Consider the following 72,089-nt stretch of genomic DNA (forward strand, 5'->3'; position numbering starts at 1 on the left):
TGTAGCCTGGGCACGCCCAAATAACCGCTAACAGCTAATAAACGGCAAATATTGAAACATTTACGCGCACGCAAAGCGTCAGACAGACGAAGGAGCAAGAGGATGAGAAGGAGGAGAGACAATTCACGAGCTCAGTGCTCTCAAGTGTGCCAACACTCAGTGCCAGCTCAAGTGTAATTTCCATTGTTTACACACACACATACAGATGCAGACGCAGACAGCCTTATCCGCAGACAGAGAGTAACACACTCACACACACACACACAGTAGTACTCTTGGGCAGCGTGTAAAAATAATCTATTACAACACGGCAGCAGCGAAAGCGACAGCAACACGCATAGCAAGAAGACACAACGATTGCGAGTCTACTACGAGGGAAGACGTCCTGCTGACAGGACAGAGGCGCGTGTTGTTGGCAATCAACGGCGCTGACGGCAATCGTCAATTACTCAAACTGCAAACAGTTAACTGCAGCGGAACACATTTTACTTTATTGTATATATTGTATGTACTTTGCATAAGCATGAACGAACGCATCCGTGTGTGTCTCGAGTAGGCGAAAGCAGTGCAACGTCGCGTCAAGCCAAAGGCTGGGCTACAACAAATTTTTAACGCTTCAGCGCCTGCACACACTCCACACATACACTCACACACCGCACCCACACGGACGCGCAATTGCATAGCATTGAGAGACACTCATACAGCCACTCGGTTGGCACTCACTCTACGCCCTGAAGTATGCAATTAAGTGCTTAATGTGTTTATTAAAAGTGAAATGCCAAACAACTTTTCATGCCACTACTCTATCAATTTGTGTGCCTGTGTGCGTGCGTGTGACGCTTGTTGTTGTTAGTGTTAGTGTTCATGTTGTTGTTGATGTTGCTGTTGATGTTGATGTTGCTGTTGCTGCCCGCAGCTGCTGCTCTGTGAAAGTCACTCAGCGTGCGGTCGGCATTGGGTGTAAATGTTGTCCACTTTAGCCATTGTTTAGTTGCTGTTTTTGTTCTTGTTGTTGTTATTGTTTCAACGGGTTAGCTTTAGAAACACATAGATTGGGTGGAGGGGAGAACGGGTCTGTCAACGGGACAATTGTATGGTTAGTCACATCAGCCCAAACACCGTAACTGAACACTTTAAAATGCCAAGAGAATGTGGTCCATTTTCATACATTGTCATTTCTTAATAAAAAAAATACGAATTTATTTGTTTTTATATGTTTACAATTGATAACACTTGGGTCAATAACTTGAGTACTTTGCAATTGCCTTAAAATTTTATTTTAATTATTTTTTACAATATTTTTTTAAAGGTTACTTCATGCTCATCTTGATTTTTGCACCTGTTAAACTATTTCACATACTGTCAAGAACTGCAGAGCAAACTCTTGCAAAACACTCTCAGCTAGCAGTTTGCTGCAAAAATTTGCTCTCAATTATAATGTTAAACAATGGCATTAAAATTTCATATGTGAAGTCAAAAGTTTTGAAGGCAACTTCAGAATCGTATCAAGTATACGTACTGTTGGCCAAAGTTCAAGTGGGGTTCAACAACAAAAATAACAATATGCTGACTCTAACTGCTCTTGCTGTTGCTGTTATTGTTGGTGTTTATCCGTTCATGTCCTGTAACAAAAGTTAAATATGTTATTGTGGCTTTCGTATGCAGGATTTTCCTTCAAGCACACGCAGCAATAGCCATTTCCTTTGAGACGTTTGTTATGTGTGTGTGTATATGCGTGATAATATTAAACGAAACTCTGCATTTGTCGATGTGTGTGTATGTGCCATAAGTTTTGTCGCTTCCGTCTTTCTCCATATTTGAGCATAAATGCAACAGTTTTGAAAACAATTTCCCACCCAAACTTTGGTTGTATTTAAATGCCCAGAAAATTATCATCAAAAATTTCAATTGCACTTTTACCACAGCATAGGATTTTTGCAATCTATGAGCTTAGCTAATGCTTGTATGGTAGAAATAATAGAATTACCCCAGTGTGTGCAATAGTTTTGTGCAAACGAGCAATGCAATAATTGCTAAAATAACGTAGCATTCTAAATTTTGCAGGTCACAGCCTTCATTGGAGCGATATAAAATATTTTGATTTTCGCCGGAGAAAGTTGTTAGTGCTTAAAATGTATGAAAATACTTGGATAATATTATAGCCTTAATAATTTAAATTTATATACTGATTAATGCCGAATAAAAGGTTTAAATATATAAATGAACTGCTTTCTTCTAAAGACAATAATTCTTATTTTTAATTAAAGAGAATCCAATATTTGGCGGCTTTATTCAACATGCTTAAAAATGTCTGAATTAATTTTTGCGTAATTCACTTTAAAATAAAGAAGAAAAAGTCTTTAATTCAACATTTTTCATACACACCTAAGTGTAGTATTTAATATAGATTTAAGCGAATAGCAAAACAAAAAACAAAACGAGGATTTCAAATTATTATTTCTATCAAATACGAAATCCCCAGCCAAACACCAAATGCCAAAAGCTGAATGTGAAACCGAAAACGTCTGTAAACTTTTGCACGGTCAAAGCAGCAGCAGCAGCCGCAGTCAAAATTATTAATAAACCACATAAGCAGTTAGATAGCAAATATCTCGCTGTCTCTCATGTACACACACATCTCCCACACTATGTGGAACCCAAATGCTAGACCGCAGATAAAAACTCAAATATGCAGCATCGACAATTTTGCACAGCAAGTTGAACGGCAAAACGAAACGAAAACTATGAAAACACCATAAATTTTCCACAGACACACGCAAAAAGTTTAGCGCTGACTCACCCACATACATACACATATACACACACATACTAATGATAAGGCTAGAGAGCCAAGGATAAAGGAGTGAAGTGAAAATTATCGAAATGATGCACTCGAATGTCAAAGCAGCAAATTGAAAGGTCCGTCCATTCATGACGTGGCATTGCCTTTAACAATTAATGTCCCATCGTTGGTAGCAGCAACATGAACTGCAACATCCGAAAGTGCAACTGCAACAACAGAAATAAGTCTATTTGCCGCATGCACATATCTAAGCACTCGATATCTGACGGCATTGCCGCTTTTCCATTTGAGCATTTTCCTAATTGTGAAATTGAAAAGCAGCGAACGGCGTCCACACAAAGGTCAAAATTACAGCACTCATTACGGTTACGAGCAATTTGCCTGATATCTCCCTCCCTTCCTCGCTCCCTCCTCCAATTGCTCACTTACATGCCATGCCACGAAACCATGACCTGTTAGGTTAGGCTACAAGTGCAGAGAACCCTCCTAATAGCGCACTAATTGACTGAACTTAAGATCTCAACGTTCTGGCATTGTCTGATAATGCTTGTGCGGTGCGATGAGGGGGATTTTGCTCATTGGAATAAATGGTTAGCACGACATGTTAAGACTAGCTCATTGAATTGATTTTTGAAAGTTACATGCATATACAAACTTCATTTGATTTGATTAACCATTTTAAATCAGATTAAAAATATGTAAATTTAATGCTGTGGCTTTAAATAAAATTTAAAAAATTGGAAATACAATACTGTTTAAATTACAAATACTTAAATATTTTTATGTCAACATTTATTAACTTTAATAACCCTATTGTTCCAAGTATATTTATTTTAAATTACTGCTTATTCATATTAATTGTTATATATTTACATTCATTTACTTAAAGTCAGTTCAATTATATTGACTAATTTTTAATAATATAATCTTTGTAACTTAAACTATATATTAAGACTAAATTTGCTATTAATGATTTTCAGTTATTGTAAATATTTCTAATGTTAAAGTATGTAATGCTAAAGTAAGTTATTTAAAACTGTTAAATATATATCAAATGAATATGACACCAATTTTTAAAGTTTAATAACTTATCTCACTGATTCTTTTTAATGGGAATTTATTTGGTTAGCTTAAAAGTGTAGTTGTATAATTAATTTTCATTAATATCCTTTATCTTTTAAAAGCAATTAAATATTTGTTAAATAAAAGGTTTGACTGCAGTCGATGGCACTAGTTTGCGTGCAATTTCGTTTCGTTGCGAATTGTAAAGTAATCAACTTAGCTTCTCATTGAAACAACAATTTGCATTACTTTATGCAATTTTCGTATTTGCACTCATTTTATTTGATTTAATCAAAGCTTGCGTCTCGTTTCTACCTCAACATTATTCGTTTTGTTGCGTCTCCTTCGCTTTCACTTCACGCTTTATTTATTTGTATTGACATTTGCTGTGTGTCTGTCTGTGCAGGACGCGCGAAGGAAACAACAAAAGCAAATACAATTACAGTGAGTGCTTCAGTTCCTGTTTGCTCACCGCCCCGCTCCGTCCCTCTTTACGCCCTCCACACTTTTATACTCCCACGACCAAAGCCTCCCATCCAGCCCGTTACCTCGTGCCACACTTTGGCCAGCAAATTGGCTAGCGCAACGAAATATTCCGCACAGATAAATGTAAATACATAAGCAAACAAATCATTTGGAAAATATTTCTTGCAATATCACATCAAGGTGCAAAATATTTACGAGTATTATTTTTGGCAAGGCAGCGAAAAAGTCAAGAAAATGCCAAATGGCAAAAATTGAAAGTCAAAGGCAAAGTGTGAAAAAGCTGAAAAGCACGAAATGTGTAAATATTGCCACTGACGAAATATTTACTCAGCGATTTTTACTTGCATTTTGTTGATGAAAATGTTAGCTTCAATGAGTTTTCCGCACATTTTCCATAGACTGCGACTGATTGACTGCTTGACTTATAGACTGAGTCGCAAAGAGAGAGAAAAAATAGAAATACTAAGAATTCTCTTTAAAGTAAAACATTTTTAATAAAATTAAAAACTTCGTTGGGTGGAATTATGAGATAAAAATACAAATATTTTGTAAGTCCAAAGTATATCGCAATATGATTTTAATTATTGCATCTAATTTGAATTATAATTCAATATCTGAATAGCAACCAATACACTCGCGTGAACTAAACTAACATAAGCCCTCGACAAGCGCAAATGTTGTTACAAATAATAAACAAAAAAATAATATTTATGCAGACTGCGGTTAACAAATTATTTATACACAGCACAGGCGCAGGAGGAAAATCGCTGTGGCGTAGGTTCTTTTTAATGCCAGCACAGATTATTATAATAAAACAAATAAATATGTACAAAGGACGAGCACTTGGCACCGAAGCAATGTACAACAGGGCGAATGAATATTTGTATTTATGGGAAAAAGTTGTAACGTGGGCCAAAATGCGCGAGGCTAACAAGTACAATTCTGCAAGTTTGCTCTAAAGTAGCAGCAGAGCTTTTTGCATCTACGTGACTGAGTGTTGTGTTGTGTGTGTATGTGCGAGCATATTAGTGTGTGTGTGTGTGTATTTACGACAAGTTCCATTGTGGCGTCCCGTGCTTCAAGCTACTAATAATGTTTATGTAAGAACTCTTTGGCGTACGAGCTTGCACAATAAATTCATTGTTCGTTCTGTGTTTGTTCGCCTGTTACCTATTTGTGTGTGTTTTTCGCCTTTTTCAATGATAATTAAGTGTATATTACAAGTATTCTGGCCACAAAAACCATATTCAGTCCCAGTCCCAGAGAAAACTATAAGCTAGTACCAATGTTTTTGTTAGGAAAACTGTAAATATATGAATTAATGGAACTTTAGTGAGCGCAAATAATGTATACGAAATTATTTATGCAAAGTTTGATTTAGAATGCCGATAAAGTAATTATTAGTATAGGAATATTTATGGAACATTTTAATAATACACAACAGCTGAATTGGAATTTGATTTGTTAGGCAATTAAGTAAGCAAGCCAATTCAATTTACTTACTAGTTTATTAAGTAAAAATAAAATATAAGAAAATTAGAGAATATGAGTTAATGGAACTTCAGGGAATGTGTGTAATGTTGAAATAATGTAGAAATAGTATATTACTCGGTTTGGAATACTGATAAACTAATATTAATATTTTAGATAATAACTATCAACGGATTTTGAATTTGATTACTTAGGCAATCAACAGCAATTAAGCAGGAACTACTTTATTTTCTTACATGTTTATTAATTACATACATAATATAATAATATAGAGAAAATGTACGTGCATTATGTTATATTCGACATCTCTGCGGAGCTCCATTCACGTTTTTAGTTGTCTGTACAACGTGTGAAGTTCTCGAGAGAACTTTTCAAAAGAATAGCGAAATTTTTATTGCATACAAACAGGCGAAAAGTCCTGCTCAGAGTGGCAAGTGAAAACGTGCGTGTCAGGGCAGAGCTATAATTTAAATATGTTGTAACACTTTAGTTTAATGGATTTACATGCGTTTGCCTTCGCAAATTGTTTGCCACCATTGCTGCGACCGATTAAAGAGAACCACAAGGAATGACTCATAAAATTTAACTCGAAGCGAAGCGACAATTGATGATCAAAACAGCTTTAAAGTTGCTCCCATAATAAGCATAAAAATATAATGTTCTTATATGCATACAATGTAAGCAAAAACTACCCGAGAGAGAGTCAAGAGTCAACTGCTAAAAATTGTTTACCCATCCGTTTGATGATGATGTCATCATCTGGGCGTCCCTGCAACGAGGGTGTTTCCAAATTATGCATCATGCTATACCAAAGATACTCAGCTCTTTCACCTCCCTCTACTGCAGAATCAATAGCAATAAACAGAGAACTCTGGAGTTCTCAGAGATGAGCTTCAGACGACGCCGTTGCCATTGCCAGACGACCCGCCAAACTGGCGCCAAAATATTTTGAGCTTCTTTTCTTTTTTTCTTCCGGGTTCTTTCTTGGGGTTGTTCCAACGTGTGTTGTTGTTCCGTCTGACTGAATGGCATTTCATTCATTGGCTTTTCCTGATAGTTTTCCCAGTTGGTTTAACTTTCTGCTTTTTTGAAAGCGTTAACTTTTAAGCAAAAATCATACACACTCTAGCTCTTTTATTCTGTGAATTTAATACATTTTGCATCTGGATCGGACCTCCATTCTATTAATTGGATAAATTACTTCAGGCTGTTGCCATTAATTGAATTCTCAAATTGAAAAAAATAAACACCAAATTGAAAGTGGCAAAGTTAAGAAAATTTTGGTTCATAATTGCAAATTAATAAAGAGTATATAATCGGGCACAACAATCCACAACTTATCCCCAGGCCAAATATAATTTTTGCTTTCATCTCTTAATAAATTGGGATAATTATTAAGTAATTATCAACCGACAGATGCAGTGAAAACAGAAGCGAAGTTCACTTAAAACAAAGTAAATTTGCTGAGGGGTTTCGAAGCTTTTGGCATCTAAATAGGAGTTTTAGCAAAAGACTTTGAGATTGGAAGGTATTTTGCCTACCAATAACTTTGACACTATAAAAGAACAGAATTTTTCATTAAACGTTTGAAAAATTAAAAGAAAATATGAATCATAAATCTAAAGTAAAATATGTCCAATTACGAATAGAAAACAAGTGCTCGAGACTTTGGATATCCACTACCCATTTTGAATAAAATTAAAGTGGTGCGGTGTTATTCTTACAATATATCAAATTAATATACTGCAAATTAGAGGTGAAGAACTATCGATGGCACTATCGGGACTATCGATGGTTGGCCACTATCGACACGCTCTCGATAGCGGCGCGCAATCTCGATAGTGGTCAATCGCTATCGTCGATAGTGGTCGATATTTTTTCAAATATCTTTGTATACCCGCAACCTCCGTAGAGTCGGAGAAGTTCTTCAACAAAACAGGACAAATCATTTCAAATAGGCATACAAAATTATTGTAGCAGTAAAGGTGCAAATACACTAAAATATATTGAAGAGTATATTTGGTATATTGAAACAGTACTACATACAAAATAACTCATAGAGCAGAAAATATACCAGATTGCTAGCCAATGCAACTAAGACCCGTAATAAGTAGGCGTTTTTTGCATACAAAACTATTTCTTAAATAACTTTTACATTTTGTATATGAAGGCAATCAAATTTTAAGGAATCATAGAAGACTATCTTTAATTCCGCTTGTTACTCGAATTTTTCGAAGTGGGCGGTTAATCTTTTCTTATAAATTATGATATTAGTGATTAATAGCAAGCACCGCCAAATGTCACACTAATTAAATAATGAATTAAGACAGAGCTCGGCTGTTGTTCTTGATGTGGATTTTGTTGTTTGGCGAGCACACATTTGTTATACGAGTAGCGTATATAATAGTATCATCGTTGTGGTCGCCATCATCGTCGTCGTCGTCATTGCATAAAGAGCTTCGCGCACAGTTGCACACAAATGGAATGCAGTGCCGCCAACAACAAGGACGACAAGGACAACAAGGAGCGTTACTTGGATTGCATTGCGTTGCGTGGCATTGCATTGGATAGCGGGTTCCGGTGCTGCTAATTACTCAAGCAGACGAGTGCACGATGAGGCTTCGAGGACCTTGTCGGCAGCAAACATAATGAACATATGCGACATAGTGGCATAAAAAGGTTTTTGCCACTTCAAAAGTCCTACGGTTGCCAGCTACCGCCGCGGCGGGGCAACGCAAGACGTAAGAGTGGGAGGGAGGGATGGGGCGAGGCCAGTGGCGATGACTGTATCTGTAACTATGACGAGAGAGAGAGAGAGAGGTAAATTACGCGCTCGTAATTCTAATTAGTGGCATATGTATAAAAAAAACACACACTCGCAACCATAAAGAGAGAAAACACGGAAAAATATGTTTGCAGAAAAATTATTATGTTATTACGGCTTTTGAGCACAAGCTGGTTATGCGTAGGCGGATCCACAACTACAAGTAGGCGTGTCCAAAGGGCGTGTTTTATATAATCCATGTGAGTGTGTGGGCGAGTGCAGCAAACAAATTCAGAAACTAGTTGGCAACAAGAACAGATTGAGAGAGCCATAATGTGGGTCAGATTAAGAGATTTTCATAGAATAATAACTATACAATTTAAAAAGAAACTTTAGCAGCCTGGAAAACAAGGGATATCAAGGACTCGCATTCTACACTCAGTTTTTAGAGTTTCTATCTATGTACAACAAAATGACAAGTACACACAGTTGCTCCCAAATTTTTCAATGGAAATTCAAGCATGCATTTAAAGGAATTATTCAATTCATAATATGTATATCTGTTATTAGTCGTGTCTTTTTGGTTTTCTTTGTTAATCAATTAAACTAGTACGTACTGACTAAATAATTATGATTTGATACCATGAAATTTCAATTGTTCCAAATCGAAATAACATGTACCGCATCCCATAAGTATTTTAGTGCCATGATTGTCATAATCAATATATAATTTATATAGCAGAATAATAAATGAAACAAGTAAGAAAGCTACATATATGGTTTAAATAAAAACAAAACAGCGGAGATATTCTTAAAATATACAAACTAATATACATACCTTAAAATACAAAAATATACTGGAGGTCATATTTGTATACCATAGAGGTCAAAATATTCCAAATTTTCAACCAAAGCTGTTAAAACACTAAAACCCGATTGCAGTAGGCGTAATTTGCTATTAATAAGTATATCTTAAATTCTACAATTTTTATTCTATCGCCATCAAATTCTCAGGAATCATAAATACAATAATTATTTTTGTTAGATGTTATTAAGTTATTATTATTATTAAGGAATAGCGGGTCTTAAGTGTGTTGGTATATTTTTTGGTGTACAATATAAAATATAGCCATCGCTATATTTTACTATTTTTTGCAGTGTATTAATATGGTATATAATATATTATAAAACTTTATCTCACAATTGAACACACTCGACTATGGCTTTTTTACTTGGTTTAAAATGTAAAGATCCTATTGTATACGATTAATGATGAAATAGAATTAAGGAGTGCACACTACAGAGTAATAATGAGACGATAAATAACATCAATAGAGAGTTGGCAGAATAGCCAAGAAAGTGTAAAGTGAATTTGTGTGTATTTAGTACGCTATCAGCATTAGCCGATATAAGTTTAACTAGGCTGAGCAAAATATATTAATTTTGTTCTTAATTTGACCAAATAAATATTCAAACATAAAAAACAAATTTTGTATTGTTGCAAAAATAAAATCATTAGATAATGTCCAAACCACAAAACTAACAAAGACGTATATAATATAATGTAAAACTACTAAAACCAAAGTAATTAAAATTATTTAATTTCAAAATATAAACTGCTCGAATGTAAGCAAGCTTGCTCAAATTAAAATTGAACTTGTCAAAGTGAAGCGCTGTCAAAATCAATTCTCATTTAGGTAGATTGACGCCTCAATGTGTCAGTATCAAAAAATTTAAGGTTTCTAAAAGCACAGAACGAAATTCGTGATTTTCATAAACCAATAAAAAAATAAAAAGATACACAAATGTCGAGTTTAGATGATTTTTTTGCAAAAAAGGACCGCAAGAGGTCCGCAATGAAAACAAACCTCTTGGCAACCGATGTTCTATACCGCACTCTGGAAGAGACTGCAAAAGTGCCGCAGGAAATGGACAACAACGAGAAGCTGCCGCTGGAGGCAATGAACTCTACACGCGCTTCCCTCGAGTTTGGCATTCGATTCCCCAACGACGCTGTTGACGAAGAGGACGAATGGTGCGACTTCACAGAGGACCATGATCAGCCATTTCCAAATCTAATGCGCAATTCTAAGCTGCTCTTAAGCCCCACAGCTCCGGTAACCACCGAGGATGTAAAGGTGAGCACCGAACACTCTCAGTATCAAGACACTGGTGGCGATGGCTTGGGCGTCGGGTCGAGTACGGAGGAGTCTGGAAAAACTGCATGTCCATGGCTAAGAGTTGAGCCCAATGAGATCTCCAACTGTGGCACGACAATTGTTGAATCCGTAGAAAGGAAACTACAGCCACTAATTGCAGCACAACCCGATATAATGGCCAAAAAATCAGTCTATGTGCCGCCAGCTTTGCGTGCGAGTCAAATCGATATGAAGGTGCGTCCCAAAAAGCCCACAACTCCAAGTGCAGCAGTCAAACTGTCCAAGGGCCAGGCTCCGGACATAAATAATGTCGAATATTTTCCCTCACTTTCTCCTTCTCACATTTCGAAACGTGCCAAGTAGCTTTTACATTTATTTGTCAATTATTCTAGTTTAAATTTGCCACGATTAAAGATTGAGTCACTGTTAAACGCTGTAAACGCAGTTGTTTATGGGGGGAAATCTCCACATCCTGCATCTCACTTGATTCCCCGAAGTATCATTAGCTGTAAACGAGCCAAATATTTACAATCAAATCGGTTTAGCCTTAAGTACACCCCGTGGACTTGTCCCGAAACTCACTAGGCATATTTTTCACATGGTTTTCACACAAATTGCTAATAAAACACGAGCACTGGAGTCATCAGATTTGCCATTTTGTTTTTGTTTTCCGCACAAAAAAAAAATTTTTAAAAATTTAATATTATTTTATTATCTAACGATTTCATTAAGTTTGACTTTTCAGGACTTTTTAGTTAATTCGATAGAATTAAATCGAACCTAATAAAACCTAATTTGAGTAAAAATTACAACCTAAATAATAAAATAGAATTAAATAGAATAATTTTAGTATTTCTTTGCCGTTTTATTTGTAAGATAGCAAATTCACATCAAAATTTAAATGGGACAACACGACTTTTGGCTATTACGAATTCCATTTAGATTGCGGAATTATATTCCAATTATCCTCAATTTCGTCCAGTTGTCAGTACCATATTCAGGGATCAGTTTTTGCTGTAACCTACGCACCTTCTAAGCAGGCTAGCAGTGTCCACCATAGGGTCCATAACAGGAACAGCAGCCATATGGTCCACATGGACCGCAGCAGTGATTTATGGCTTTGAACCACTGTCCATTATACGGTCCGCAGAAACCGCAAGGTCCTAGTCCACCAGTTGGTCCACAACAGGTGCCAGGCATTGATCGCAAGCACGGATTACACATTTTCTAAATGATTTACTAGAAATATAAAATCCAACAAAATTCTATCATTGGTTCAACGGCATCATAACATACTTACTTTAGCCTGTTTACGGAGCTAGGTTAGCAGAAAATTCAATTGTTTTTGGTTACTTCCAAAAGATGTTTATTGTGCGAGAGCCCAGACGAGAATGAGGCAATTGTAAGAAGTTTCAGACTCACTAAAATTTTGATTGAGGAGTTTTAAATCAGAGTCTACTTCATAAAATTTTAAAATCCAATGGAAATTGATGAAACTAAGTAAGCAAATAAAAATAAAGTGTAAGGCACATTTGATTACCAATAAGTTTCAACTTTTGCATCAGTTAGTGCATTTCTGCATTCCTCTGCCTATGACAGTTTATTGATAATTTAGTATCTTAAAAGAATATAGAAATTACTAGACAGAAAAAGTCAGTCGTCACATAAAGTTGTTAGAGTAAACTCGTCATATAATGTTATATAGAGAAAAGTCTTCATAGAGTCGTAAAAGTTAAGACGTCAATAAGATTGATTGTGAAATCCATACCGTTTACCAAAAAGATTGAGTTTAATTAATATTCAAATACAAAGCCCTTGTTTTGATTTCAAACTTGTGAAATTAAAGCCAAATTAAATAAATGTTAATTTGACACTCCTATATAAGATAAACTAAATAAATAAAATACTAAATTAATGAATTAAATTATTAAAAAATTATCCAATTTGTATGTTTTATGTAAAGAAAAGAATTTAAAATCGTTTATATTAAAATTTGGACTATTTATATTTTTCACGCCTGAAACACTTTAGAAACGAATAGTCAAAATAACTTTAAACTTTTGCACGGTCAACAATATTTGTGTATGACTAAACAAAAAGGTGAGCGTTCAGAATGCATAAGTAAATTACACTTTTGAATAATGCTTTAAACGTCATATTTATCTACAATGTTTGTTCTTCCTGCAATTGGCTAAGCGATTTCCTCGCTTACTCCAAAGGACGCTCTGCATACTGGGCGTACTCCCTAGGGCTAACCATTAGCATTTGTGCTCTGTTACACTTTTGAGAAATCAGCGTTCACATTGCAGAAGCTGAAGTCTGTGTAGTCATGCGTCTGCTGCCTGGCAGCGAATCAAATAGAAATACACTTGACTGCACTTCTGAAATATTTCCAGTGTCGTTTGCCAGTTTCCCTTAAGGCGGTCGGTATCTATGTCCGTTGACATGGACATAGTCTGAGCCTCTGAAGCGGTCACAACTTTGATGGTGCAACAAGTGGAACCACTTTCTCGACTAAACTCTGTTCCTTCCATATTTCCCCACTCACATTTACATTTCTCAATCTTTCGTTTTTTTTTCTTTTTTTTTTTTTGATTGTTTTAGTCCGCAAGTGAAGACAAAACACAAGAGCCTGAACCACTTTACTTGGCTGTGCATTTCATAATAGAAATATGCTACTATTTCTCGAGCTGCTTCTGAGTTTGAGTCTGGGTTTATTTTCTCAGTCTCCCAGTTACCCAGTTTGCCATCACCCACTTGACTTGCGCCGTTGTTTACTTCAAACCGGATTCACAGTCAAAGGGAAGTAAAGTCATTTGACAAGTTTTGTCACGTGCGTCACATGTTGGAATGCTGCTCCCAGCTACAACTACAACTACGACGGCTGCTCGTACTTCAGCTTCTGCTTCTGCTTCTGGAGCAGAGCAGAGCAGCTCCTTGGTCTGGCTTCTGTACATTTTAAGCAATTTTCCACACAGCAGTTGTCATTGTTTCACAAAATTATTCTTCTTGTTGTCGTTGTTGTTGACCTGGTTTTTCTGCTTACACAGCAACAGCAAAAGCAAAAGCCTTATCGTCGTTGTCGCCTAGGATCTGAGGGTGTTGCTCTTGTCGCTTTGGTTGTTTGTTTAAATGTGTTTGTGATTATTTAGTTATGGCATCTAATTGAGTTTTGTGTTGTTGTTTGTCTCCTCTGCTCAGTTTCTGTGTATATTGTGTGTGTGTGTTGTGTGTGTGGCCCCTCATGCCACAAACTAATTGAGTTGATTACCTCAACATTTTGTGAGTTGTCCGTGGGATATCGAGCATAGGGAGCGTGAAGAAATGTCTAAAGGATTCTTGTCAGAGCTACCAATAAAATTTAAAGATTGTGCATAATGTCCAAAGGCAAGAATGTCAATCGGATCAGTGTTAGTTATTTGATTGTCATCCCATATATCAAGGAGTTTTCTGGATATTTATAGAACCAGTTTATAGCGCTTTTCGTATCTCATTAAATTCTTTATTATTACTGGATTTTCTACAGAGAGCGTAGAGTGATTTAAGTGTTATCAGATAGCACTATTCTATTTATTTTATAAACCTGATAATATTGCATATTTAGCAACTATTGTCTAAGAACAAAAAACACACAAGTCGAAAACCTGATGCAAATATAATATGTATTAATCTGATATTAGTGTATCATCCATTTCTAATTAGCTGAATTAATTTGATTTCCTATAGAGAGAGTGATTTAAGTGCAATCTTAATCCTTTTTATTTTATAAATCTGATATTATTGCATAATTAGCATGTATTGTCCTAGACAAAACAAACGCGCAAATCGAAGAGCTTACACAAATATAATCCCAAATCCATTAGAAGAGTCTGTCCCTTTTACACACTTCCACATAAGCCTTATGAGTATCCCATAGAGCCACACACACACATGCTTACACATCCCTCATACTGAGCAACTCATTCACAATAGAAGATTGGCAATAGACAAACTCCATTTGAGCGTATAATTGCATGCAGCGCTTTATAAATCAGCATCAGCAGCTTCATGCCGTCTTCTTGACGCTTTTCTCTTTTGGGGTTTTATGCTTTTGATTGCTCAATTGCTGACGGACAGACTGACAAACTGACAGACTGATTGACTGACTGACGAACAAACAGACGGACGAATGGACTAACTGATTCGATGAGTGATTGTTGGCTGGCTGCCTAGTTGTCTAGTTGCCTAGCTCGATGCTTGGCTGACTTGTTGTGCATTTCAATAAAACATTCGCTGCATTACAACTACAATGGGCATAAGTTATGCTCCCTCGACGTCGGGAGCGATGAATCCAACGGAACTGAACGGATTTCAACACAATCATCACTGCTCAACGATGGAGAGAGATCGATAGATAGAGACTCAGAGAATGGAGGAATGTTAGAGTTCTTGATTCGCACTAATTCCTCAACAATGATGATGTATGCATTAAATTGACTGATTGATGCTATTCGCTCAATGGAACGCAAGCAATCTTTTGTCTACCATATATCTGGTCATTATACCACTCCATTGTGCACTCGAAATAAGAGTTTTCGTTGTCCACACAATATTTTTGTTTGTTGCTTCGTCACTGTTTCGAGTTCATATCAAAATAGTAAAAATAACAGCTAAAATATTTATCGCAAAACTTCCGCTGCACGGTCCCTGCGAATGGGGACATTGAACTTTCCATATTTCCCGGTGCCTTCGGCAATATGCTTGTATGTTTGTATGTAAACAATAACTGGAGGCACGTAAGATTTAAACAGCACAGTCACAACACATTTGGCTATGTTGATATTTTAAAGTTCTCAGCTTGGCATCCAATTTTAACGTTCGAGCGCCTGCAACTATACAATGAAATATAAAACCAGCACGCGATGAAAAAGCAGCGCCAAAAAAATAAACAACAAACCAGTGGAAACCTCTACAACTTTTGCTTTAATTTGCATCAAAATGTAATTTAGAAATTAGCTTCTGATATTTATTATTAAGCTTTTGTCCTGCTCAGCCAATAAAAACACGTAAATATTTATTTGGCAGGCAAGGCCTCCATCACTTTCGTGAAGTGCACTTTCTCATTGATGCTGCATTCAATTGATGAAATTGATTTTTACTTCGATGCTTGGCAATTATACAAAAAGGTTTTCAGGGTTGCCAAACAACAAATATCAATTAAACGTTAAATTTTCAATTGACTTCTTTTCGCTTACATTCCAAATCGATTTAAAATATATTCGACTAATTACTAATTAATTAATAAAAACAACAGCTTGTTCACCTTATAAATTGCATTTCTAAGGCAATTTGTCTCAAAGTGTCATAAAATGCATGCCTCACAATATTCTTGTTGCAACAATAACAACAGAAATAACAAGAAGAAGAACTACTAAATTCCATAACGAAAAACGGAGTACAACTAAAAGTTTGTAATTAAAACTTTACGCACGTTTTGTCTAAGTAAATACCAAGGCGGCAGCAACACAGACACGTTGTCAGTAGCTATTTGGCTTTGTCTTTACGTATGCATGATGCGAACCTAAATTTTGTGTTGCATACTTAAGTGGGCATGCCTTGGCCCTAGGCTGCATGCGGTATTCTGGACGAGAGACAGCTCAGTTCAGTTCAAAGAAAGCATATGTCCCAGCGCGCTGCTGGAGGATAGTCCAAAATCTCTCTCACTGCCACTGATTACGTGGACAGATGCCATAACAACAAAATCCGACATGCAGTGCGACAGAGTTTCATGAAAACTTTTCAACTAATTTACTATTTGAAGGGCAGCTTTTCATTAAGAGATTGTATGTAAAAATAAACGAAATGTAATGCTATTTTCTGATATTTGCAATGAAATAATTACCACATGATATACACTTTTATTAATATGATGAATTTTGCAAAATAATTGTGCATATTTTTCCAACAATTATAATCAACGAAGGTTATTAAATTTCTGATATTTTATGGTAAAAATATTTTGAAGCTAGAATATTCTGCAGTTGTAGTTAGCAAGTAGAAAGTTCACATGGAAATATTTTACACATTGTTTGTTTTATAGTTAACCTAAACTAGTTGAGTTGTTGGGCAGTTGATTATTCAGTATTCTTACAATACCCTAGAGGCAAAGTATTTCGCAAAGGGTTGTTTAATTTCGGTAATTATGTATTAAATACTGTCATTAAGGATTATATGATACATCTAAGTCTAGACCTAAATATTGTCATTTTTGTATTGATCACTTTTAAGGAGAATATTCCATAAGAAATGATATCCTTCGTTTGTATTTTTACTTATGACGAGCAACAATTTTAATTGCATGTCTTTTGCTACAAACTAACTTTTTTGTAAAAAATTTATTTTAATGACTCTTTAACTTATGCATGTATCTGTACGTATGTGTGTATATCATACATGTTCAAGTTAAAGTTGCGGTAACATTCCACCCCAGATATTGGCCTCTCCACCAACCAGGATTCATTTGAGAGTTAATTGTCAGAATTGTTCGTCGCGTCGGATGTCGGCTTTAAAAATTGTATGTAAATTATTGTAAATTGTTGCGGTTCCGCTCTTTACTTACACAGCAATCGCTCAATACTCTAGGAAGACAGATAACGCTTATACACATGGTTGGAAATATATATTATATAAAGATAAAAATAATATGCATAAAAAATTCGAATATTCTATATAAAAATTAAACGAAATTGGTCAAAATACGAAAAATTTAACATAAATGTAAGAGTATTAGAGTATTCGTTCTCTGCTTTTGAGATATTCAGTTATTGGTTAGCGCTGAATTTTACATACATGTCGTTTACAGTTTTTATAACCATTATTGCCCGAATGTGTGTGCATTGTGTCGGTATTTGAGTTGCCATCGTTGTTGATATTGCATTTTAAACATTTATTATACAATCGCCTTTTGCCAAATACACAATTTGTAATATTTGGCAATTATATACATTTTATTTGCATTTTATTGCTTGTATCGCCTGCTGATTTCTTATAATTATATAACATGTGTTTACGTCATTGTTTTGCTTAATTGCAGAAGGCTAAATTTTCGATTTAATTTAAAATTACATGTATATTTTTATTTATTTAATTTAGTTGTGAGAAACTAATAACGCAGAAATAAAATCAAAATTTATATGCGAATTATAGTAAAAGAGAAACTATTTATATGTAATTCAAAATGAAAATGTTCAACAAATTTACTGTCTGCTCAAATATTCCACGTTCGTTTTAGTATATCATTTTGAAATTATTATTCAAGCTGTCATCGACAGGCGTGTCGTCGTCCCTGACAATGGAAAAATGCTTAGGTGAAAAAATGAATTGCTGAACCGTTTTTGCCCAGCAGCTGAGCATCATTATTCACGTAGTGGAAGTGTGGATTATCACGTCAGCCACTGTAAGAAAGTAGGAATAAAAACCGGGAAATAAATAACCATTTAAATCGTGCCACAAACTGAATACTCTTGTGATTATAAACATAGAAATATTCTAGTATTGTGAACAACTTGTGTTGCATTCAAAATTTAATTTCTAAATTTTTTATAAGCCAAATCATAAATCAAAAATTAAAGTTTTTATAATTTTAAGAATGGAGGAAGATTAGTAGACAACAACAAATAAGTTGAAATCACAATAAAAAAAAACCAATAGTATTCTTTATTGTAAATACAAGTCAAGGACATGTTGACTTATTTTTTGTTAATATACACTGCTTTATTATATTCCAATCTTGAATTCCACAGATTGGTTTCTTCATTATTCCGAAGGTAAGGCAGCTATTTTACAAGTAAGTGTTTGATTAATGCATTTTGTCTCTAGCCATGATTTACCTTTATTCGGTTAATGCCCCGTTTCCATAGCCCCTCGGTTTTTTTCTAATTTGATCAAATCCCGTTTTTTGTCGTTTCCAGAGCCACAAATGGAAAAAATAGGCAACAGTAAAATTCTTATTGAGTAAGCTCTGATGCAAAACATTCGCGCAGAATGTAAACAAGCTTATACCACCAAATTATCAATAACTAAAAAAATTGAAATCAAATGATTTTTGAAAATCATTGATGTAATTTGCATTTTTATTATCAATTTTAGCTTTGGCTCTGTTTCGTTTTCACATCAATAAAAAATTTACAAAAAACTGATGTTCGATATTTCAAGGTTTGTGTTCGATATTTTTAAAAAGCTCATGAACATAGAAACACCGAGTTTTTTCGAACGGGTTCTTACATCGGTCAAATTTTTAAATAAATTTAAAAAATCTAGAAAATTTTTGGTGCTGTGGAGAAGGTAAAAAAACAAGTATTGATAATAAACAAGTAAGAAAGCTATAATATCCGCTACTCATTTTAAATAAAAGCAAAACAATGCGGTATTAATTTTAAAATATACGGTATACCGCAAAAATACTAAAATTATGCCAAGTACTATTTTTGGTAGCAAGTAGCAAGTTATCAAAATTTTAACTACATCAGATTCCCATTTGACAGCCTTCAGTCCTTACCTTCACAATAGTGTATATAATTATACGAGGGCTGCTATTTAAGTTTCTGGCCTAGGTCACTTCTAGCCATATTATGATCAATTGGCTATTTCCCAAAGAAAGTTTGGACTTTTATCGATAAAAGCTACATACAACTTTTTCATGTGCGATTATGATTATATCGATAAACGATTAATCAAAAACTTACCTCGGCAGAAAAATCGAATTAACTCATGAACACTTTCGAGCAATAATTTTTCCCAACTTTCGACTTGGATTATTACGACACGAGTGCACCGATGAACTTAAATCTTTATAAGGCGATGAAGTGCCATCCTATAGCCCTGTGAAATACTGGTTTAATGGATTCTATCGTGGCCGATGCTCGCTGGAAGACGAAGGTTGTGAAGGTCGTCCAAAAACAGACGTTGTGCCAGAAAACATTGATGCCGTGCGTGAATTGATAATGCTAGATCGTCATGTGACATATCGTGAGATAGAGGCATCCTTTGACATTTCTTCCACCAGAATACATTCGATATTGCATAAACAACTGGTCGTAAAAAAGGATTGTTCTCGTTGGATCCCGCACAATTTGACAATTGCTCAAAAAAAGGCTTGTGTGAATTGGTTCAAAGAAATTTTGAAAAAATACATTCCCTGTGCTTCAAAAGACATTTATAAGATCGTAACAGGTGACGATTCATGGATATATGGTTATGAGTCCAAAACAAAACAGCAATCGACCGTGTGGGTCTTTGAAGACGAGCCAAATCCAACGAACCTTGTTCGTGGAGGAAGCACTATTCAGCAAATGGTCGCCTGTTTCTTCGGTAAAACTCGTCATGTGGCGACAGTTTCGCTTGAGCAATGTAGGACGGTCAATTCTGAGTGGTACACCATAATTTGTAAGCCTGAAGTCCTTGTAGAAATTCGAAAAACGAACAAGAAAAGATGGATCATTCCGCACCATGACAACGCGAACTCTCACACACCAGCTCAAACCCGCGCCTTTTTTTGTGGTCAAAACGTGGAATTCATGGGTCATCCGCCGTACAGCCCTGACTTGGCACCCAATGACTTCTTTTTATACCCGCACATCATCGAAAAAAGGCGTGGTCATCGATTTTCGATGTCAGAAGATGCTGTTAAAGCAATCAAAAACCATGTTTTGGAGGTGCCTCAAGCAGAGTGGAAAAAGTGCTTCGACAATTGATTTGAGGCCATTCAAATTTATATAAATCTTGCTGGAGAATACTGTGACAAACAATAAATCCATTTTTTTTTATAAATATTCGCATTTTCATTATTAGGCCAGAAATATAAATAGCAACCCTCGTACCTAACAATGTCGGTCAGTATGAAATTGGTATTAGCGGTGAAGACGCAATGCAACTAATTACCACACTTAATTAAGATTACACACGCTTGCACACACACTTGCATACGAAAGCATACAAGGGTGTCCATTGACCAACTTCATAAGCGGATTCGCTTTAAGATAGGTAAATGTAAATACAGAATCCGTCTCAAGGCATTGCAGCATTAAATGTTTCTTGCACTTCAAATACAACGCAACCACTTAAAATTCAATTAATTTTTAATCAATTGCCGAGCAACTGTGTTCACTGCTGGATAATAATAATAATAATAACAACAATAATAACAAAAACAAGGGCACATGGCACACGCATCGTTGTGTTGAGCAATGTCCCCGCCAGCCTCATTCCCATTCTCCATCCAGCTGGTGTCATTGACTGACATCAGAACGACAGCCACAAATAACCGCAGGATAACTTCATTTGCATGCACCACACACACATATACACACACACACACATTCACAAAATGGCGGAGCCTCGATGTGTCCAACACTTTTCGTTGCATACTTTTGTGAATCGTCCACGAAAAGCCATATAAAATATTTTGCGGTCATATGCCTACATGTATGTGTGAGTATTTATATTTATGTATGTAAGCTTTGTACATATGTATATATATTATATCCGCTGTCTGCATTTACATTAAAAGAATTTTTATTATTGTTGTTCGCAGCTTGTAATACATGCATGCAAAAATGTCTTTTATTAACAGATAGTTAAAAATGCAATGCGATAAATATGAAATCTGCAATGCTCTGCACAATTTGATTGAACTTCGCATAATCATTTGATGACAAAATTTAAATATATTCCAATATTAATCAATTATATTTTAATTTCGTTTAAAAGGCATAACTCCTCGTCAACTCATGTTTAATTTCATCTCAGAGACCGATTATTTTTATAGACAAACTGCACCAGTCAGTTAACAGACTCGCATCGCTTTAAGCCCAGCATTTATGTGTTGGCAGAGGCTGCAAATAAAACGCTTTTACATGAATAAATTAAAAGAAATTAAATAAAAATTGTAAACTGGCACAATAACAACAACACATAATAATTAATGCGAATGCGACATGAATATGCTACAGAGTGAAACTCTTATTTCGCAGTTCCTTAACCTTTAAATTCTCAAATCGTGAACAAGAAATTCAATGGTAATTTATATGCATAGAACATTTATAAATGGTCAGATGTTGTTTCTGGCATTGCAACATAAAAAAGGGTTCGCAATAAGCAATTTACATGGAAAGATCATAAATTTGAGTAAGTGCCGTTAAGGGATTGGGTTTCGCATGGACTGAGAAGTTAATAGCTGACCACGTGGAAAATATTGCTTATGAAAATGTCAAATAAAGACATCAGCCAGGAAGCAGTTACCAACATCAAGCGACCTCCCAACCTTTTGTTATTTGCGCTTTAAAGCTCAGCTCCGCCTGTTATATGTCACATCATTATCGACATTAACAACAAAAAGCACTTTATTGCCTTCATCAACCGGTGCAGTGTCCAAGGATGCCCTGGATGCCACAGCATTGTGCTTTGTAATATGCAGTCTCTCAGCATTGAGGGATACGCACCGACCTGAGACCGACAATCGGCCCTATAACATATGTATATACAAGATAACGACAGCAGGAGGCAGAGCGTCATGCTAAGGAGTAGGCGTCGAAGGTTGCTTCGACAATTCGACAGTTTGGCAATCAGCAGCTCACGTTCACGTTCAATGCAACTGTACACTGATAATATTTGCCACGCCTACACTCCCGTGGTGTTTGTGTCCTGTGCCTGTGCATCTGTGGGATATCTAATAGGGGTCCCTGCTCAAAGCAGCTGCGGTGACAGTGACTAGCTCAATTGTCTTGATGTTGTTGTGTCGTACTGTATTCCTAAAGGGGGCAATGACTTTAATTCTGGATGAGCTTCTAGCAAGCTCAGGTATTTACCTGCCATGCCAATGGGAATGGGAACTTACGTTGAGTTTCGAAACATAGATCTTGCTTTGGCTCACATTTTTACAAAAGCCTTGAAATTAATTTCAACTGCTGTAATTTAATATTTTCAATTTGTTGCGCGACTCGCGTAAATTGCTTATTGAAAAATGTCTGTCAAAAGCAAACGCGTTGCGCATATTAAAAGGCATTTTATTTATAACAAAATATCTGGTGTACATGTCTGCCAATCAGTTACAAAATGCCGCTAACTCTTTGGGTAGCCATAAAAAATAAATACCCAAAGTCGAAGTATTAAAAAAAATGAGACGCGCCAGTCATAAACGGAAATCAAGTGAAAAGGTCAAAATACAAAACTCGCAATTTGCCAGTCGCGACCTTTCCCTGTCCCATATTCCTCTCTCTCTCTCTCTTTCTGTTTTCTCCTCTTCTGTCTGCTGACTGGCGTTAATTTATTTGTCGGTTGATTACAACGCGCTTCCGGCAGACGACAGCGACGGCAAAAGCAAATTAATTTTTATGTCTCTATGTTGGGAGCAACAAAACCATTTTGAGTAATGCGCTGGGCGCCTAAGCGGAAGTGTATTAATTTCCGTGTGGGTCGGAAAACAGACGGAATAACAAAAAAATGTACATACATATTGCCAATATCAGCTGGGAAATTGTCATCAAGGTGAGCCTACCTGTAATGAATGTTTTTGTGTGCGGTGGCTGGGCGTAGATCCAACGGGAATATGTCAGATAAAACGTCAACGTTTTTGTAGTGAAATGTGCTAGACTAAAACACAATATTTGCTTTAGGGAATTTTAGTTATTTTAGAATATGTTATAAATATCAATCATACGCAGTGATTAGTTGCCAGTTGCCAGTTGCCAGTTGCCTGTGGACCAAGCGTGGCGTCTGGCTTTTACGATACCCAAGGAGGCAGCTAAAGTGACTTTATAACACACTCATTCTCAGGCACACGCAGTCACGCCTCCATACTTGTGATGCCACACCCACTTTGGAGACTTTTAATGCTCGAGCTATAAATGTCAAGTCTCGTGGGGAGACGGGATGACAAAGAGGCAGCGAAAACCACAGCAGCGCACAAAGCGCTAAAAGAAAACAAATAAACAACAACAACAACACCAAGAGTATGACATATACTCACACACACACACACACACACACTTACAAGCAAACACATACACCAACAAAACATTAAGAAATTTGTAGCAGCGAATGCGTTTTATTTAATTTTTATTGCTACCGACGAGGACGACGCTGAAGCCCAGCGAACGTTCGTATGTGGTTGGTGTGTGTGTTTATATATGTATATATGTGTGGTTGTTTGTGTGTGTGTGTAATAAAGCATTTAAGAATTATGAGCAACAAGCTAGAGCAGCAGCTAAGCAAAAGGGGCACAAAACAATTAGCTCTTGCCGCACAAAAGTATGCTACAAACAAGTAAGAAACCGACTGTCGAGTGTGCTCGACTTTGAGATATTTGTTTGCCTTTTTGTGAGAATACAATGTGTAAGTGGTGACTCTGATTGGATTTTTACTGTATGTTGAATTTAATATGCTTTTTATTTCTACATATATGGTAAGCAATATATATTCAAATAGTTGAAAGTTTTTTAAATAACTTCATGGTTTTTGAAGATTACATTTCTTATTAGCAGCAAAGTTAATTTACTTATTTTGATAAACTATGAAAATAAGCGTGATATATCTTCACAAAATTACAAAATTTATCTATTATTATATTTATTTTGTTCATTATTATATTTTAAATAGACTGTGAGCTTTTAGATTTAAAATTAGATAATAAACTCTTAAAAGAATCGTATAATTAATAAAACCAAATCAAACAACATAAATTTAATAAAATACTACAAAATACTGGACTTTATGCTGAATACTGAAAAGTACTAATTTAAATTAAGAAATTTTAGAATTCTCCCCTTAGGTAATATACATATCTCTATATATTCTCACCACCTGCATTTGCAGTTGGCTCTAAGTTAAAATACCCTTTTAAACTTTGCATTGCTGGTATAAAAATAACAGTGTGTGAGTGTGCGAGCATTTGTTTGCAATGCAGAGTGTGGAGATTGAGACGTGCTGTCGTTAAAGTGCATGAGCGTGACCCGTTAACCCCATCTAGCCATTAGCAGCTCCCTGTGGCCCCAAGACAGTGCGAATGCGGTTGGGCTTATGATTAATGCTTTAAATGAGGCGCCCAAACACTTTGATGATGTGGCAAGGGGGCAGACAAGGGGGAGGATGGCAGTCAAGATTGCAACAGCAGTGTGAAAAACCACACAGGATGCAAAGGATGTAGCGCCTGTCGAGGTCAAGCGAACAAACTTTTGCGTGTGTGTGTTTGTGTGTGGCAACAGCAATAGCAACAATAACAAATACGTACGAGAAGCAGCAACAGCAGTAGCCACAACAACATCAAGTGCCAAACGCACATGTGTTGTATTCCTGTATCCTGTCAAACCAACAGAAACAGCAAAAGCAACAGCAACAGCAACAGCAGCGTTACCCTTTTCCGCAAACAGACGCGGCAGTGTGACCGTCGGACTACAAATTAAAGCGCAGAATTTGCCACATCGCTGCCTCGTCAGATGAGTTATGCAACTGAAGTATTTGGCCTCAACAAAAGTTCACTTGCATGCGCATGTGTTTGTGTGTGTGTGTGTGTGCGCGCGTATCTATGCGTGTGTGTTTGTGTATGTTATGTGTCTACTCTTGGGCATTAGGAGGGGCGTGGGGGGGCGGGGGCCGTCTCCCGTCTGACTGGCAGTTTGGTCATTTCATTCGCTCGGTTTTGTCTGTTTGCTTCTAATTAAGCTTAATGTGCTCACATGCTGGACATTTTAAGCGTGTATTGTGTTGCCTGATGTTATTCGTGCTGTTGTTGTTGCTGTTGCTATGTTTGCTTGTGTACTTGGTCGTGTTATTGCGTGCAGTTTTTGGCTTGTTGGGACTGCTTTGGATTTAGCTTTTGGGTTATCGCTCCCACAGAGCTCAGCAATCGTCAAAATTTTAATGCCTCTGCTGAAATTTAATGGCTTTAGCAGCTTAGCAACGGCTTTAAGCCGTGATATTAGCGAATCAGTTGCTAAATTTCACTTTTCGCAACTCTTTTTTCAAATTCCATAATATTTGTTTTTCGGTATAATTCGAAACATTTAAATCGTTGAGTAAACACAATGTAATAATACAGAAAGAAAAACACGCCTACTTTTCCCATGCTTTACATCCAATAATAAACTGTAGCTCGTACTTTCCTCGAGTGCACACGGAACTTTTCAGTTGGCAAGCGGAAATGATGCGAGCAAAAAACATTCAAGTCAACAAAAACAGAAGCATCGCAACTTACGCGAGTTTTTCACCAAAAGTTTCGTGTCTAAACACCAGAAAGGCAACGCTTCTTGGGACAACTGCACAACAAGAGCATCAACATGAGAACGAGGAGAACGTGTCTGGAGCAGAAGACACAAAATGAACAACCCCAATTGCCTCAGCAGTTTAAAAATATCATTCATAGCGTCGCAAGGAAAGCTATTAATACACAAGTCAGAATATTTGTGTGTGCTCAACTTTGAAACACTCGCTACCCATCTTAAATACAAACAAAGAAAACAGTTTTATAATTTGAAGAAATATACCAAAGGCATACCAAAAATACTCTATAAACATACCGATACCAAATATATAGGTATAGAGATATACCATTGAGTTCTAAATTGTATTCCCAGGCAAGAAATTTATCGAAACTTTACTTCATTTTTGCATCAAAGCAAACAGTTGTGTATAACATATAATTAAAAATGTACCAAAAATATTGCAAAAATACAAAGTCTAAGTTTTATAATAATATACCACTGAGTTCTATATTTGATATTGCATTCCCAAGCAAAAAATCATCGCAGCTTTACTTAAATTTTACAGATCACTTTTCATCCGATCTCAAAAGATTATTAAGTATACGACTATTAGTAAAATTTCACTTGTTATTCAGTTTTCTCTATTTACTAGAGTGGAGGCGTTGCCAAACTTTATCTTCGTTAAGCAATATAAATACTTGTAAGAAATTGTAGTCAAATCTCTTATAGACTTCATACTCATATAGACTTTTAGATATTTGAACGGAAAAACAAACACGGCTTTTGACGTCGACCGGGAATATATACACTTAATGGGAATTGAACTAATTTCCTTTGTCTCTTATATTTACTTTTGTCACAAAGCTATAATTCCCTTTTACGCTTTGGGTAACAAGTGTAGAAACTTTGTGAATTGCCTTAAGAAAAAGGTTCTGCATGAAGCAAAAGCCTAAATATAGAATTGCTTTGAATTTGCTTAATGTGAAAATTTAATAAGCTGTTTTAAATGGTAAGGTTCGTTGACACATAATTAAAATCGTAAAAACATTATGTTATATATCCAATAAAACTATGTATGTTTAAACATTAGTTAGCCATGAAATAATTGAAATAATAAAATCAATTTTAAGTCATATATAAATTTTCTTATTAAGTGGAATTGCTTTTTAATAGTTTAATAAATTTATATATGTTAATTATACTTGTAAACATACAGAAAATATAATTTCATTATTCTTAAAATCGTAAACAGTAGTGTGTGCTATATCCACAAATATCCAACAGTTGAACGTAAAATAACTGAAATAGTATAATGAAATTTAAATCAAATGAAAATTTTCTTGGTATTGGTAATGTTTTTTTTCGCAGTTAAGAAATGTAATAGTGTGTTTTTAAATAATTGTTAAATTTATATGATTTAAACAAAGTAAAATTGTACAGAAAAATACAATTGCATTCTTTTCAATTAAATTTCATGGATTTTCTTAAAGACTGCATTATTCGGGTTACTCGTACGCATGTATTTGTGTTCGTGTTAATTAAAACCCAATGCGGCTTTTAATTGAAATTAACCTGGCGATGTATGCGATTGCAATGCGTATTTGTCTGACAAATGTATGCGGTTCAAAATGCAACACATAAATCACAAAAGGACGGTGATAATCAGAACAATGCATATACATACATACGCACACATTCTCATACAAAGTGAAAAGCAATGTCTGTGTTTGTGTTTGATTTCAATCTCTCAAGCCAATTGACAATTGCCGCAATGCAATTGAAAATCTGCGCGATTTCCGTTAACGAGACGAGATGAGCGAGTTGAAAAGGCGGCCAGCAACACAAAACGCATAAATAACTCTCTCGTCTGCTTTCTGCATAAATACTTAAAATTTATGCACATGTTGTAGTTATATGCATTGCATCGACCCATCAAGTCCCGCTATTTCCCTTCCCATCAGCCTCCCCCCGCTCATCCACCCACCCACACACATAAATGCCCACAGCAAATTGCACACAATTACAAAATGCAATGAAAATTGATTTATCACGCACACAACATTTACGGTCACGCATCCAACATAAATTTTCATTCAATGTCTTTTTGGCGATGCGAATCCTTTGTTGTTGTTGTTGTTATTGTTGTTGTCATTCTTGTTGTTGAAAATTGTTTTGTACACATAAATTGCATTTTCATATAGAAATATCAGGCGAAAATATCAGCCCTTCCATAGCAAAGGTGAAGCTTTCAAATGCCAAAATATTAAAAATCTGCTTAGCTCCTATTAAATTGTAATGAAATATAAAATATTTCGTGTAATTTGCGGTTAAACATTTCAACAATGAAACACACATAAATTGTTCGATTCTGCTTAAATGAATATTTTTGGAATTTCGCATGGTTTTTCGTAAATTGTGTGACACATTCGTGGCAAAGTTTATTATGCAATGTAATTTAGAAATTGCTATTAAATAGTCTTATTGTTTAATTTAAAATAAAGATATATTTCTAACTACTATCACACAATACATAATAGTATGGTTAATAAATGGAAAATAATGCACCATATTTTTGTAATTTTATACACTTTAAATATTTTCCTAAATAATATACTTTTCGATAAAATTTTATATTAAAATGAAGAGATCTTTCTAAGTTCCGTCACATAATCAATATTAGTATGGTTAGTACATAGAATTTTGTCAATACACTTTAGTAATTTTTAAATACTTTAAATATTTCAAAATATTATATTCTTTTTAATGAAATTTAAATTGTAATGAAGATATAATTAAAACTCTACTCACATAATAAGTAGATAGTACTTTAAGTTGATATGTACATATATGGAAATTATTTCGCACATAGAAGTTGATATACTTATTTTAAATATTTCAATGAAATTTAAATTAAAATGAAGATATAATTCAAACTTTTCTCATACAACATATAACACTAAGGGTTGATATATGCAAAATATTTCGACACATTTTAGTAATTTTATATACTTTAAATATGTATCCTAACATACTTTACAAAAGTAAATTAAAATGAATATATAATTCATACTCTTCTTACGTAATAAGTACATAATACTAGAGGTTGGTATATGAAAATTATTCCTACACACATACAATACATTGTATTGCAACTTTTTTTATTTTAAATATTTCCTAAAATTCTAGTCTTTTCAAGTTCAAACTCGCATAATTAGTACAAAAGTACACATACTAAAGGTTTATACATGAAGATTGATTCTACACATATTAGTAATTTTGTGTACTCTAAATATTTGCTAAAGTTATATCCTAAGAAAATCAGTTAAGTTCGCTATTATCCAAAATAGCAATTACATACTCAAAAGTATACACTTCCCTTATCTACAGGCTCGATATTCATGCATCTCCATCATTAGTCTGAATGGACTACAAACATTTTAGACGCCGTTTAACCTGCCAAAACTCCCACCGACAGAATGCACACAATACAAGTACATGTGAGATTTGCATGCCAAAAATTCATTAGCACTTTAACAATGACAATTTATGTAATACATATATAAAGACACGTCGGACAATGTGGTGGCCACTGGGGAGGAATGAGAGAGCTTCGCCTGGATTAATGTATGTGTGTGGGGTCTGAAGCCATTAGATGGATATTAGATTACATGCAAGTCGTAATTATTACTTCCTGAGGTAACAATGCGCATTGCATTATGTATTTTACATGGTGTTCGGGTATTTGAGTATCGAAAGCTATTGATTTCAATTCAAATTCATCCATTCATAGCATTTCAATGACTGGAATGGTTATCGAAATTCATTTGGAGTTGTGTGTCTTTATCTTCGATTTAAATGACTGTCGCAGTGTCGAAATGTCACATAAATCACACGCGAGCACTGAAGTTAAGTGTGTATACGCCACGTGGTACGTTCTACGTTTTACGTTGCACGCTCCACTTTTGGGGCCAGTTTTGTTGACACTTTTTCTATTTCAATGTCTCCCAAGACGCCACTAAACAAATTAGCGTTAATTTAATGACAAACGCGTTCGCCCATTCTGCAAACAACATGAAATTTATTGGATTCAACGCTCAGATTCTACAGCAGCTGGCAGAATTGTTCAGTGCAAAGAGGCCCAAAAAATGTGAACTGCGTTGAGGACTCGGGATGCGGCGCGGTGCGAGATGTCCATAAATTTTATTGGGCTTCCAGATGCGCGACAAGCAGCAATGTCAGCAACAACTGTTGCATGGGCGTGGCTAGCCGAATGAATGAGTGTTCTGCAAAAACCGATGTTAATAGAGTTGTAAAGCGAATCTACAGTTGGCTTAAATGAACAACTTTAAAAAAGTGCTTGATTGAATATGGATCTAAGCATGCTCAAAATAAGTAATGAGTATTTATAAAATACAAAAAAAAAATATATATCTGAAGTTAAAAAAGTAACATTGAAATGTTATAAGATTTTTATACCCGCTATCCAAAGTGTACAATTTGAGTTGAATGTAGTACTCTATTAATATACCTAAAATAAAATGTGGTATATTTTTAGTACTTTTGAGATATATTAATTTGCCATATTTTAAAATTAATACCGCACTATATTGCTTTTATTCCCATTGGTTTTTTTTCTTATGTATTTATCTTGATTCTTCTTTACCTACTGAATTCTGTGTCATACAAAGAATTTATTTTCCAAACAAAGAGTATTAAGTTAAGGAATGCAAGTCCACAAAATCGATCGAAAGTCACAGTCAATTGGGCAAAATAATTCAACTGCTCCCAGTCAAATTGCTGCCCATAAGTAGCATCATGTGGCAATTGAAGTGGCCAAGTGTCAGTTGCCTTGTGCGACTGAATAATAAATCTCCTTTGTTTTCTCTGTTTTTCCTATATCTGTCTGCATCTTTTGTTGATAGGCAGACAGGCTGCATCCAAAATGCAGCTCTACTTAAGAATCGTGACTGAGCTACAATACCTTTTACAATTTACATGAATATTTAAAACTTTTCTTAGCTGCCACAAATTTAATATAAAAAAATTTGAACCGACAAATATGAAAATTGAAATGCATGCAACCGGCAGCAAACAAAACTGGCAACCGGCAACCGGTAAGCAGCAAGCGGCAACCGAAGACGCCACTTTGCCAAACTACCAAAAAAAAAAAACCCCAACAACTTTCAATGTTCAAAATTATTAACAACAAGAGCAACAACAACGAGAAGATCTAGAGGAAGGGCACAAAAAAAATTGTAAGAAAATGCATCGAAGTTTTTGAAAGCATTTTTCGCACAGGTGTGCACAAATTTTTCGCACCTCTTTGCGGGCTCTCGCTGCCCTCACTGCTCACTGTTCACTGCTCTCGCTGTACTGTTATGGGGCCAGCTGACAGCCAAGCGTACTCCAAAAATTTCTATTTGTTGGGCTGCTGTACATAAGTTCAGATCCACACATACACACACACAACACACCTTTCCTCTTTTTTGCTGTTTTAGCCCTTATAGTGTTGGTTCGTTTTGCTGTCAGTTTTTCATTCCTTTGGCAAAGTGCAAACTTTTGCATACAACTAATGTGCACTTCCGCTTTTGCACGCCATTTTGTTTTCTTCCGAAAGTTGCGCTTAAAATGCGATGTGTACGATATTATTTTGTGCTTCGAACTTTCGAATGGGTCACAGAGTGCCACTGGAAAAATGTGGCTGAGCTATGCGAATTGTGTATTGTAAAACTTTTGCTCGCAAACATAAATTCCCAACAGGATGTGACCCTTAAAGCACCGGCAGTGTGTCTACTCCTCCTTCACTTCCCAAATAGATAAATATTTATTTATTTATTAAAATGCCTGAAATTACTGCGTAACGCAGCGTAGACTCAATGTACAAGCAATTATTAAGCAGACAACTAGCAGTTCGGCAATAAAGCTATAACAATTTTCTTTAGAGTATCACTAATCAGTAGTTTTGTTTTTCATGAACGAACGGAAAAAAAACTATTCATTAAAGTGTCGAACTAAATAAGACTGTCGTTCTCAGTTCTTCAGTTCAGTTCAGTTGTTCACTTTTGGTATTCAGTTCAGAAAATAAACTATTCATTAAAGGGTCGAACTAAATAAGATCATCGTTCTTTTTTCTGTTCTTCAGTTCAGTTCGGTTGTTCACTTTTGGTATTCAGTTAGTAATTGATCTAATATTTCATTTTTGATTATTCATTCTTTTTGGTATCCACTGTCTGTTATTAAAGTGATTTAAAATAAATTATGTAAATTCATTTTTGTATCTTTCAAATTTTAAGTAAAAATACAAACAATATTTGAATATTGTTCTACAAAAATAATAATACAACGAAGAATATCATAAACCAACTTTAATCGAAATGAATGATGTTGAGAACAAAATCCTACAAATGAACCAAATGACCTAATTCAAGATCAGAAATGAATTAACAAAGCGTTGATTGAACGATGTTTACACATTACACTTAACATCATCTTCTGAAAGTGGTAATCAAAATGTTCGATCCAAACATTTATAAATCTCTCCCAGTGCATGTACATGCATACATACAAGTATGTATTCAATTTAGCTCATCACATTTATAATATTAGAGAATTGATATGTCAATTAAAGTTAAGGTAGTCTTGTTAAAGTGTAAAGAGCGTGCACAGTTATGAAAGCTTATCTGCATACTATCATTGTAATTTAAGTGTAACTTATCTGCTCATTATGGCTGCCGTCGAGTGTTATTCAATGCATGAATTTCCAATTCAAAAGTCTTCAATATGTATGGAGATTGACCACAGACAAATTAGATACTGACACAATGAAGTTGCTCTCGTAATCAGAACCAATGCATCTTAAGATGTTCGATGGCCTTCTCTCTGCCAGTGCGTGTCCGTCCATTGCTGCCAAGGATATATGTATGATACAAGCACATAAATCATAGGCATAATTGCAACACTTGAAATCCCGAAGTTGCTGCCCCGACAACCGAACCGAACGGTTGAAATCCTGTGGCAGCAACTGAAGCGTTGGCCATTGCTTAATTAAGCGTTGCCATGCGGCGCAAATGGCAGCGACTATGATTGCATACACTCACACAAACAAGCACATACACACCAATACATACATTCTCACAAACCTACATACATACATGCACACTTAACAACGCCACATTACCGTTACGCCGCCTTTTGTCTTTGCAATTATTAGCTAGACTACAATAAAGGTTTTTATTTCATTGCCACAAAAACAGGAAGCGTGAAATTAACACAAGGCTTCAAGGACTCCATATAAGGGGCGTGCCTAATGTTATATGTTCCCCGTGACTGCGACTACGACAATTACCGTGACTTTCTTGAACGCCTATTTGAGGGTCGCATTATTTTGGCAGGCAGTTTGTAAAAGCATGAAAATCTTATTCAAATTATTTTTCATATCTCTGACTATAAATTAAACAAAACTTAAAATAAAAAAAAATATTGTTAGTATTTTTAGTGAATGTAACAACAACTACACTATTTGTGATTTCTAAAAGTTTGGTTGCGATAAGATACAAATTGTTGAAGTCATTTAAGAAATGCTTTTTTTATGGGGAAAAAAACTTTAGCAATCTGGTATTTTCTGGACTCTACGATATGCATTTCTTTTAATATAGTAATATATTAATAGACAAAATAATGCCCTTGGTATATTTTAGTATTTTTGGAAAATCTTAAGAATAATTACTCATTCTTTTGCTTTTATTTAAAAAGGGTAGCCGAAAACAATCTCAGTATCTCGAGCTCACTCGACTGTAGCTTTCTTACTTGCTTAAACTTATATTAAATTTTAAATTTAAGCACAACTTAAATATTGATACATAATTATGTTTTAATTCAAGTATATACCTTTTCTCCACATATTTTTTAATTTTTAATTTATTTATTTTTTAATTTTTATTCAAAAGATTTAATTCTTGTTTTTAGTCTAAGTAACTTCTTATATTCAACCTTCGTAAAAGAGTATTTAGTATTTAGTTTATTGTATACTACATTTTTGGCATTTTTCTCCCTTGTTTAGCTAAGCTGCCTTCATTCTCTTGCTTTTGCTATTCGCATGTGGCTTTATTCCTCTGCCTATTCCACTTGGGGTTCATTCATAAATGTTTTTCTTAAATATTTTTTTCTCGCTTAACGCTTAATTAGGCACATGCCTTTTAGAGCAGCCGTCACGGCCTTCCCTCACATCTCACTTAAAGGTATAGTTAGACAGGACATTCATGTGGCCAGCCGATGTCAGTGAATTGCCATTTTGCGAGCATTCTTCTTGTCTGTGTTTTGTATGTGTTTTTTTCTCATGCTTTTCGAATCTGTCTCGGGTCGATTTTTTTGTTGCTGAGAGTTGAAAGTCCCCTTGGACTTTTATTGACACTGATAAGTGTACCCAGAGCGGAGCAAAAGGTAAGCAAAGCTGGCAATTTAAATTGAAATTGTTTGCCGCATCGCAACAGTAGCATACTGCAAAAAAAAACTTGGAAAATCGAGGAAAAAATGAAACGTTGAGCAAAAAAATTCGAGTTTCCCAGAGAAAATTAAGTGAGACAAAGTGTTTTGTGACAATGCAGCAGCATTGGCAACAGCAGCAGCAACAAACGCAATCCTGGACGTCGTATCGTTCACCCTTTCTATCAGATGCGTGTGAGACGGGCACGAAGAGAGAATCGTGGCGGGGGCAGCAAGAGTGCGTGTTAATTCCCTTTGGGCAACAGTTTTATTGACTGACCACATACATATAGTATAGTACATGCAACGAGATCCATTCAGATGTGAATCGATGCCTTCGATATGCGTTTCCTGATTGTTTTGTTTAACATGCAGCTGCAACAACAGCAACAGAGACAGAAACAGACACAGCAACGGCTGAGTTAAGATATGTATAAAGCGAATACGAGGATATTCTCTTAAAATGGTTTTACCCACTTTGGGCTATTTGCCAGCACTCGTTGTACAATCTTATGTTCGAACAGTTGGTCAAGAATAAACAAAACTATTTTCAACTCATCTTGCACTGCCACTAAACGATTTATGGAAAATGCATTGATAATTTATATATGCGCAATCACTATCACAAATTGTTTCCTTTGGTTGTGGTTTCATTATTAATTCCTTGGACATGTGATCAGTCTTTCGGTAAGTAATCATACGTAAAGTAAAGATACTTTTATGACGCGAAATTAAAAGAACAAAATAGTATATAACTTTCATTTGACAACTCCATAAAATATAAAATATATTGAATTTGCGCTCTGTTGATTTAACATAAACTTACCTAAAAAAGGATGAGTTTGTGTTGTGGAACAGTCAAAAAAATGTAATTTTTAAAAATAAAATTAAAGATACTTGTTAATGAAAGCTATAGTGTTGAGGTGAACTCAACAAAATACATACTAAATAAGCCAGATTGTTAGCCAAGCTAAGATCCGATTGCATTAGGCGTCGAACTTGCCATTGAAATCTTTTCAAATTTAAAATTAGTCCAAGAAGTCGATAATTTTCTTTCATTTTGATCATTGTCGTTATGCGCTTCAAGAGTATAACACCATCGAAAAAGCAGCTTAGTTTTTATGAAATCATATAAAAAAATAAATCACCACACAAAATTTCATTGGCAATCGAACAAAGATTCACAGACTAGTTTATTGCCACATATACATATATGTATGTATATATAGTATTTAATTAAAAGTCATAACAATAAGTGGAATAACATCTTTATTTATATTTGGCCAATCAGGCAAAATGCGGGTCATAAAAAGCGGATTGTATAATCCCAACGCAGACAGCAGACCAACATTTTGCAATTATCTGGCTGGATACATAGAGAAGCTTGTTGATTGCATATGTCCCATTGCCAAGCTTTTGTTTGTGCGTTTTAATAAAAACAAAATTGAAAAGATGAAGCTATGGGTGGTAGTAGATACTCTAGCAATATTCAAATGAAATGCGAAATGTCAACTAAAGTGACACATCATTTGGGAGATGTGGTGAGGCAATATAAGCTTAAGAAGCAAAAGTAAAATAAACCGGGCTAAATATCAACTAAGTATGTGTGCAATATGTAAAGAGAGCATATGAAAGAGAACAGTTACTCAAAGTAAAACCCGCAATATACACAGTAAAAATCTCATTTTCAGCACAATTTTCACATTGCAACACAAATTAATTTCCTTTGAGAATTGCCTTTTGCGCAACTTTATCGAGTGTCCTAGCCAAACAGTTTGCTGCTTCTGCTGCTGGTTCTACTTCTGCTGCTGCAGTAACGTTTATGTATATTGTTGCAGCTGCTGGGCCAGGCCACGCCTCAGTCCAACTGTTAGTCGCAACCCGAAGGTCCAGCTATAAAATGTCAGTTTACTGTTTAAATATCCAGAAAATTATCAAGTTTAATATTGTGTTGCAGTTGCAGTTGCCGTTGCAGTTGCTTCTCCCTGCCAACTTATAATGATGTCCCTTGTGTGAGTGTATAAATGTATCTCTGTGTGTGAGTGCTTATTGTCAGTTATTTTAATGCAATTAGCTTTACAATTGCTTGAAAATAAACATGATCATCATTAGTATGAAACAGCAATTGAATAAGCTTTACGAAACGCTGTTGCTGCTGCCATGGAAAACTTTTAATTAACCAACTGTTAACAACACGCATACGCAATGTTGAACCAATGAGTTAATGTGCGCTGATGGCTTCCACTCAATGTTATATTCATTTCATGTATTTTTATTTGCCATACATTTTTAATACTCTCTGTGAAAAGTCGCACCGACTTTCGATTTATTATTGCAAAGTTATTTGTATGCTTTATTCCTATGCAAAGCAAACATTATATATCCAAAAATAAATTACATTGGCATTGTATATAATTGATTTACTTTTAGTTTTTTAAGTCTCAAAAGCCAAAAAGTTTATTTAATATATATTATAGAGTGTGTAAGCTTCATAATTGTTAACTGATAGCAGCTCTCGCTGTTGTTTCTGTTATATCATTAACATGTTCTTAATTATATGCAAGCAGATGCCAAGTGGCTTGTCGGCAGTACAAAGACAATCTGCGAGGCACTCTTCCTGTTGCCCTCATTTGTTGTTATTCTTGTCTTTATGGTTGTTGCTGTTGCTGTTGCTGTTGCTCTGGTGCTGCTTACAAGTTCAACTCCTGTAAATATGCTATGTATATGAGCACAAACACTCTTATGAGGGGGATTCGGGCTGGGGAAACGAGGCAATGCCAGCCAAAAGTTGGTCTGGCACAGAGTCGGCATTCTACCGGTAAAATCATACATAAATATTGTTTTTATATGTAATTCTCTGTGTGTGCTTATGTCTTGGCTTTGTGTTTGTGAGTGTGTGTGTGTATTGCCATTTGGATTTTGCTGCGCTGTTTTGTTTTAGTTGGTAATTATGAAAGTTTTTTGTGCATGTTACACAGATTTAAACAGGTTGTCCCTAGGCAATCTTTTTTTTGGCTCATGTAAGGTGTGAGCTCTATAATTATGACCTAAATTACACAAATCAAATAAAGAATATAAATGTATTATATAACAATGGGAAAATTATAAAGTTCAAATTTATGCTATAATTTAATTTATATTTTTTAAATTTTTATTTTTAATATAGTTTAAAAATATTAAATTAAGAAATTTAGATAGTAATTTCGAAAGCATTTTTTTTCAAATGTTAACAGAGTATAAACTCTGTTAATTTGTATTTAAAGCTATGTTATGGTTAAGTGCTTTGAAAAGCTTTCTTGTAAAGCTCTATACTCTTCTTTTGAAAACATATAGCCTATGTCAATTAAACAGCTGAAAAATTCATAGTAATTATTTATATCATAGAATTGTATATTAAATTAAATCGTTTTTATTGTAATATACATTAATCAACGAATATTAAGACTAGGTCTAGATTGTTTTTTGTTTTTGAGAACATTGTATTCTTTTTTACATTCTAAGCTTTTATCTATGCGTGAAAAAAATTTCAAAAAGTTTTCTGTTTTATATTATTATATTATATTTATAATATAAAAAACCCTTAATATCAAAAAAAAATCATTATATTACAAAATATTAAATGTTGATCTTAAATGAAATAAGCCTTTTATTTATTATAAAGCATAAAACTACAACTTTGAAAATCAACTAAATAATACATAAGAAAAATACTGAAGAGAAAAAGTTTTCAAAGATCTCAAGACGAATCTGACAGTTCTCGGCTGATCGTTGGCGTTATTTGGTCCGTTGGTTCGGCGCATTCGCGTTCTCACAACCGCCGCGCAACGCGTCCGTGTGTGTTCAGATTTATTTTTAAGCTACACACAAATTATATTCTCTGTGCGGGTGAAGTGAAAAAACTAATTTCAAGATCCATCACTTGGGGTTTTCAATGGAATTTCTATTATTTTGAGAATATGTTTGAATGTTATAGTGATTGAAAATTGATTTAATCAACCATAACTACAAATTTGCAATTGTCAAAAAAAAAGAAGTGAAAAGTGTTTCATAAAAATTATGCATATAGATTTGCTTATATGTGTTTGCAAGAAATCTATACTAAGTATTTTGTGTGCTGTCATAATCGCATAAAATAAAATACATATTAAACATCATAATCAATAACAATTTTGCAAAAGTTAAAGCAAATAGTGAAATTAAACATATTTTGTTAACTAAACCAAAAAAGTGAAGAATTTGCAAAGTTAAAAATATCAACGACACATATGCTGACTCTGCCGCAGCCTTTGGCTCGGATTTTTGTATGAACAACGAAGACATAAAAATTCGCTGCCTGTTTTTATTGTGGCCACGAGGGAGAGCATTGTGATATCATGTAAGTAAAATGTAGAACAAGCGAAATACCATATATTATAGATTTTTCAATACTCGTGCATGCTTGTGCGTATGTGTGTAAGTGCATGCAATACATGTGTAAATGTATGTGTATGTGTATGGGGCGTAGCTAACATAATATTTAGTTCCAAGCATTTGCATTGCATTCATGAATTTCTATAACGCTTCTTAATAGTTTTCGTATTTAGGCTAAAGGCAATTCAATTAAGCTAAATTTAATTTCATTGTCTGCTTGCTTGCTTGCTACTAAAAATTGGGGCTAACAACAACACTATGAACGACTATACGATCGCATCGACAGATCCAACTACGTGTGCTTGTTCTAAATATAGAAGTGCGGGCAAGGAAAGAAGCATCATGCCCAAGCAACCAAATGACCGACGAACTGCCTTCTGCCTTCTACCCCATTCCCCATTCCGCACCCCCAACCCCACTTTCACCTCGCTCTTCATTTTATTTCCCCACCGGCAGCAAAAACAACAGCGCCGGTAACAGCTTGTCGTTGCTGTGCCTCCGATTTGGCAGCACTGTCGTCGTCTTTTTGTTTAATTTTCTTGTTTTCAATAATATTTAGCAACACATTTTTCATTGACACAACCGTCGCACACAATAGAACAATTTCTGCCATGCTTTCTTTCCCAAGATGACGCTTATCCATTCAACGAAAATTTTATTGTATAGTAGTTTGACTTAACTCTTGCTCTTCTGGCCTTCACAGTGATCAAAGTATTTGCCGATATAACCAAAAGCAATATTTATTAGAAAACATAATTTCACATAAAAATGTTTTTATTGAAACATTTAATGCTATTTTAATGGGTTGTTAGTGAAACATAGCAGAAGAACAAACAAAGCATCGATCAAATTATATTTGATGGAACAAAGCAGTGATGCTAATTATTATTATAATGTATACAACTTTAAGGATATTCGGATCCCCAGAGATTTGAAATCAAACAAATTGCGTGAATCTATATTATCGACTGTTTTTTTATTATAATTGTTGCTATTTTTTGTATAGATAAGGAAATGTTTCTTTTTGCCGATTTTTATACTTTGTAAAATAAATAAAAAGTGAGGCAAATATTTTAAACAATTATTAGTTGAGTAAAATACTTATTACAACAAACATTAAAAATGAAAATATCTTTTTAATATTAATTGCTTGGTGAAAATTAAAACGTTTATGAGAATTTGCGAACATTTGTTTTCATTCTACACAACAATGAAAAAGATGGTCCAAAAACTAATTTCTAGCCGGACGTAGCTCATTAGCAAATTGTACAACTCATAAAATGAAAACACACACACAATTTGCTATAGTTTTCTTTCTCATACATAGATACTCAGCAAAATGAAAAGTTTTGATTTATTGGGCAGCGCAGAAAAATGCTGCGATGAGTCAGCTGTAAAATTCAAGCAAAAAGAAAGAAAAGAAAAAATAGCAGAAAATAAAAATGTTTTCTAATCCGTAAAAGTGTCAAACAGAATTTGACAATCAATTCTTGCTTTCACTGCCTCTCTCTCTCTCTCTCTCTCTCTCTCTCTGTGAGAGAATGAGAGAAAAAGAATTTCACACTCTGCAACTGTCAAAATGTTGTAGAAAACAGCAAACGGAGCATGCGCGTTCAGCTAATCAGCTGCTTTTGAGCATTTGACAACAAACGTGAGTCGGAAAGAGAGGCAAAGAATCTCGATACATGGATCTGTCTATCTGTCTTGATATATGTATATTTTTAGATATAAATTGTATAGAACTTGTTGAAAACGTAACGGAACAATCGCAGAGCTGTGTGAGTAGTTTATGTTGTTAATTCATTGGCACATGTTTTCTTTGAGTTTGTTTGTAAACAAAGTACATGTCTATTGTGCTTCGGATTTTTGATAATTTATGTGCGATATCATTTATTTATTTGACTTCTGAGGAATTCATTTACGAGCTGCCAATGAGTATAGGACACGTTGCATCGTAGTCAATATTCAAACCCATTTTGCAAGCTCTCCAGCGGCGCCATAATAATCGATAAGACGAGCTTTCTCCTGCCAAGCTTATCCGACAAAAAAGCTGCCTTTGCAGCTTTGGTGTATGTCAACATTTTCACGGTTGCCACGCGAAAAGCTAAAAATTCCTGCACAGTGTGCTTTTGTGTCTGATTCCTTAAACTCGTTCGCGTTGCTGTTGGTCGTTGCCTTGCGTGAAACCACAAAAGAAAAATAATAATAATACAATAATCCTTAAACGACTAAAAGCAAATGTAACTCCGCGCAAAACTGGTGCATTAAAGATTTGAAGAAGCCTGTGATTAGGGCAATTGGCTAGAGATTGATTGCGTTAGGAAGAACGCTTTCGCTTTTCTACGTACTGCGACTGAAATTTTTCACACGTGTATATGTGTGTGTGCTGTGCATGTGCATGTGATTGTGTGTGCGGGTGTGTAAGTGAATGTGTGCGCTTATTACATATGCCTGGGTAGGTCAATCGGTCAGCATTTACAGTTGTTTCAGCAGCCATTACGCTGAAAAATATGCTATGCATTTTCCCCAAGCGACTCATAAAATAAACGCGCATATTAGTTTTTACAACACAGCCCAACGCGCACTTGACCCCAATGCGAATAAATGCTAGTCAGCGTCCCCTCCCCTCGTTGAACCGACTTGTGGTTAGCATTCTACCAACTTTAATCAGTGACGAATGCTACTCGGACCACAAAGGGGACCAAGGGGGCTTCCTCTATAAGGTTGGAGTGCGGGGAGGCAGGGGACAGGATGACAGCGGGAACTGCCATTCAGTGAAAGCAAAAAATGCTTTTTTGACACTTGGTTCAAACTTTTTCGGTCGCTGCAAAGTTAACTGTGCTTTTCTGCACAGAGAGAGAGCGCGCGTAATAGGTCGAAGAGAGAAGCTTGGTTACCGAGAGAGAGAAGAGAGAGCGTCAAAGTTGATTGCCCATTTGACAGTTGGTCAACGCAAAATAATGTTGCGACAACAAAAGAAAATGTAAACATTGCGTATGTTTTTGTTTTGGTGCGCACGCACACGCACACACACACGTACACGTACATATACACGTGCACACTCATCGCGCAAGTATGTGTGTGCTAGGAGCTTAGATTTATATATAGAGCGCCAATCAGTGATAAGTTATCAGGCTCAACTAATGGATATTCTGTGTCAAGCAACCAGATGGAAATAAACGAAATTCAATAAATATAATAAACGTTGATAATAACGAAGTCCAAAAATTCGTTCATTCTCATTTAATACAGAACACATTCAGCTGAATAACCGCAGACTTCAACAAATGCCAAATTTTAAATAATTTACAAATAATAAAATAAATACGAAAGAAAAATCAATCTACAACAACGTCCAAATAGCAACAACTGCACCACCGTCAAACATAACAAATTCTAATTTATTTGTGGCCAACAACAAAAAGCTTTTAGCAGGCTTCGTTAGTTGCAAAAGTGTGCATGCGAGCGTGAGTGTATGTGCGTGTGTGTGTGTATGTGTGGGAGTGTGTGTGAATGTAAAAGTGTCAGTGGTACTGGGACTCAACACACCTGTTGATGGCTCGTGTTGTCCGCACTTAATGGGACAGCGTTAGCACAAAGGCGCACTTAATGAACTTAACAGGAACAATCAATTTGCTCGCTGGAAGGAAACTTTAAATATGAATACAGGTATTACGTGTTCCACAAAATATTAGAAACTAAAACCAACTTTATCTTTATTGCCATAGAGCACGAAGCAGAAAAGGGAAAACAAACATTATAGAGCTCATTTTAAATGAGATAAACCAAATTGATTAGCTTTTGAGCATATATGTAAATCAATAATTTTTATTTCTTATTAAGACAATCAATAATGATTTATAAACCATTTTTAACTTGATTTTATTAGGATATTCTAAAAACGTATTTTCCAAATTCTACTCAAATAATTTCTTAGACTTTTTCATTAATTGTATGCTTTAAATGAGTCAGAGTTGAACACAGAAATCAATGAATCAATTTAGCTTATTATAATACTGCAATAAATAAATAATTTAATGGTGCACTTATCGTAAAAGCACATTAGATGTATCAATTAACTTCAAGTACTAACACAAATCATTAACCATTAAAACCAGGAGAACATAAGGAGCATGCATCATCAACGCAGCAAAAACAACAATCGCCGACAGCCAATGACCAACACCAACACCAACAACAACAGCAACAGCAGCAACAACAACAGCAACAAAATAAGAAATACGATGCCTTGGATAGTTCTAGTACCAATAATAAATTAAATCATAAAAACAATATCAATAATAAGGACAAAGATAAGGAACGAGCTAGGGATAGGGATAGGGATAAAGAGACGAGCAAGGATTTGTCACCAAGTCCGACAAGCATTGTCATTGATGAATCATCATCATCCACATCATGCCTGCCCCAAAACAACACACAGCTAGAGCCAAGCAGCTCCCACAGCGGCAACGGAGCGAGAGCAACAACTTCCTCAAGTCAGAGGCGTCGTCAGTTGCAATTTCAACGGCAGAAGGAAGCGAAACTTTATGACCACAGCGATGAGCCGACATCATCGACCACCAGCGTGATGGGCGGCGGCGAGCTAGTCAATTGCATAGCCTACGACGATAATACGCTGATTATTGAACGCAAGCCATCGCCAACATCGCCATCGACATCGCGACGCTACTTGAAAGCGGAGACGCCGACGCGGGGCAGTCGCAAATATAATCGCAAGTCGGCACCACCCAAAAGTGACCTAGAGGTGGTTATATTGAAGCCGGAGCATCATCATCAGCATCGATCGCCGACGATAACGCTGCCGGTGCCAGCGACATCGATGATATCGGGAAGTGGCAGCTCGTCGGTATCACCAACGGTTGCCACAGGGCCAACGGTGCTACAACAAAGGTATATGCAGCTCCAACAGGAGCACGATAAGAAATTCATTTACAATGCAATGCAAGAGTTTGATTATTTGGAACATACGAATTCTAGAAATTCTAGAAACTCTAGGGCATAGTAAGTTAGCCAATGACCCCATTTAACCATTATAAATATCGTAAATCGTATATCGTAAATCGTATATCGTAATATGTGTTGTGCTAAATGTTTGTCTGTGATTGTCCCTCGCTCTTTGTCTCTCTTGTGCGAGTGCGAGTGTGTGTGTGTGTGTGTGTATGTGTGTGTGTGGGAGAGTAAGAATACGCATGGATGTTCGAGTAATACCTTTATTGTAAGAATGCCTGCTGCAGTTCCAAAGCATGTTAACACTAACCTCATGTCGATTTTCGAAAAGAAATTAATCTATACTTCGTAAGCTCAAGATCAATATATTTAAAATTAGGTTACTTAAAAAAACATTTGAAATATCAGTAATAAAAAAATTTAGGCAAATAAAGAAGCTAAGTATGTGAAATATATTTGCTTAAATAAATATCAAACAAAAACATTATACACATAAAAAAGCAAAGTAAAATTTAAATGTTAAATATTTTAGTAGTACAAATAAAACTGTTGTAGAGTATTAATGGGAGAGAAAATTAGGTTTTCTTGATTGCTTTTTATTTAACCGATTACCTCAGCAATTATAGTCAATTATAGTACACAGTTCGACATAGTTATCTTTATCATTACGAATTATTTGCAGTCCTAATTAAATGTAGGTATCCTGACAAAAAAGAATAGACACTAACAACCTAACTAAAGATTATAAAGGAAATATCGAGTAATCAGAAATTTCAAGTAGCTTCATAGGTAAATGTATAAGAAATGAAAGGAACTCACAGAACTGTTGTAAAATGCATCCAAAAGCGTATAATAGTATAAGTAAAAGTTGAGTATTGAAAATCGAAAACTAAAGTTATGTTTGTCCTTTTAACACACACAGTTGCAGTCCGCTTGAAGGGATTGCCGCAAGCAGTGAGGATACCACAACAGGCGCCTCCAGCTGCAGCAGGAAGAAAGCGAACAATACAGAACTTGCGTTGAGCACCGTCACCAGTCAAATTGTTAATAATACGACATACAAGCTCGACTTTAAGCAGCGTAGGCACAAAAACAACAACAACAATAACAACAACGGCAGCCACACAGGCAACGGTGGCAGCAACAGCAACGGTGGCAACAGAGGCAGCAAACGTCAACGACGCAAATCCAGTTGCCACTCTTGTGGAGGATCTATTGGTGGCGGCAACGTCAGTCAGCGTCTGACACCAGAGGAGGCAGCATCACAATCAGCAGCAGCAGCAGCAGCGACAGCAAATGCCACAACAGCAGCAGCAACAGCGGCTGTGACGTGGCAGCAACAACCACAGAATAGTGTGACTAGTGCTGGCAGCACCAACAGCAGTTATAGCAGCGGGGCCAGAGACGAGGACAGCAGCTACAGTGCCATTGGCGGCGACAGCAGCAGCAGCAACAGTTGCAACTGCGACATCACCGGTGACAACAGTACGTTGCATGGTTTTGGCGTTGGCGACATCAGCAGCTTCATAGGAGACGACGATTGCGAGGCAGGCGACGACGACGACGATCCCGATAATCCGGCCGATCTCAGTTCGCAGACATTGCGCACAGCGGCAATTGTTGCAGCCGTTGCAGCAGCAGCCAAGGAACAGGCCGCATCATCGGCCGCTGGCAACACCGATTGCGAGAGCTTCAGTGAGCGACGCCAGGATGCGGATGATGAGATTAGAATCATTGCTGGGACAGCACTTAGTGGCAACGATTCGCTCGAAGATGTCGGTGATGTGGATGACAATGCGGATGTCATTGTAAGAAGAAATACGCGCAACAATCGTCCCTCCATTCGAAGGACATGTAGAATAACCGAAGAAGACGACGACGACGAAGACGAGGAATACGACGAAGAAGACGAGCCTGAGGGTACAACTATTGATATTGATGAGCAAGAGCAGCTGGCCCAACAGCACGAGCACTATAGCGAACAGGACGATCACGACGAAGACGACGAGGAAGAGCGTGAGGAGGACGACGACGAGGAAGCTGACGAGTATTACGAAGAGGAGGAGGACGACACTCAAGCATTTTCACCCTTCTACTCTAGCTCCGCGGAGCTAATTGATAATTTTGGCGGCGGCGCCGGCAAGTTCTTCAACATTATGGACTTTGAAAGAGGCGCCGCTGGAGGCGGCACCTACACTCCCAATGGCAACGGAGGTGCTGCCCTTGGCGGCGATATGTCCCACTCCCATAATCCGCAAACAGACCTCGGCGGAGGCACCAACATTATGGGTATGTTTTCAGTTTCCCAACTCAAACTCACTAACATTTGCCAGATAAACTAACTGAAACCCTCTACTACCATTTCTCCCCTCGATCCGACTACTTCGCCATTGACATTTACATCGACAGGCATTGATACCATGGGCATAGCAAACATTCCGGAAACCATGAACGGCACCACAATTGGACCCAGCGGCGCCGGTGGACAAAAACCAGGAGCTGCCGGTTCAAAGCGACCTCAACGACGAGGCAAACCGCAGCCGGATCGACCACAGCGAGCGTTGTTCTGTTTGGGGCTTAAGAACCCTCTACGAGCTCTTTGCATTCGCATTGTGGAATGGAAGTATCCTTTTTTAAATAACTCATGCTTCATTCGGTGGTGAAGAAAAAAATTTTAATTTTAATATTATTTTTTCTTTCACATTCCTACTATTAAGCAAACAAAATAGAAAAATTTAGATATACATAGTTTACCACATAGTTTACTAAATAATTGAGAGTAGAAAGTAAAAGTAAAAGTAGCAGACTATATAGTAAACATATGTAGATAATTGGTTTCGCTAATTATAACGGGTAGAAGGAAATTTTTTGTAACAACCGGAAGGAGGCATATCCGAACCCTTAAAGTAACATATGTATATATGCTTGATCAGCGTCAAAAGCTACCTATATCTTAAATGCCTATAGACAGAGACATAATTTTTTCGACAGCACTTGTTACACACAGATCAAGGCAAGTCCACCTTCGCCACTGCAAATCGAAAAATCGAATAGCAAGTGTAATTTTGTCCAAAATTTTTGGTACATACAGTGTTAATGATTTCTGAAAATTTCGGTTGAAGTTATTTTAGAAATATTTTTGTATGTTAAAAATGCCTATTGCAATAGGTTCTTAGCTGCTTTGGCTGACAATCTGTTATCTTTAGTACTCTGTGGTGTATTTTGAAATTAGAACTATATCAATATACCAAATATATCATTCGGTAATTAATTTGATATATATTTTAGAAAAGTACCTAACTATTTTCCTCATAGTAGTGGGTAGTGGGTTTCTAACAGTAGAGCACTCTTACTTGTTTCCTTAAGTTTCTAAGCCTATACATTGCAAACAAATATTAGTAAATTTTACGACATTTATTATATTAATGTTTCACAGTCCTTTAGCCAATTCTGTTCTATAAACTTTCTACAGAAATTCAGACATATATTATCTCAAAGTCATTTTGGTTTTCCTTAATCGAATACAAAATCTTTCTCTAGACCATTTGAGTTCCTTATATTGTTAACAATCTTCGCCAATTGTATTGCCTTGGCCGTGTACACGCCTTATCCAGGCGCCGATTCGAATGCCACGAATCAAACCTTGGTAAGTTTAATGCGGTCTGTTTGAAGAGGCGTTGTCTTTATACTACAATCTAATTATATATTTATCTACAGCCTGATATTGAGATTTATTAATTGATATGCATTTTTTATTCCATCTGTCTTTTATGCATTCCACCCACCTCATCACATCACCTTTCATTCATCTGCACCCATCGAACAATTCATACATGCATTCAAAAACCAAATATCCCAATTAGGAATCAATTGAAATTATATTCCTAGTTATATTCACAGCGGAATGTGTTATGAAAATAATAGCATATGGTTTTGTGTTACATAATGGTGCATATCTAAGAAATGGATGGAATTTATTAGATTTTACAATTGTAGTTATAGGGTAAGCATATAAAATATGCCAGTTAAAAGCGCAAAAGCGCCGAGGCCCCTCCAGGCCTAATTTTAACCATTTTCTATGTTACCTTATATCCAATTCAATCGATAACTGAGACACGTATGAAATTGTCTGCCAAACAAATCATTTTACAGAGCGATAAGTACCGGACTATCCCAATTCGTGAGTGAGGGCTTCGATGTGAAGGCACTCCGTGCCTTTCGAGTACTGCGTCCACTGCGACTTGTATCGGGTGTACCAAGTAAGCGCTTTCTGCACCTAAATCCAAAACGAAAAACTCCCACTAAACACAAAATTCACTTTGTCCTGTAGAGCAAGAAATCGAATAACTACGGAGTAAATTCGTAGATAAAATGCTGCACAGACAACTGCACTTAGAACCAATAATGTTGTCCGTTTTTTTTTTTTTTTAAATATTCCTAAAACGCTTTAAATTTCATTTAATTTGACAGATATATTTCCGAGACCAAAGTAATTAAAATTTGAATTAATACGTGTGTTGTCCATAAGATAATAAGTCATTTATTAATGAAAATTTAATATGAAATACTTGCAATATTCGTGAAAATGTTCTAGAGGTCTGTGCAGCGTGACCAGCTTTCGTTGTGTGTTTTGTAGTGTAAACCGCACTTGATGTATTTGTACATGTAAACCCCCACTATATATTGGCTATTCATACGCTTTCCGCAGGTCTACAGGTTGTGCTTAATTCAATTTTAAAGGCCATGGTGCCACTGTTTCACATTGCACTTCTGGTCATATTCGTAATCATAATCTATGCCATAATTGGCCTAGAGTTATTCTCTGGTAAATTGCACAAGGCGTGTCGAGATGAGGTAACAGGTAAGCGTTTAATAACAACACGGTACAATATTTATACGTTGTACGAATGTCATTCAAAGTCTTGAATGCTACCAGATATGTCGCATTAAAATTCAACGTCCTGAAGCTCTATTAATAGTAGATTGGTGCACGTCATTATGGGCAGAACACACTCCAATCAGACAAACAGTCAATTAGTGTTTAATCAAAACTCCAAAAGACAACGCTCTACACAGATTCTACACATCCATTCACCACAAAGATATGCCAAATGCACCCAAAAACTGAAAATGAAAATTAAACTAAACTTCACACAAATACAAAAAAAATACTGTCCAATCTCGACGGAGCATTATAACTAATCTGCTAGTTAATAGAGCTGTTGAAATTTAAACTCCTGGGACAAACGGGCGGCATATTCCGCAAATAAATTCAACAAAACCAAATCGCCTCACAAACCACACCATAAACATCACCAGATCATCCACATTATCATCTCATCCCATTACTAATGCATGAAAAAAAGATATCAACAAAAACCAAAAACAAAGACAAAACAAAAAAAGAAACAATCCCAAACGAATAACTCGGAATCTAGGTGAATACGAAGATACTAAAAGACCCTGTGGAGTGGGCTATGAGTGCCCAGCTGGTATGAAGTGCTACGGCAATTGGATTGGACCCAACTTTGGCATTACCAACTTTGACAATTTTGGACTTGCCATGTTGACGGTGTTTCAGTGCATCACACTAGAGGGTTGGACAGATGTCTTGTATTATGTAAGTGATTTGAGTTCTTTTTGATACATACTTAAACGATACTCGCAGATACAAGATGCCATGGGCAGTACATGGCAATGGATGTATTTCATTTCAATGGTCATCTTGGGCGCATTTTTCGTCATGAACCTGATTCTTGGTGTGTTGTCTGGAGAGTTCTCCAAAGAGCGTAACAAGGCCAAAAATCGTGGCGATTTTCAAAAGCTGCGCGAGAAGCAACAGATCGAGGAGGATTTGCGTGGCTACCTCGATTGGATAACACAGGCCGAAGACATTGAGCCCGATGCTCCCGGTGGACTTATGCCCGACGGCAAGGGCAAACAGCCAAATGAAATGGATTCTACCGAAAATATGGGCGAAGAGATGCCCGATATGCAAGTTACCGAATCGCGTTGGCGCAAAATGAAGAAGGACTTTGATCGTGTCAATCGTCGAATGCGTCGAGCCTGTCGCAGAGCTGTCAAGTCGCAGGCATTCTATTGGCTCATCATTGTGCTGGTGTTTCTCAACACTGGCGTTCTGGCAACAGAACACTATGGGCAAGTCGATTGGCTAGATGATTTTCAGGGTAAGTGATCACATTGTAATGTCGATGAGTTCACCAAATCAAAATGTCAAACATTTCATATTATTGGACAATTGCAGTTCGACCAAAGTCTTTGAAATGATTATAAGATTTTTGAGGTATCTGATGATAAAATTTATTGGCTCAATAAATTTTATAATTTTGTATGCTAAAGATGCGTTCGCATCTACCGATATTGTTGAAACTCAATTACTAACCAATTTTAAAAAGCATACTAATTTGATTTTTCCGTACTTACAGAATATACAAATATGGTGTTCATTGGACTCTTCACATGCGAAATGTTGCTGAAAATGTACAGTTTAGGTTTCCAGGGATACTTTGTGTCACTATTCAATCGCTTCGATTGCTTTGTTGTCATCGGCAGCATTTCCGAGACTCTATTGACCAGAACCGGAGTAATGCCCCCATTGGGTGTCTCCGTGTTACGTTGTGTGCGTCTTCTGCGAGTCTTCAAGGTGACCAAGTAAGTTGAGTGTTATCGAAAAACCTTCGATAATCAGCAGTTAGCGATAGTTGTATCGATTAACGATATTTACCTATTCTTGGATAGTGTATCGATTAACAGCGCTTTTTTCTTTCAGGTATTGGCGCTCGCTGTCGAATCTAGTTGCTTCCTTATTGAATTCAATACAATCAATTGCTTCGCTTCTTTTACTGCTCTTCCTGTTTATTGTGATATTTGCATTGCTGGGTATGCAAGTTTTTGGTGGTAAATTTAATTATAATGATGAGGAGAAGGTTCGCATGAACTTCGATTGCTTCTGGCAGAGCATGCTCACAGTATTCCAAGTAAGTAGAATACAAACTCAAATCTGATCTTAATATTATAACATATACTACTACTTTGTACGTTTTTCTTAAGATAATGACGGGCGAGGATTGGAATGCAGTCATGTATGTTGGCATCAATGCCTATGGCGGTGTCTCCTCCTACGGTGCCTTGGCCTGTGTATATTTCATCATATTGTTCATATGCGGTAATTATATTCTGCTGAATGTGTTCTTGGCCATTGCTGTCGACAATTTGGCCGATGCTGACTCACTCTCGGAGGTCGAGAAGGATGAGGAACCGGCAAGTTACAATGTTACGTTTTTGTATCTCAATTGATCATTAATTACTGGGCTTGATTTCTATAGCATGACGAGGGCGCCTTAAGAAAATCACACAGTCCCACGCCAACCATAGACGGTATGGACGATGAGCATTTGAGCATTGATATGGATATGGAACATCATGACATGGACGATGATAAGTTGTGTGATTGTTGTATGAGACTTAATTAGACTTTACAGCTAAGATCTTTTAATTTTTGTAGGGATCATGAAACCTTATCCGATGAAGAGGGTCGAGAAATGTGCGAGGAGGAAGAAGAAGGTTTGTTACATATACTAACACTTATCTATAACTAAGCTATATATAAATCTTAGTTAAAATATTTCAAAAACTATATAGAATTTAAGAATAATATCTAAGTTAAGCACACAAAAAACAGCTTCAAAACTTACTAAATCATAGTTGACAAAAAATGATGAATGATTTTCATGCTACTGACGCTTTCATTTGCTGCCTTGGAAAACAAAAAAAAAAAAAACAAAAATCGCGCACAACTCTCAATTTTGTATTAATCGAAAGACTCCCATTCTGAAGTATCAGCACGTGTTACTGCACGACCCCGACGTTTATCCGAAGTCAGCATGAAGAAGACTAAAAAACCCATACCACGCGGCAGTGCATTTTTCATTTTCAGTTACACAAACAGGTAAATCAAGAAACCACATTCAGACCAATATACTTCAACAAAATACAAAAATATACAACACAATACACATTTGTAATTTATTTTCAAATTTGTTTAAGCCGATTTTGTTGAACGTTTCTTTGCACTCTTGTTTTACGGTTATTTTGCATGCTTGCATTTTACAAATAAACTATTAAAAGCCTTAAAGTAAAACCATACGATTTACTTGATTTTTTCTCACAGTGAGCTGTATTTATTGCACTTTTTAATGTACATAAATAATATACATTTTATAAAGAACTGATTTGGATTCTCAGTTAATGAACAACAATTTGACTTAATCCAACTGATAATCATTTGTAATTTAAATTAGTGATCACCATATTTTTAGTATGCATTTAGCATTCAGTTATGATACTTCGGTTAATGTAGACAATACTAGAACTTTATTTTACATAGTCCCTGGTTCAATAGATTTAGTTCGCACACAAACATCAATTGGTTTTTCATTTTAATTTCAAGAAGAAATTTATTAGTTAGTAGCTAAGAATGGATCTTCTTTTTAAGTCGTTTTAGTTTTATAATAGTGTAAGAAAGATTTTTAAACATGTTCTTATTTAAGTACTATCGGAGAAATTAATACATATTTAAATTTCCCTAAAAAATGAAAAGCTCCTCCTTGAAATTTCTTCGATAGTACGGTAGAATTACAACCTTAGTATAAGCTCTTTATTTTGTATTATATAACCTTACATATATTTACATTTCTTTGTGTATAAGTTAAGAAGCTGCCTTATATATCTTGGAATATATATGTATGTGTTTATTATTTTTTCCTCATTGGCCAATTATAAATATGAAAAATTTATTGCATATAGTGGATGAAGAAGGCATGATAACAGCACGCCCACGTCGTATGTCTGAGGTTAATACGGCTACGAAAATTCTACCAATACCACCGGGCACATCATTCTTTCTTTTCTCCCAAACGAACAGGTTTTTATGTTTTAGTTTTAATTCTAGAAAATAAATCAAAGAGTTTTCATTTGATAACCAGTTATCCTTTTCCTTGTCTATGTGTGCGTGTTTTTGTGTGCGTACTATGACTACATATGTGATGTGTCCTAATTATTTGTATTTGTATTCGTATTATTATGATAAAAATGTATTTGTCTTTTGCATATAACCCTTTACTCGTACCTGTGTCTAGATGATTAGACTTACACTTGATTTTCTTGCCTAGCCATACCTGAAATCTCTTGTATCACCAGATCCATAGAGTTTGTTTCTGTCCCTTGTTGTAGTAGAAATCTCGTATACAAATGATAAGCCAACTCTAGCACTTAGTATTTGCTTTCGTTTAACACACTCTTATCAGATTAACAATTGTGTTTTGCATGTTTTGTTTTGATTCTGTTTCTACAAAAATTTCTTTGATATTTCCAATTCAATCATATTTAATATTCCCAATATTCATTCACAGATTTCGCGTGTTTTGCCATTGGCTCTGTAATCACAGTAACTTTGGAAACATAATCCTGTGCTGTATTATGTTTTCATCCGCCATGTTGGCCGCGGAGAATCCACTAAAGGCTAACGACGATTTGAATAAAGTAAGTAGCTCCTGTACCATTTAAAGCCAAAAACCATCTGATAATCTTGTAAGTTGCTAAACAGGCCTGGCTATAATACGAGTATTAGATGTGTGTTTTTATTTTGGTTTCTATCGATTGTTTCTAATTAATTTCTTTTCATATACTTTTCATGTTATCGTCATTGGATTCAATTTGCAGGTTCTCAATAAATTTGATTACTTTTTCACGGCAGTTTTCACAATAGAACTGATTCTGAAATTGATTTCATACGGTTTCGTATTACACGACGGAGCCTTTTGCAGATCCGCATTTAATCTATTAGATTTACTTGTGGTTTGCGTCTCATTGATATCTCTAGTATCCAGGTAAACACTAACAAAGCTACTCTAACCCAGTAGTTGAAAACTTACTTCTGGACCATAATTTTAACGTCGATTTCAACTGCAGTTCGAATGCGATTTCAGTCGTGAAAATTCTTCGTGTTCTTCGAGTTTTAAGGCCTCTAAGAGCCATTAATAGAGCCAAGGGTTTAAAGGTAAGATACACGCACAAATTTCATAACTTTTGTTCAATTATTTTAGTTTTTTGGTTCTTTTAAATTGATTTTATTCACCTGCTTTTATTAAACGAAAATTGTTTTGAATTTCTTTGACATTTGTTTTTTAAGTTTAGGCTATGCTCATATTAATTAAACAAAATACACCAAATAATATGATTTTTGTTATCTGCGAGCTAATAATGAAATATTGACTTTTTGCAATAACCCGAAATGAAGTGATGGTTTGGGTTCATAACCAAGAGAACCCATAATGAATTCTTAAAATAAAACCTTGAAATGCTGGGTGTAGGGTGCTTCAAGAACTTTAAACTGCAATGAAATAAAACTATACGAATATTTCTTTCAACAATATAAATACATTTATATATACTTTATATATACTGTTTGATTTTGAGTTACACATTTAACACCTAACGAAAATGGGCGTGGAATAAATGCAATGGGCGTGGCTTAGGCATAGTCAAACTATGTGCCGTTCATGTTGATACTAAACCAAAACGCAAATAATAATCCTAGAACTATTTACATATATACATATAGAGTATATCTTATATATCTATCGTACTATAACTAAATATAAATATATCGTCATATCACACATACAGCATGTTGTTCAATGTGTCATAGTCGCTGTAAAGACTATCGGAAATATTGTGCTCGTCACATGCCTCCTGCAATTCATGTTTGCAGTTATAGGAGTCCAATTGTTTAAGGTATGATTTTCTTCTTAAGTGCTTAATCTACTCTTTCGATAAGTAACACTCCAACTACCGAATATAAGATTGTATAAAATTCGAGCCTACTCTTACCATATGTATTTTATCTAAGATTTAGACTACATAATTGTTGAACATTTATCATGATCAAGCGAAAAATATATATATAATTATTTAGGGTACAAGTTAGTACATATTCAAAACTAACCAATTTACCGAAAATACTTCTAAGTATCAGTTTATTGTTTAAAAGTAACAAATGTATATTTAAAGCTTCTTTAAGATATTTAGTTGTAAATTATTTAAGTCGTTTCTATTTTATTATAATTGCAACCATTACTTATATTAACCTTCTGTTGTCGTTCCAAATTGTTAAATGTTTGAATTGCTATCCTTGAAATTTAATCTAATCTTCTATTGTAATTATTTTTGAAATTTAATCGAAACACTCGTTTATTTTACTAATAACTGAAAATATGATGAAATGTACAAACGAATTTATTGTAAATAATACTACCTTATGTAATGCCTAGTATTGCTTATTAATGCTCAGCATAACTAAGACTGCATTCTCTATACCATTCCTTAAAGCGGGAATCCATTCTACAAGGGCAGTTTAGTTTTTAAAACATCTTCTACATTTAAGCAGTGATCTATTGATGGGCATTATATGAGACTCGAATCAATTCTACCAAAATCAGTAGAGCATACTTTTTGATTCAACTTTTTAATAAAATATTATAAGAGTGTGCTCTGCACATTTCAGTGGAACTGATTCGAAAAGGGAAGAGCATAATTAATTTTTTTTTTTTTATCTGTGCACTTTACCAGGGAATTGATATGCTGCTAATCAAATAGAGACCTAACCATACTCACAAAAATCTTGTTCCATGTAAACTTGTCGAATCAATTCTTATATTCCACACCCATTTTCTGCGTTGTATACGTCAATCCCAAAGCATCAAAAAGTGAAATAATGAATGATTCAAGTGAATCTCAGCACACTTCACAAGCACACACACACACACTCCCACACACACACACACGCGCCCATAGAGCAACAACTTGTTATTTTAATAGTTTCAGCGTCCTACCTTGCACCCTAGCATCAAGGCAATCCAATCAACAAACCAAAGAGTAACGAATATATAATCCACGAATTGTTTGCAATTCTAGCAAAATGATCGTCGGTAGAAAAACTTCTTGTATGTAGTAGTAACAAAACCTTGTCATAGAACATTCATACTAATTCATTTATTAACAACAAGTTTTCATCTTTTTTTTTAGTAATTCATTATTTATTTTTGATTTTTTATTACTTTCAAATCAAAATACCGATTTTTTAGCCCACTGCCCGTCAATTTCAATGTCATTAACCTTTTACTTAATGTATATTGAAATGAAGAACACATTCATCCATACATATTTATTTTTAGCATATGAAGAACAAATGAAACTCGTAATGAATCCCTTACAAATGAATTTTCCTCTTTTTTCTCTCTTTTATCGTTTCGGTTTTCCAATTATGCCAAACACAACAAAACTTGCAATATATACCATTTGCTTTGGCAATATGTATAAACTTTTGATTTCTATAAAACAATTCCAAAAATGTGGCCAAAATAACAAAAATTCCTCTGATTGATGCTGCATAAACACAAACATACACACATACATTAATATTAAAAAAAAAAAAACGAAAATGAAAACCAAAAAATTTCACACGCCTGTCAATTATTTTCGTACACTGAACAAAATAACTACAGTACGTGGTGAAGTGCGTTGTAGTCGCAATTAAAACCATTGGTAATATCATGTTGGTTACATATTTATTGCAATTCATGTTTGCCGTTATTGGAGTGCAACTCTTTAAGGTAATTTCATTTCAATTATTTACAACAAATAAAACTTCAAAAAAAAAAAAAAAATTAAAATATTCATTGAAAAAAAAATACTTGGTGGAGGGTAACCAGAATCGGCTTTATGTGTGCGCTTTCTACTTTTAAAAGAATTCAATAACTTGCTGCTTAATATTATATGTGCTTTGGAATATTGATGTACACTTGGCCCAAAAGTTGGTGGGGAGGGGAGTGTTTAAAATTTGTATGTGTACTCTTGGGACTTGGGACTTGGGCAGACTCGAACACTTAAGATTAGGGCATTCACTTGAATGGACAATCAATGTACTGATTTATACTCGATTCTTTTGATTTTTCTCAGCTTAACAGAAAGACTATGATATTGGTAAACTTGATATAAATACAACAAATTCATCAACTACTTATATAATAAATCATTATATCGTTGCAACACACACTTTCCAATCAGCCAGCTATTAGCTTCTACGCCTTGCTAGCTATTATTAGCTTTCCAACAAACCTAACCCGATATTGTTCAAGTTTTTCCAACTTACATATACTTACTCTGTATACTAATCTGCCATTTAAAGTATATGGATACAATTCCAAAAACAAAAAAGCTGCTCTCTAACCTCTTGTAATATACTCGTATATTTGTAAGTAATCGTATCTAACCAATCCTGAAATGTTTGTTTCGTATTGTTTTGGTACCGTCTGTAAATATATTGTGATGTCCCACACATATCCAATAAAAACCTGTGTCCGTTTCAGAGCAAGAAATGTGTGTAAATTTGATTGCATTTGAGACACCCTGTATATGTATGTATATATACTTATATATGGACTAGCTTAGTCTATTGTAACGCTGCATAATACATCTAGTTAGGCTTTAGTTGATAGTACAACAGTTGTATTAGCAAAGTGCCCTCAACTCAGCTGGTTTGAGTTTGCCAAGTTAAGCGCACTTTTCGTAAGCTAACTTTATCAATTTCCATTGCAAGAGTTAATAACATTTTTCTAAATCCCTTCTGTTGCTGTTACAACGCAATGGTCATACATCGCACATTATGTAGGGTAAATTTTTCTCCTGCACCGATGGCTCTAAAATGTCTAAAGACGAATGCTAGTAAGTATTTACTTTCAATCCATTTTATAAGAGCATTTTAATCTAATTGATGTCACCTTTTCAGTGGTACCTATCTTGTCTATGAGGATGGTGATATAAACAAGCCGCGCCTGAAGGAACGCGAATGGGATAATAACGGTTTCCATTTCGATGATGTGGCCAAAGGCATGTTAACCCTCTTCACCGTTTCCACCTTTGAGGGCTGGCCGAAGTGAGTATAAGGAATTCTTTCAATGCATTTTTTCAGAGTGAATAATAACACGATTTTTTTTTTTAATTGACAGCCTGCTATACGTCTCTATTGATTCGAATAAGGAAAATGGGGGTCCAATACACAATTTCCGTCCTATAGTTGCTGCCTACTATATAATCTATATTATTATTATTGCCTTCTTTATGGTCAACATCTTTGTCGGTTTCGTTATTGTCACTTTCCAAAACGAGGGTGAACAGGAGTACAAGAATTGTGATCTCGATAAGAATCAGCGCAACTGCATTGAATTCGCATTAAAGGCGAAGCCAGTGCGACGTTATATACCGAAACATGGTATACAGTATAAAGTCTGGTGGTTTGTCACATCCTCATCGTTTGAATATACCATATTCATATTGATCATGATAAATACGGTCACTCTGGCAATGAAATTCTACCAGCAACCGTTATGGTATACAGAGCTTCTAGATGCACTCAATATGCTATTCACAGCTGTATTTGCACTCGAGTTTGTCTTCAAACTGGCAGCCTTTCGATTCAAGGTGAGCCGAAGAGAACTTAATGTTCTTTATAAAAATGTACTAATATTATTTTTTTGTTTATGCTGAAGAACTATTTCGGCGATGCGTGGAACGTTTTTGATTTCATTATCGTTCTGGGCAGCTTTATTGATATCGTTTATTCGGAAATTAAGGTTTGTGCCAATCTTTTTTTGCAATGCCTATTAAATAAATGACTCTAATTGCCCCACAGAGCAAGGACACATCTGGTCAGTCTGCTTGTGATATAGTCGAAGGCTGTAAGCAAAAAGTCAAAGCGGTAAGTGTGTTAACTAAATCTTAAATTGAAGCACTTGTTACTGGGAATTATTGTATTGTTGCAGGCCGGTTCAAACTTGATTTCCATCAACTTCTTTCGACTGTTTCGTGTCATGCGTCTCGTCAAACTGCTCAGCAAGGGGAAGGTATACGAACCCTTCTTTGGACTTTCATTAAATCGTTTCAGGCTTTGCCTTATGTCGCATTGCTCATCGTCTTGCTCTTCTTCATTTATGCCGTGGTCGGCATGCAAGTGCGTATCTCAAAGATATACCATTTGTTTACTTAATATCACAATATACTTCTCTAGGTATTTGGCAAGATAGCGCTGGACAGCGAGACCGCTATAACGCGGAACAACAACTTCCAGACGTTCCAGCAGGCCGTCCTGGTGCTCTTCCGTTCAGCCACTGGCGAGGCTTGGCAGGAAATTATGATGTCGTGCTCAGCACAGCCTGATGTGCGCTGTGACATGGAATCCGATACGCCCGGCGATCAATGCGGCTCATCGATTGCCTATCCCTACTTCATATCGTTTTATGTGTTGTGCTCCTTCCTGGTAGATTGCCTCTTTATAATTTTTTTTTTATCGTTTTCATTAACTATTAATCTTGCTCTCAGATTATCAATCTGTTTGTGGCCGTCATTATGGATAACTTTGATTACCTCACACGTGATTGGTCCATTCTGGGCCCACATCATTTGGATGAGTTTATCCGCCTTTGGAGCGAGTACGATCCGGATGCCAAGGGACGCATCAAACACTTGGACGTCGTCACTCTGCTACGTAAGATATCACCGCCACTTGGCTTTGGCAAATTATGTCCACATCGCATGGCGTGCAAGCGTCTGGTCAGCATGAATATGCCCCTCAACTCCGATGGAACTGTGCTCTTTAATGCCACACTCTTTGCCGTGGTTCGCACATCGTTGAGCATCAAGACCGAGGGCAACATCGATGATGCCAATGCCGAACTGCGTGCCACAATTAAGCAAATCTGGAAACGAACCAATCCTAAGCTATTGGATCAAGTGGTTCCGCCACCTGGCAATGATGATGAGGTTACAGTGGGCAAGTTCTATGCCACTTATCTAATTCAGGACTATTTCCGACGTTTCAAGAAGCGCAAGGAGCAGGAGGGCAAAGAGGGTCACCCCGATAGCAATACGGTCACCCTGCAAGCCGGTCTGCGCACACTACACGAGGTGTCGCCAGCTTTAAAGCGCGCCATCTCCGGCAATCTGGATGAATTGGCTGAGGAGCCCGAACCCATGCATCGCGTAAGTTAAAAAGTCTCATTTTAATTAATTTAATTTTTTTTAATTTTAATTAATTTGGGATTTGGGATATTATCACCACTAATTTTGCAATTGTGTAGAAGAACAACCGCTTATCATGTTTTATTTATTTACCGCATCTTAATTTTGCAACAAAGCAGAAGAAGTGTAGAAGTGTATTACAACTTTGTGCAAACAGGAATTGTATGTAATAGGTATTGAATTTTACAAAAACAAAAATAGCAAATTGCTGTGTTATTCTTAAAATATACCAAAATTAATGTATCGCAAAAATACTTAAAAAAAACATACCGATGGCTATATTTAGTATATATCTATCAATATACCAAATATAGTCTATGGCTATATTTGGTATATATCTATCAATATACCAAATATAGTCCTCGGTATATTTTAGTATTTTGTGGTATATTTATTTTGGATATATTTTAATAATAAAACCTACATTACATACATTTAAAAGATATACCATAGATTTTTGCCATATAAAAGTATATACTTCATCCATACATATGGCTATATCGTCTCGGTTGTTTGCGCTGATCAAGAAGAAGGAGATGCTTTCTTCTGCATGGTTCTTACAAATACACATAATACCTCTACCTCTACCTCTAATCTTATGGGGCCGTGAACTCAAACTTATTGAAAATATATTTATGAACTTCCATTTCGCAGCGCCATCACACACTTTTCGGCAGCGTGTGGTCCTCTATTCGCCGACATGGCAATGGCACCTTCAGACGCAGCGCCAAGGCTTCCCATAGCAATGGAGCACTGACCATTGGCGGCTCCTCGCTGGCAGCTGCTGGAGTTGGAGGTAGCAGCTTGGTGCTGGGCAGCGTAGATCCCGCAGGCACTGATTATCTGTATGACAGCCTCAATCGCAGTGTGGCCGATGGTGTCAATCACATAGCACGCAACCTAATGCAAGCACGGATGGCGGCCAGCGGCAAGCTGCAGGATGAGCTGCATGCTAGCAGCGGGGGCGAGCTGCGAACCTTTGGCGAGAGCATCTCGATGCGGCCCCTGGCGAAGAATGGCAGCGGTGCATCAACAGTTGCGGGCACCTTACCACCGGAAGCCAATGCGATATCTTATGAGTGAGTATTGGGAGACAAGTTAGTGGTGAGTGGGAACTCGGCTGCGTGGGGGGAGAAGGAAGACCAAAGAATGAAAGAAGGAGTTGTGGTCATACTCTTAGCCGCATACACGACGCTATCAATTCTTAAGTTTTATTTTACATTCATATGTACTTCCTGTTACTATGGCTTGCTGTTTAGTGAGTTTTCTTTATACTTTATTCACATTTATGGCCACGTTTGAATGGCATTTTTTGATTTTCACTTAGTGCGCCTTTAACGTTTGTAATGGACAAAAGGAGCCCCGGGCCACAATAAACAATTTAGTTGTCTAGCAATTTAGTTGAATATATAGCAAATATCCGAATAAGAACATACATACAAATACTATATAAAATATATATTAAATCAACCAATCAAATTAATTATATGCCCCTAACATAAATATCTATATTGACTAGATATATAGATTATTTGTGATAAATTAGCGCGTTTTAAATACCGACATTCACCGAGAACTGAAAACCGAAAAACGATTTTACTCAATCCCCGAACATTAATTTCAGCAACCGCAATCGTGGTATTTTATTGCATCCATATAACAATGGTAAGCGCAAAATGCTGCAATTGCAACAACTACAGCAACAACAGCAATAAGCAATTGCACTAAACAAGTTCTTTAAACGTTAATCATTTTCAAATTTATTATTTACCCAATTTAACACCAAAGAGATACGGAAACAAATTAAAACAAATACAAAACCAAAACATTTGTTTGTTCGTTCGTTGTGGCATTGTTTTTAATACGTTTAAATTAATTTTCTCACACAAAACTATTGATTTCATACCAAACCTCTAATTGCTATTATTTTGTGCATAACATTTATAATTAACATTATTATCCATGTACATTTTTAGTAAACGCCACTTAACAGATTCTGAGTTGTGAGTTCTGAATTTTGCCTGCGGCATGCCCAAAAAACGTTAAAGAATATGAACAAGTATAAAAACCACAAAATAAAAAAAAAAAACAAAACTAAAAAAGTTTTAATAAGTGCAATTGTGCAGCAATAAATATAACAACTAATAAAATTGCTACATTTGTAATGTATTTAATTTTTTGGCTGTTTGTTCTATGCGGCGCCACAGAAAGACAACACTCAAGACACTCATCCGAATGGCGTTTCATTCGGACTTATAGCACACATACACACATGTACATTAGTTAAATGCGCAGTTCATAATATTAATTTAAATTATCGTATTTTTCTAGTTTTAGCATACAAGTAACCGTAGTGTTTAGTAGTTTAGTTGGGCTATTATTAAAACGCTTTTGCTGCCTATAGAGCATAGATATATTTAGTCTTATAAATTTCCATTTCTACACACAAATATATTTGGTCAACAACCGTTACACAAAACAACATTTGAATACAACATTGACAAAATATTATGCTGTGACTTTGAATTCTCTTAAATAATATAATATATGTATGTATATTTGATGTTTTAACAATCCTGTGATGGGTCTAAAAAAGAACAAAGTTAATAATATCATACAATAATAAGTTTATTATTTTTATTGGGTTTTCATGATTTATTAAATATTTTTGTAAGCTTAAAATATACCTAATAATAACGATAAATAGATTAAGACTGAAATAAATTTTTTTTTGTCAAAGATATAATTTTTTTTATAGTTTAGATATCTATGCACAAGTAAGTACTTAAGAAGAATATATGTAAGCGACAATAAGATGCGTTAGGACATTAATTATTTTCCTAGTATTAAGTATTACCCATCAGCGATTAACCCTGTGCAGATAAACGTTCCTTTAATAATGGCAGCGCATCAATTAAGTATTACATTGGGTTATTTGAGCAGCTTATTATAACTAATTAGCAACCTGCTTATGGCTCCTTTTGTTGATTACAAACTAACAAACTGAGATTGATGCAATGTTGACAAGTTGTTATATGATAACTGCTAATTAATTGACTGTAAAGATAATTATTATTTAGGGTAAAAATTTATTTATAACAAAATTCCATGCAAAAATTATGTTGTTAAAGTAATTTGTTTTTGTATAACTCTTTTTTATAAAAATCTTTATTATAGCTTAAGTGATTCGAGTTTAAAAACAACCGAGTGCTGAGTTTCGAACCCTGAAATACTTGCTGGATGAGTCTCAGAGAGTTCGAACCATTTTTTATAAACACTTAGCTCTTTTTCTGACCTCGTGTGCAGAAAGTATTTTTTTACATTTTTTGTTTTGAAATTCCTGAGTTGATTAATTCCTTTGACTGTATTTCCCCTACCATCACCCTAAGTACGTTATTTAATAATTAGCAATGCGAAAGAGTTCAATGTAACCTGCGTGGAGTAAAAACATAACACCTACAAGAACAACAACAACCAACAACAACAACAACTGAACAACAACAAGAACTACCGTTGTAACACGCATCAATGAACGAATCAAATCAAATCGAATCGAATTGAAACGAAACGAATGAAAAAAGGTTACCATAATCAAAGTATTATTCACAAAATATTTATTGAAAACGATATCGGTGTCTATATAAATACCTACATTCATATACTTATAACAGTACAGTGTTGTTGTGCCCACATACATACATACTATATACTCATAAAGCTGGCCTCGCCGATTGAGCCCGTCCCCCATCAAAGTGTGCCTTGCGTCCATCTTATACCTAATCTACTAATCTAATATATAATAATTGTGATACCCATGTCCAAGATAATCGTATAAATGTACATACATTTTATATAATATTTTGATATGCCGAATTCTGAAAAGAAAATGTTCGTTAACTGTTGTTTCAATGTTGTCTTGTCGTCGCTTCCTATTTTATGTGTCGGGATGGACTCGAAATGTGATCCAAAGTATCCAATATAAAAGATGAATACACAGACACAAACTTACTACTTATGCAAACTGTGAATACCCAACACGCACATCCACACACACCCATACACACAACCAAACATATTGCTTGGCTATTGATTAGAACTAAGAAACGCTTTAGATGCGCCGCCTGCTTCGTTCATGTAACGCCTTCGCCTTTGCCCTAGAAATTGCCTAAATAATACCATAGTAGTAGAGATCCTTGTTAAGAATACATATAAATATATATATATATAGCGTATGTTGCTTGGTTCAGTTTTTACGTAACTATCAATTTTCGTTTTGTACAGAACATGCTTACTATATCATTTAATTTAGATAAAGCTGTACAATTTAACATATTAATAGCCTGAATTATTGAATGCCAAACTAACAGTCAAATGTAATTCATATTACAGAACATTTATTTTCATGCTTGATGATCATTTGAAGCAGCAAAATATAGTAAAATAAAGTCAATCAGCTAAAATATTTGATAGTTTTTGAATTTCATATCAATTTTTCCTATAAATATTAGAGAAAATAGTAACCCGATTGTGCACAATTAGTGAATTTAATTAACATATTAAAATCAGCATAAAGAAGAAGAAAGATTAAACAATAAGTCAAGTGTGCTCGACATTGCCCATTTTCAATAAAACCGTTTGTTGCACATGTACCAAATTAATTAATCAAAAAATACTAAAATATACTGAAGGATATATTTTATATATCAATCTGGTAGTAAAAAATTAAAAAAAAGGTCATTAAATAAGGTTTTCATAATATTATATTAAAAAATACTCTTAAGAGGAACTTTTCAGTTATACTTATTAAAATTTGTCCGCTTGGTTATAAATATTTCCAAAAAAGATTATATTATATTAAAAAATACTCTTAGGAGGAACTTTTCAGTTATACTTATTAAAATTTGTCCGCTTGGTTACAAATATTTCCAAAAAAGATTTTTAAGTAACAAATACTAACATTAGTAAGAAATGCTGCATAGATATTATCTGGATAGTTTGCATATGATCATCAAGCTGTGTACAAAATGTATTCATATTTAATCTCACTCAAACTTTCTAGTTACCAGTGATAATTAACATATTCAATGTATATTTAATTCTACATTTTATGCAATTATCTAGTCTACGCACCCAATGGTGCTATTCCTGGCCACGAGCGCATGATCCAATCGACACCAGCTAGTCCTTACGATCAGCGTCGTTTACCAACTTCATTTGAAATGAATGGCCTAGCCGAATCATTGATTGGAGGGGTATGTTCAATCTTATTAAATCTATCATATATACATACAAGAGATGTTGTCTTCATTTAGGTACTCGCCGCTGAGGGCTTGGGAAAATATTGTGATTCCGAATTCGTGGGCACGGCTGCTCGAGAGATGCAGGAGGCGTTAGACATGACGCCTGAGGAGATGAATTTGGCTGCACATCAGATACTATCGAACGAGCATTCGATGAGTCTGATTGGCAGCAGCAATGGCAGCATCTTCGGTGGTCCTGGTGGTGCGATTGGTGGTGGCATGAGCGGTGGCAGCAGCAGCATTGCTGGTGCATTCGGTGGCAGCGCCAGTGGACCATCATCGTTCTCTCCGTTGCATCAAGGTTCGGGCACTCTACAATCACCACCGATACCAGATAATCGTCTTAGACGAGTTGCCACTATAACGACCACTAATAATAATAAGTCTCAATTTAGCCAAATCAATACTAATAATAATTTAAATAGTAGAACTAATGCAGCATCGCCTACAACTAGCCAAACAACAAATTCACCCACTCTGCTGCAACAGCAACAACAACTACAACTACAACAACAACAACAATCGCCTCAGCGTAACTTAGGCAGTGGTCAGGGTTATCCGGCCGCCTCATAGCATACATACTGTAGTCCATACATGCGAAATGTCTTCTTGATGGAATTTTAAATGTACGTTTATGACAATTTTTGTATAATTTTTAGCAAAGAAAAAAGAACATTAGGAATATTTACTCAAGGTCAAATATTGCGTAACTTGAAAAAAAAAACAAAACAAAAACAAACAAATTGTAAAACTTGTAAAAAGCATTGTATGTACTTATAAAATTAATGGTTTGCCTTTTTGATAACGTCTATGATGGTTTATCGTCCTTTATGAACCAAGAAAAAAAAAAACATAAAAATACACACAAGAAAACAAAAGCACACGCAAATTATTATATATGAAGAAATATATATTTTTTAAATGAATGACATAATTGAAAAAGGAAATTAACCTAATTGATTAGTTATAATATTATTAATAACAATGACAAATTTCATCTGATGTGTACGAACCGTACTACTATTTCAATTTAGACGCATTTTATTTTTTAAGTATTTAACAACTGCGTAAATAAAGCATACAAATATGGAATTGGTTAATATGTAATAAAAAATAAACTTATTAACTTCATAGTGAATGAATGAAATTGAACCCTGAAATTGCAAAATGAATTGTTATGATTGATTTTATAAAATAAATGAGCAAATTTAAAATATCAGATACTTAGTTTCATTATTTGTAGGTTGATATTGGGGGAGCTTCAACACTGAAATTCAGGTATGTAAGGCTTACAACTGTTGATATACACAGTTTAATCCTCCAAATAAATGAGTGACATGAATTACCATTTCATTGTAGCTTTTTTTGTATGAATAAACATTTGAATAACCTTTTCCAGTGAATATATCCACGGGCAACTGACATTTTAAAGGTACCAGTAAAAAGAGCATTGCCATTATTTATCAAATTATTTAACGCCATAAAACATGAAAAAGTTCTCTTGCACTTTAAACACCAGTCGCTATTTAAACAAGTAAGAAAGCTTCAGTCCATTGTGCTCGAATGTGAAATACCTGCTACCCATTGTGAATAAAAAACAATGCTATATTAATTTTAAAATATTCCAAAACAATATACCGCAAAAATACTAAAAATAGGCTATGTATTCTATATTGATATAATACTAAATTAAAAATATATCACAGAGTACAAAATATATCAGATTGTTAGCCAACACAACTAAGACCCGTAATAAGTATGCGTTTTTCCCATTGATTAGAATTTCTTAAATAACTTCTACAATTTGTATCTGGTTGCAACCAAATTTCTGTCTGTCCGTATGAAAGAGATAGAGGTATAATTTATTTCGACAGCTCTTGTTGTTGTTTGCACACAGATCAAGTTTTATTTCAATTTTTGCCATACCCTTTTCGGACCAGCGATTTGAAAAAATTAAAGCAACGATTTTTTGTAAATACAATCGAAACTATAGTTTTTATGATTCCTGCAAATTCGGAAGCGATTAGATAAATAAATTGGGGAAATTATTTAAGGATAAATTTAAATGACATATTTTGTAATCTATGGTATATTTTAAATGTTATAGTTTATTGATATACCTAACATAGCCTCAGTTTTTTGTTCGTTTATTAGCTTGGTATATTTTACGAATAATACCGCACTGTTTAGGTTTTATTCAAAAAGGAGAACGGGTATCTCACAGTCGACCACACTCGGCTATAATTTTCTAACTTGTTTAAAATATAATTATACCCGTTACCCATAGGGTAGAAGGGTATTATAACTTTGTGCCGGCAGGAAATGTATGTAACAGGTAGAAGGAGGCATCTCCGACCCTATAAAGTATATATATTCTTGATCAGCGTCAACAGCCGAGACGATATAGCCATGTCCGTCTGTCCGTCTGTCCGTCTGTGTGTCTGTCCGTCTGTCCGTCTGTCCGTATGAACACCTCGATCTCAGAGACTATAAGAGATAGAGCTATGATTTTTTTTCGACAGCATTTGTTATGTTTGCACGCAGATCAAGTTTGTTTCAAATTTTTTGCCACGCCCACTTCCGCCCCCGCAAATCAAAAAAATCGAATAACAAGCGTAAATTTAAAGCTAGAGCTGCGAATTTTGGTATATACTATAATTGCTATAGTAGTTATGATTCCTGAAAATTTGGTTGCGATCAGATAAAAATTGTGGAAGTTATTAAAGAAATACTTTTGTATGGGCAAAAACGCCTACTTACTAGGGGTCTTAGTTGCTTTGGTCGACAATCTGGTACATTGTGCCGTCTATGGTATATTTTGAATGGTGTGCTGTATCGATATACCAAACATACCATTTGGTATATTTTTAGTATTTTTTTAGTATTTTCGGTATATTTTGAAAATAATACCGCAATATTTTGCCCTTATTAAAAATGGGTAGCGGGTATTTCACAGTCGAGCACACTCGACTTTAACTTTCTTACTTGTTTTGTATGGCAGTATGCAGTTTTGTATGCAGTTTGTGTACTCTGGAGTATATTTTGAATATAATAGTATATTGATATACTAAATATATATTTTTCGGTATATTTTAGTAGAATATGGTATATTTTATTCAAAATGGGTAAACGGTATCTCACAGTCCAGCACACTTATTTGTATATTTTACAAATAATACCGCACTGTTTAGGTTTTATTCAAAAAGGAGAACGGGTATCTCACAGTCAAGCACACTCGGCTATAATTTTCTAACTTGTTTAAAATATAATTTTATATGGCAACGGTAATTTGACATTTTGTGTACTCTGGAGTTGTATATTTTGAGTAAAATAGTATATTGATATACTAAATACATCCTTCGGTATATTTTAGTAGAATATGGTATATTTTATTCAAAATTGTTAAACGGTATCTCACATTCCAGCACTCTTATTTGTATCTCCATTTAATAAAACGGAATCAAATTTGTTGTTTTATAGCAATTTTCATTTGCATAACATGCAAACACAACTACATACGTTCTTTAAAAATCGCATCGGTGTTGCATACACAAAGGCACCAAAGCAAACCAGCAGTAGCTGAAACTATAAAACATTAAAGGGCCGTGTAGTAGAGTTAGGGGTCAAAGTGAAGCAAACAAGTTTAATTAAAAAAGTGCAAATTGATTTCACTTGAATTTTTAATCGATTCTGACATCGAAAGCTCTTTGACTGCAATATTTTGTGTGAGCGTAACATAAATAGAAAACTATTGAAAATCAAAATAGTTTTATTAAGACTAAGAATATAGTACAAATAAATAGAAACACTTTCAATGAGTTCATGATAATTCCATTTAAAAAAAAAAAAGATATACATATCTACAGAATATCTGTTAGTCGATCATAGCACCAAATTACATCTTAGTATTACATCTAGCTCTTTTATTTGTTTGCAACTGGAATTTGACCTTCTGTTGTTGGCAGCACTTCGTTTATAGCTTGACCAGCACGTGTTAATCTGCCACACTGAGGATTTAGTGGCATCTACGCCCCCATCCCACATCCGAAAGAAAAACTTTATACAGCAAACCGCAAATGCAAACACAAAACACATCGATTTTCTGTCTTCTGCATTTTCTTAACAACACTTTTCCTTTTACGTTTGCTTTTGCGTTTTCTTTTTCGTTTCCCTCTTTTTTCCATTCTACACGTTGCAATTTGGCGTTGTTTCTTGGGTCTTGCCATTGCCATTGTTTGACTTTAGCTAATACGAGCTGAGCTGAGAGCTGACACTGCTCCTGATGCTGCTGCAGTTGGAATACAACTGAGATTTCCAAGACGTTCAGCACGTCCGATGGCCAGGGCAGCGCAGGTCAGTGCAAAAATGTTTTAAGATTAAATATTTGCTCGGTTGAAAATCATCGACAGCTGTGGGAGCTGCCTTCTGCTTGCTCCCGGCTGCCTGTACACAGGATATGCAACTAATCATCTGACGTCTACAATCCTCCTCCATAAATATTTCACATGCTCTCATGTAGGGACTAATGCATTCTGTGCAAATATTCAGCTGTCTCACTCTGTGTGAGTGTCTACGTGCCTCTTCTGTATATCTCGAGTATCTGTGCAGGCGTGTGTGGTAGCCTTGAGTTTTAAGTATGTGCACACATTTTCAAATTTAATTTTACAGATCTTAAGCTACAAGACATTAGCAAAAAACATTCAATTAACATAAAAACAAATGAAATATTCTTATAAAAATTAAAGTCAATTCAATTTATTTTTCCATTGCATCTCGCGCATTGTCTATTTATCTTAGCTGATGGAATTGAATTCCACTTTACAATCCATTATCAAGACACTAATTTAAGTTTTTCCCAATTTAATAGAATCACTCTGAAGCTATCCAATCGAATTATGCCATAAAAAAGAACAGCTTCCGCAGTTAACCACAACTAGTGCAATGCTCCATTTTTATGTTCAGCAAAGGCGTCGCAAAGACCGCTGCAAGTCGCTTAACAGCTTCTGTCGTATGAATGATTTAAAGCTTATTCGCAATCAGCGAACGCGAATAAAATCCAGCTAGCGCAGAGAAATAGCCTCAAGTTGTCCCAATCAAATGAATAAACAGCAATTGCGGTTGCTTATCAAGCCAAGAGTGATGAACGAAACTAGCTCGAACCGAGGAATATTCATAGTTAAGCGACCCATTACATTTAGTTGTTGCCGCTGGCCTAATTGGCCTCATTATGTGTAAAGGAATTGCCTTTTTCATTTGCGATTATTCGCACGTATTGCACTACATTTGCAAAGAGGCAAAAGTAAATGAAAACAATGCGAACAATGTGTCGAATACTTAATACTTTTACCTTCTTGCGCTAAGAGTTTCCAAATAATAAATATAGAGGTTTTAATAATTGTAAATTTTATAATCAAAAATACAAAGTTATACATTGTTTTACCATTTATTAATTCAGCCATTCAATGATTATTATTAGTTTTACGACATAGCTAACAATTCTTATCTTGACAACAAAAATATTTTTGGTTATTTTTTAACATTTATTAGTAAATAAATTACATTTAAAATGAGAGTTACATACGAATTCGAGTTTTTATTTTATGTATTTCTCTTTATTGATACATTATACTATTTAGTTCATTAACTTTAATTTTTAGTTTACATTTTCTGATAACAATTCTATTCTGGTCAGTATTTCAATCTGCTTCAAATCTTATATTCAATTATTCTAATTTATTTGGAAAATAAAGACTTCTGCTCAACTTGAAATCGAAAGAAACTTAAGGATGTTCCAGAATACATTACAAATGTAAAATGCTCTCTATGAGGGTATTAAAAGGGGAAATTATGCTCAAAATCAAGGCAAAGTTATGCATGGTATCTATGTACATGTAGCGCGCACACAGTCTACTCCAAAAAATTTCACACACTTGCCGGCGGCATTATCGTTTGCGCTTTTATCAGCCAGACATTTAGATGGATTCAACACACGAGCTAACATCGCATTTGTATTCCGTTAGGAAACGGACTAATTCATCGCGCACACGGTACGAAATATAGCCTCAGGTTCGACAATACAACCCAAAAGCACACACACCAAAAAAAAGGAAATTGTAATAGGTAAATAAAAAAGAGCAAGTGCTAGCACAGTAGTATTAATTACATTCGCCAAAGGGCAGAGAAAAAATGTTGATAAATGAATGGAATGAATGCAGTTGGCAAGCGTAAAATTTTGCCAAATTTCTTGATAAATTCAAGTTACATTTAAATTTATACGATTTTCATATTGCAAACTTATGTTGAACTAAAATGTGTTTACTCTTTGTCCGAATTTCTTTCATCTTGACATAATAAATATCCAATAAATTTTAATGACATTCCCTTTCAACCAAGGAAATTCCGTTATGACTGGACTCAAAAAGAGGCCAAAGAGATTATTAAAAATGTATCATTTAATATCATTAAGCAAACTCATTTTGCATAACTCGACGGCCAAGAAGGCATTTTTCTTTTTACTTCTTTCAATGCTTTTACAACATTCTTTGCGTTTGGCGAGATGAATAGGTGAGCTTATTCCAGCATTATATGCTCTACAATCTAATACAAAGAGCGTTCCTCATCGCTTTTGTAATAACAAGTAAGAGTGTGCTCGACTGTGAGATTCCTGGTACCCATTTTAAAACAAAAGCTATGCAAAAAGCTATATTTGGTATATTGATAATGAACTACGAGCAAAATATGCTATAGAGTAGTAAGCAATTAAACATATCAGATTGT

General features: G+C 35.4%; 2 protein-coding genes and 1 long non-coding RNA gene across 3 annotated transcripts; 2 read left to right on the top strand and 1 right to left on the bottom strand.

Moving 5' to 3' along the window:
• The first annotated feature begins 10,462 nt into the window (after positions 1–10,462).
• On the top strand, positions 10,463–11,128 carry LOC127565104 (protein CDV3 homolog). Its single transcript, XM_052002230.1, has one exon. The coding sequence runs from the start codon at positions 10,463–10,465 to the stop codon at positions 11,126–11,128; it is 666 nt and encodes a 221-aa protein (XP_051858190.1).
• Positions 11,129–11,609: 481 nt separating this feature from the next.
• Positions 11,610–12,246, bottom strand: LOC117564354 (uncharacterized). The gene is made up of 2 exons (XR_004571758.2): positions 12,066–12,246; positions 11,610–12,004 (listed from the first exon to the last, which is right to left on the bottom strand). It is a non-coding gene; the product is annotated as an uncharacterized LOC117564354 (long non-coding RNA).
• Positions 12,247–41,028: 28,782 nt separating this feature from the next.
• Positions 41,029–66,219, top strand: LOC117563450 (voltage-dependent calcium channel type D subunit alpha-1). Its single transcript, XM_034241792.2, is given in 34 exon segments — positions 41,029–41,129; positions 42,142–42,558; positions 43,008–43,911; positions 44,780–46,146; positions 46,267–46,480; positions 47,398–47,503; positions 47,721–47,860; positions 48,010–48,116; positions 48,566–48,718; positions 49,296–49,477; positions 49,526–50,045; positions 50,304–50,529; positions 50,648–50,855; positions 50,929–51,138; positions 51,204–51,319; positions 51,383–51,441; positions 51,700–51,826; positions 53,289–53,418; positions 53,599–53,765; positions 53,848–53,935; positions 54,565–54,672; positions 57,608–57,660; positions 57,725–57,871; positions 57,945–58,416; positions 58,485–58,568; positions 58,628–58,693; positions 58,758–58,827; positions 58,830–58,945; positions 59,003–59,251; positions 59,314–59,973; positions 60,667–61,091; positions 61,637–61,677; positions 65,134–65,264; positions 65,325–66,219. Coding segments are annotated over 33 exon segments (8,217 nt in total). The 5' UTR covers positions 41,029–41,129; positions 42,142–42,548; the 3' UTR covers positions 65,886–66,219.
• The last annotated feature ends 5,870 nt before the right edge of the window (positions 66,220–72,089 follow it).

Source organism: Drosophila albomicans, chromosome 2L (genome assembly GCF_009650485.2).
Source record: "Drosophila albomicans strain 15112-1751.03 chromosome 2L, ASM965048v2, whole genome shotgun sequence".
Taxonomy (NCBI): Eukaryota; Metazoa; Arthropoda; class Insecta; order Diptera; family Drosophilidae; genus Drosophila; species Drosophila albomicans.

Bases quoted from the DNA above. Each gene is read 5' to 3' on its own strand.
- LOC127565104 (XM_052002230.1), top strand. From the start codon at position 10,463: ATGAAAACAAACCTCTTGGCAACCGATGTTCTATACCGCACTCTGGAA.